General features: G+C 43.7%; 1 pseudogene across 1 annotated transcript; it reads right to left on the minus strand.

Annotated features, from left to right (window-relative positions):
- Positions 1–7,346: 7,346 nt before the first annotated feature.
- On the minus strand, positions 7,347–54,043 carry LOC123413276 (annotated as a pseudogene). Its single transcript, XR_006613717.1, has 3 exons — positions 53,135–54,043; positions 44,868–44,872; positions 7,347–8,941 (listed from the first exon to the last, which is right to left on the minus strand). The product of XR_006613717.1 is annotated as a polyubiquitin-like (transcript).
- Between the last annotated feature and the right edge of the window lie 18,046 nt (positions 54,044–72,089).

Here is a 72,089-nt window from a genome sequence, read left to right on the forward strand (position 1 = left end):
CAGGGAGGCCACAAGCCTGGTAGCCGCCGCCCCCTGGTGGCGGCTACAGGGCTTGTGGCCCCCCTGTGGCTCTCCTGTCTTGGCCCTCAAGTCCCCTGATCTTCTTCCGTTCTGGAAAAATTTATTTCGGGGATTTTATTCCGTTTGGACTCCGTTCCAAAATCAGATCTGAAAAGAGTCAGAAACACAGAAAAAACAGGAACTGGCACTTGGCACTGAATTAATAAGTTAGTCCCAAAAAAGATATAAAAGGTACATAAAACATCCAAAGTTGACAAGATAACAGCATGAAACCATCAAAAATTATAGATACGTTTGAGACGTATCATGGGCTATGTCGGCTAGAAAAAGAAAACAAAAGAAAAAAATGAGGGAGGTGGGAAGGAAGGAGGGGACTCCTCCTCCTCCAAACCGAATTGGAGTTGGAGTCCTCCTCCTCCTCCTCCTCCTCTCTCGGTCGGTGCCCTAGGGGCTCCCTTGAGCCCCAAGGCTGGCCCCTCCCCTCCTCCTATATATAGTAGAGGTTTTAGGGTTTTTGGGACACAACTTTGCCACGTGCAACTCAAACCTCTACTTTGTAGTTCTTCCTCTAGATCGGTTTTCTGTGGAGCTCGGGCGGAGCCCTGCAGGAATAGATCATCACCATCACCGGCGCGTCGTCACGCTGCCGTAGAACTCATCTACTTCCCCGTCTCTCTTGCTGGATCAAGAAGGCGGAGATCGTCATCGAGCTATACGTGTGCTGAACGCAGAGGTGTCGTCCGTTCGGCGCTAGATCGGAACGGATCGTGGGACAACGGTGATTTGAATCACAAAGCTGTACCACTACATCAACCGCGTTTCTTAATGCTTCCCGCTTAGCGATCTACAAGGGTATGTGGATCCGATCTCCCTCTCGTAGATGAACATCACCATGATAGGTCTTCGTGTGCGTAGGAAATTTTTTGTTTCCCATGCATCGTTCCCCAACAAGTCCGACAACGACGGTTCTAAGGTGAACAAGAGCGGCGGCAAGGTGAAGAAGGGCGTCAAGTCAGCAACCAGTGGTGGGGGAACGAGCGGCGCCAACGTCTAGGTGCATCGCAACATCCCCATCTAGTACCCGATGTTCACTGACGCCAACTGTGGCGTGTGGGCGGTGAAGGTGAAGATTATTCTTTGATCCCTTCGAGTGTCCGCAGGCAATGACGGACGACGACATCAACGAGGAGCGCGATGAAGGTGCCATGGCCGCCATAGCCCAGTGCATGCTGGATTCCATGCTAATGACATTGGTGAAGAAAGGCGTGGAACACAGTCAAGGAGATGAGGATCAAAGAACATTGCGTCACCAGGACTCTAGCACAAGTGCTGAAGTGCCAATTTCACAAGTTGCACATGGAGGAAACTGAATCGGTGAACGACTATGCAATGCATCTTACTACTTTGGTGGGAGAGATCCGCGCGCTTGGTGCAAAGCTCGAGGAGACCAAGATGGTGGAGAAATTTTTTAGTTCGGTGACTGACAAATTCACGTACATCACCGACACACTCGAGAAGCTTTACGACATCGACGACATGAACATAACGGAGGTGATTGGATGCCTGCGAACATGCAAAGAGAATGCTCGTGGTTGTCGAAAATGCAAAGGAGGAGGTAGTAACCAACTCATGTACTCGCGCGCAGATTGGGAGGCCCCAAGTAACAAAGGAAGGCATGACGGTGGTGAAGGCTCAAGCAACACGAATCGCGACAGACAAATCGGAAAAGGCAAACCACAAGGTCGTGGTAAGGCGGGCCAATCTAAAGAGAGGAAGCCACAGAACTTGGACTTGTTCTAGGTCAAGTGCTATAACTGCGACGAGATGGGTTACTTTGTGAAGGATTGTCTGAAGCCTAACAAGCGGGAGATCAAGGGGCAACGCAGGAAGGCCAAGGTACAGGTCTTCTGATGGACGAAGTTTGTGATCTCGCTGAAACGGTGGTTGTGAAACCAAGCCGGAAGGTGCTACTTCATGAGAAGAAAGTGACACCAAAGTTATCCGGTGATCAGAATGTGTTATGGTATCTCGACACGGGTGCCAGTAACCACATGACAGGGTGCAAGGAGAAATTCCTCGAGCTAGAATGCGATGTTGAAGGCTCGGTCAAGTTCGGTGATGGTTCAGCTGTGGAGATTTGCGGGCAAGGATCTATCCTCTTCGAGGGTCTCACAGGCGAACATCGCATACTCACCGGAGTGTACTACATCCCACGGCTTCGCAACAACATCATCTCTATTGGGAAGCTTGACGATAATGGATGCAAGGTGGATATCGAGAACGGAGTGATGACGATCTTCGACAACCTCTGAAACATGCTAGCTTGTGTTAATCACACACGGAATAGGCTCTATATCCTCAACCTTGATCAATCTCAACCAGACTGCTAGCTCGCCAAGAGTGATGATAATTCGTGGTTATGGCATGCTAGATTTGGACACGTTAACTTCTATGCCTTGAAGAAGATGTCAAAGATGGAGATGGTATCCGGGTTGCCATTTATCGACCATGTTGATCGAGTATGTGACGGGTGCTTGGTTGGAAAACAACACCGCAGGCCATTCCCTGCTCAGTCTACCTATCATGCAAAAGATGCACTCGAGCTGTTCCATGGTGATCTATGTGGCCATATCACCCCGGCAACTCACTGGGAAAGAAGTATTTCTTCCTTTGTGGTAGATGACTACTTGAGATATATGTGGGTCATTCTCCTACAGTCTAAAGATGAGGCGTTTGAACCGTTCAAAAAGCTCAAGGCTGCAACAGAGATGGAACACAAGCTGAAGGTTCGCGCTCTACGGACAGATCGCGGTGAGAGTTTATGTCGAACGAGTTCAACGACTACTGCGACAAGATTGGCATAAAAAGGTTCCTCATGGCACCTTACACGCCGTAGCAGAATGGGGTCGCTGAAAGGCGCAATCGAACCGTCGTTGACATGACAAGGAGTTTACTCAAGAGCAAGAACCTGCAAGGGACTTTTTGAGGAGAAGTTGTCTCGACGACGGTCTATCTTCTCAACCGGGCTCCAACGAAGGCGGTGATTGGCAAGACTCCATATGGAACAATTTACAGATATAAGCCAAATGCATCTCATCTACGGACGTTTGGATGTGTGGCACATGTGAAGACAGCGGAGCCGCATCCATCAAAGCTTGCCGGTCGTAGTACCAAGATGGTGTTCATCGGATACAAGAGGAGTTCCTACACCAAGGCATACCGCTTTTACGATCCACAAACCAAGCGTCTACGGATTTCACGCGACGTTGTGTTTGAAGAAAACCAAGCGTGGAATTGGAGCGCCGCAGCCGACGATACTCCAAACAGTAACATATTCACAGTTGAATTTTCAACTGACGATGATGCAAGAGAGGAGGTCCAGGTGGTTGGCAAGACGCCCAACCAAGGTGACCACAATGGTATTGATCATCATGGTGCCAATACCGGGACAACGTGCATAGGTCGCAAGGAGATTGCGACAACGACGCGCACGGCACGGGTGGAGATCTTGACAACGAGGCGCATAGTGACAACGACAATCAAGATGATGGTCACGGTCACGACAACTACGTCGACGACGCGGATGTCGATGACACGCCTGGGACTCAGTTGTCTTCCTCGAGTGCATCAACACCGATACAATTTGTGTCACCTCCTTCGCAAGCCACAATGGACTCTTGAGGCCTTGTCGCTACAAGACCCTCAAGAAAGTCTACAAGTACACAAAGCCAGTTACGCTCGAGTACTCCGGACTATGTCTGCTCGGAGTTGAGGAGTCGGTGAACTTTGTAGAGGCGAGCAAAAGTCCTAGCTGGACGTACGCCATGGATGAGGAGATGAAGGCGATTGAGAGCAATGGCACGTGGACTTTGGTAACCCGACCTCCGAACCAAAAGGTGATAGGTTTGAAGTGGGTTTACAAGTTAAAGAAGGACACAGAGGGTGCCATTGTGAAGTACAAGGCAAGATCCATTGCAAAGGGCTACGTACAACGTCAAGGAGTTGACTATGATGAGGTGTTTGTACCGGTTGCTCGACTTGAGATGGTGAGAGTGCTCCTAGATTTGGCAGCACAATAGGATTGGAAGGTTCATCATATGGATGTTAAATCCGCTTTCCTCAACGGCAATCTCACAGAAGAAGTGTACGTGGAACACCCCCTCGGTTGCGAGAAGAAAGGCGAAGAAGGGAAAGTTTACAAGCTTAAGAAGGCACTTTACGGGTTGAAGCAAGCGCGAAGAGCTTGGAACTCAAAGTTGGATCGAAGTTTGGTCTCGCTCGGGTTCAAAAGATATCCCCTCGAGCACGCAGTCTATAGAAAGAACTCCAAAGGCTTAAACCTGCTAGTTAGAGTTTATGTCGACGATCAGATTATCACCGGAGATAGCGTACAATAAATTGAACGTTTCAAGGCGCAAATGAAGAACAAGTTTAGCATGAGCGATCTGGGATTATTGAGCTATTACTTGGGCATCGAAGTGAAGCAAAGCTCCGGAGATATTTCCCTATGTCAATCGGCTTACACGGTCAAGTTATTGGACAAGTGTGGCATGTCAGATAGCTACGAGACACAAGTTCCAATGGACCAACATCACAAGTTGAGAAAGCGTAGCTCAAATCCGCCGGTGGACACCACAATGTATCGAAGCGTTGTGGGCAACCTAAGATACTTGGTGCATACCTGATCTGACTTGGCTTATTCCCTCGGGATCGTGAGTCGTTTCATGGAGAATCCAACAACCGAACACATGAACGCGGTCAATCAAATCCTACGCTATGTGAAAGGCACAATTAATCTTGGTTGCACATACAAAAAAGGAAAGGAAGGATTGGTCCTTCGTAGATATTCAGATAGCGACATGGCAACTGATGTTGATGACCGAAAGAGCACAACGGGCATGGTTTTCTACCTTGGTCCGAATCTGAGCTAGAATTCTCAGAAGCAAAAGGTTGTGGCACTATCTTCATGCGAGGCTGAATACATAGCGGCAAGCACGACGGCTTGTCAAACAGTGTGGTTGAGAAGACTACTAGCTATTCTTGCGAAGCGAGAGGTGCAAAAGGTGTCATTGAAGATCGACAACCAAGCTGCAATCTCATTGTGCAAAAATCTGATTCATCGCGAAAGGAGAAAGCACATAGATACCCGGTTTCACCACATCCGGGAGTGCATTGAAGAAGGGATGATCAAGGTTCAGCACGTAAATACTAAGGACCAGCTTGCCAATATTTTCACCAACTCCCTCGGTCGACAGAAGTTCATCAAGATGAGGAAGAAAGTCGGAGTGCAAGCAATGGAGACAAAGCAACCAGATTAAGAAGGTGAATGTAAGAATTAATATAGTTGTAGTTGTAGTATTAGGTATAGTCATGTATTAGTCTAGTCCTAGTGCTAGTCCTTTTGTTTTTACGTTTGAAAACCGGATTCGTGTATGAATCAGGATCTCCGTCGTGTTGGCTGCCGAGTCCTGCAGCGCATTGGACGGGACCTGTATAGAAATAAACGAAAAGGTGCAAGTTTACGCACCATCAAAATAGTTTTCTATTGACGTTCGATCAGAGATTGATTCGATCCAGTGCGGTCGAGTTAGCTTCTACCAGGTCGTGTCGCGTCCATCAAGCTGCTAGCTTGCTTGCTTGTTATAGCTTTGCTGCACGTACACGTCCTAGCTAGGAGTTTTTATCTAGCGATCCAAAGCCAACAGTACTCTGACTTTCCTTTGGCAGCTTCGATAACCCAAGTCGTCTTGAATATTTCAAACACCTCTTCTGTAATTGTCGGATTATCCTTTACAATCTCTGAGTAGGGTTTCTTTTTGTCGATGATCTTTGCTTTCATCCTTAATTTCCAGGAGGACAACGTGCCGCTAAGTTGCCCATGGCGCGTTTGTTTATCTTCTTCATTGCCCGGTCTTTATCTGGATGAGTATAGTTTTTTTCATCCCGGCCCGGGAACAAGAATACCTGGTGCAGCTTCCTTAGAAGGAGGTGCTTCATATCTGTTATCTTCTTTAATTTCTCATCGTTGATGGTGGCGGTTTTCCGTAGGATGCAGCCTATTTGATTGTCGTTGCACGCGCGCTTCCGCAAGCAAGTTTGGCTCAAAATTGTTGGAGTCTACCTCCGCGACCACCAGTCTAGTACTGATGAGCTTGTTTGGGCGTCGTATCCTCTTCGGTTTCGGTTCTATACGGGCTTCGCAAGTCTCAGTGCCGATCTCGGTCTCAGCGCTAGTCTCGGCGCCGGTCTTGATGTCGGTCTCAGTCTCGGATGTGACAGGTGGGCCCCGCAAGAACCATTGCTCGTCGAGAAGGTTCAAATAAGCGTATGCCGCCTCGTAGGCGTTGCAATCACAAAAAACTTGTCCTTCATCGTTGCTAGCCATGTTTCCCACGATTAAATCTAGTCAATTAATTCTAGACCTAATAAAATGAATAATGACATAAAAAATTCCTATGTTTTGCAGGAACGTTGATTCATTCCCGGTGCGATAAATCTCAGGCACTCGATATGTCGTAATTTGTAGAAAAAGTCATGCCAAAATTCACGGAAAATTTCAGCATGACCTTTGCTAAAAAGTGGACAAATCGAGCACCTGAAATTGCTGAAACGAAAATGAAACAACATTCCAACAAAACATAGGCCACTCGGCTTCATTCCCTGTAAACAACAAAAGGCCACTTGGTCACAATCAAACCACTTCAACGTATCAGACTATAGATAACAAGTGTTTCCCTTTAAGTTTTGCATTAATGAAAAATTACATTGTCCAAAATGTTACACACCAATAATTTGCACCGATATCATCCATCAGAAAAATGTATAGATACACTTGTTGAGATATCGCTTTTCATTAACTTATCATCGATCCAAGATAAGAGATAAATTGGCTTATCGGCCGACCTATCGATAAAACGGTCAATCTATTGATTTTTTATCAATCAACAATTTATCGACGATAAATTGGCTTATCGGCCGATCTATCGATAAAACGGCCAATCTATTGATTTTTTATCAATCAACAATTTATCGACGAGGTTTTTAAGAAACCTTAGGTTTTTGTATCATCAGGATCGATCAACATGGCAAACCCGTAAGCCATGTCATCCATATTTCACATAAGCAATAGGAGATGTACCAGAAGTAGCCATAATATGTTGGATCCCGCAGATTTATCTGCGAATATCGACAAGGTAAATGCCGAACCGTTTATCAAGTCTTGCACCAGTCAGCAACCAGAAAACATGTGCCAAAAGCAGAGATCAAATGCATCAGAAAGATAGCAAGAAACCACCGTATAACAAAACAGCAAACATCAGGCAGAGTTATCAAAGGTGTCCGAAGACTCGACCTCCAGAATTATACACCGAATCCTGGGCTCACTTATTTTTCATAGTTCACCAAAGCTGCTGCGCACCAGAAGTTCAAAGATACAAACGATAATACTGCATCACAGTACGGTAGACAGAGACAGACTCCATTGGAGGACACATAATGGACAGGGGCTTGTGAACCCAGAGACAGAAGCAGTTCCATGGCCAGGAGCCTACTGGCCACCGCGGAGACGGAGCACCAAGTGAAGGGTGGACTCCTTCTGAATGTTGTAGTCCGCCAAGGTACGGCCATCCTCAAGCTGCTTACCAGCAAAGATGAGACGCTGCTGGTCCGGGGGAATGCCTTCCTTGTCCTGGATCTTTGCCTTCACATTGTCGATGGTGTCCGAAGACTCCACCTCCAATGTGATGGTCTTGCCCGTGAGGGTCTTTACAAAGATTTGCATGCCACCACGAAGGCGGAGGACAAGGTGGAGGGTGGATTCCTTCTGAATGTTGTAATCCGCAAGGGTGCGGCCATCCTCAAGCTGCTTGCCGGCGAAGATTAGACGCTGCTGGTCCGGTGGAATGCCCTCCTTGTCCTGGATCTTGGCCTTGACGTTGTCGATGGTGTCCGAGGACTCAACCTCCAGGGTGATGGTCTTGCCGGTGAGGGTCTTCACAAAGATCTGCATACCACCGCGAAGCCTGAGCACCAGGTGGAGGGTGGACTCCTTCTGGATGTTGTAGTCCGCAAGGGTGCGGCCATCCTCGAGCTGCTTGCCGGCAAAGATTAGACGCTGCTGGTCCGGTGGAATGCCCTCCTTGTCCTGGATCTTGGCCTTGACGTTGTCGATGGTGTCCGAGGACTCAACCTCCAGGGTGATGGTCTTGCCGGTGAGGGTCTTCACAAAGATCTGCATACCACCGCGAAGCCTGAGCACCAGGTGGAGGGTGGACTCCTTCTGGATGTTGTAGTCCGCAAGGGTGCGGCCATCCTCGAGCTGCTTGCCAGCGAAGATGAGACGCTGCTGATCCGGTGGAATCCCCTCCTTATCCTGGATCTTGGCCTTGACGTTGTCGATGGTGTCCGAGGACTCCACCTCCAGGGTGATGGTCTTGCCGGTGAGGGTCTTGACGAAGATCTGCATACCACCACGAAGCCTGAGCACCAGGTGGAGGGTGGACTCCTTCTGGATGTTGTAGTCCGCAAGGGTGCGGCCATCCTCGAGCTGCTTGCCAGCGAAGATTAAACGCTGCTGGTCCGGGGGGATGCCCTCCTTGTCCTGGATCTTTGCCTTGACGTTGTCGATGGTGTCAGAGGACTCGACCTCAAGGGTGATGGTCTTGCCAGTGAGGGTCTTGACGAAGATCTGCATACCACCACGAAGCCTGAGCACCAGGTGGAGGGTGGACTCCTTCTGGATGTTGTAGTCTGCAAGGGTGCGGCCATCCTCGAGCTGCTTGCCAGCGAAGATTAGACGCTGCTGGTCCGGGGGGATGCCCTCCTTGTCCTGGATCTTTGCCTTGACATTGTCGATGGTGTCAGAGGACTCGACCTCAAGGGTGATGGTCTTGCCAGTAAGGGTCTTGACGAATATCTGCATCTGTAAATACAAAGCAAAGCAGACATAACCAGAGTAAGTTATGGTACAGGGATATGTGCAGTACGTCAAAACAATAGAACAACCAGATGGCCACCACCATGCCACAAAGATGAAATTGCAACAGAGATGAAACCAGCTAGAGAGCGAACTGCCCAGGAGCTGCCCCACTACAACAAGCCAATGGATTGACAGAGCATGCAGTGCTAAATCTTTAGCAGGACTATATATTAGCATATCTACTTGCACAAAGTAAGTAATATATATTAGCATAAGTAATCTAGTTGTACCGAGAAGCTGGTTAAGAAGTCTAGAAACCAACAGCAATATCAGCAAACCGACATGATTTTAGGAGTTGAATCAATGCCCAAGCCAACTACGGATACTACAAAGCCAAACTACAAAGCTAGCAAATCACAGGTGTATAACTTATCAGGGCTACAAAATCAGAAGCTAGCTACCTATAACTAGACAGATTAATCGAATTAACAGCAATTGCATCCCAATAACACCACGAAGGTGTATCATGAGCGGTACAAAATCATAAATCCATAAAATTACTAGAAGATTAATCATAAATCCACAACAATACAACTATACAACTAGACGAGATGAAGCGACCCAACAGCAACCGCACGAGAATCGGCACATCTACTCGAAAATCGTGGCATAATCCAGAGAGATTTAACTACAACCGAGCCTAGTCAACCTCGAGTACCCGAACGAGCTGTAATAATCAATCAACGGCAATAACGCCTCGACCAACAGATCTACTCAAAACAACAACCGATCAACACGCACATGACGTGAAGGAGGAGAAGAGATCGGAGGCTCGCATCGCATACCTTGAGGAGAGAGGAGGACAGAGGCTTCGCTTCGCTTCGATCGGAGGAGATTTCCCGGCGAGATCGGAGAGGGGACTGGATCGGATTGGGTCGGATGTGTGGGGAGGAGACGGGAGGGGGCGGGGAATTTATAGCCGAGCCGGCTCGGACGGGAGCGGTGGGAGGAAGGAAGAAGAACCACGGCACGGCACGCGTGGCGTGTGCGGATAGGAAAAGGAGATTCCAAGACTGACGCCGTTTGGTGCCGTGAAGGGTTTGGCTGGTTGGTGGCCGTTTGAGCTGTTGGACACCATTTTTTTTTAAATAACCACATATATTTTATTAGACAAACATATTACAGAGTATATACGTAGAGACATACACAAAAAATTTACATTTTTATCAAGAATTTCACAGCAAGAGAAAATAAAATTTTATTAATAGAGAACCTTGTGTCTTGCCGAATCGTTGTCCACCTTTGTTTACCACCATCGTCACGGCGACGCGAGATAAAAAGAAGAACATCCACCATACCAAGATCTAAGGGAGCACCTTCGCATACGAGGGACGAGACCCGAGGCTTTGTGGCATGTCGACCAGGGTTCATCTCGGTGTCCTTTAGAGCTCGACGCCATCAACTTCATCCAACACGGTTGAAGAAGCGAAACGTCGTGCCTCCATTCACGCATCCCACTGCAAGACCCCAAACACAACTACACAGGCCGAGCTCGCGACCGTCGAAGAGGACACCGAGCACCAACCAACAACACTTACACTCGCTAGATCCGAAGACCATCGAGAAGACCTGGCTACCTTCTCCTCGACGCCGCCAGTGAATGCGTCGTCGACGTGGGAGAAGAAGAGAAGAACTTTTTATTCCAAGGATGCAATGTCGTCCTCACCACCAAAACGACGCCCCACGGACAAACATGACCAGCCCTTCCAACTAGCGAGAATAAAATCGTCGGGGTCCCATCCCCATCCGTCATCGGAGAGGCAGACGAAGGAGACGAGGACCCGCAGCCTCGGCAATGGAGAAAGGGGTAGAAACACGAAAACGTCACCTGCAAATCGGCTGGAACCGTCTAGGAGCAAAGAGGGAAGCGGTTTCGTCGTGCGTGAGCATGGCAATGGGCAGTTGTATCATGCCGTATGCGTGAGGAAAGGTCACGTTCAGAACCCTTGGGCATATAAATTTATTTTTCAAAAAATGCATTTTAAGCATGTTTTAGAATATTAGAAAATTTAAGTAAGTATTTCACTCATACATGTTCGGAAATATGGATGAGCGGCTCGAAGTTTTGTAAAAGTATATCTTTTTATTTTGTCTCCATAAAAAAGACAAATCTAAGTTCTTCTAAATGGCGTTCCACGAACACAATTTTTTCTCCTTCTTGCACAAGCCATAAAAGAGGGTATTTTTTCGTGAAACTTTATGCACGTAAATAGAATATGGAGACGTACCGTGCAACTTTTTTCCAGATTTATTTTAGCATTTGAAAATGGGTTTTTCGAAGAGGATTTATATGTACCCGTGTTTATTCATTCACTTTCCTATGCGTGAGTTGCATACATGGATTTGGTTTTGAGTTTTGACTCGTAGAAAGATTGTCACCACGAAAATATGAGTATTTTTTGGCAAAAATGTTAACTAACAAGAAATGAATTAATGGCATTGGTTTCACCCTTAAATAAGAAAAAATAATTAAATAAAAATCGGAATAATAAATTTGTATAATAAATATTCTCAAAAAAAGGTTTTATAATAAATAAAGAATCTGTGTCATTGGTAATACTCTTTAAAAAACAAAGATAACGAAAATAGTTTTAAAAACTTGCACAGAACTTTGAACTAGAATTGCACTATTGGAGTACGCAAGCAATAATTATATATTAGTGCAATTTTTTGCACATATTAAATAGTATTGCTGTGCATACGTTTACGCTAACCGAACATCCCAAAAAAATCAACAAAAAACAAATAACAAAAGAACACATACAAACAGAAATCAGGAAAAATGAGAAAGGAGGAGAGGGATGGGGTTGACGGGCCACGCTTTCGTTCTCATCAATCTGCTTTAAGTTCTTGTCACATAAACAACCGAGAAAGAAGAAAAGGAGATTCCACGAGACACTATTTCACGTGGCGTCACTTTCCAAGATCAGTGTATGAAGGATAAAAGAATCGTAGTGGCTTTTCGTGACATTTTCCGTGAACTCCTTTTGGTATGTATGTGCATTTGGTACGTATGTGCATAAACAGTATCTTCAGTCGTTCGGTCCTGTAAAAATATCTCCCGGGGAAATAGCGTCTTTTGAGGTGTCGTCGGTGAAATTTCGACATGGGGATATCGATTTCCAGCCAGGAACGCAACGTCATCGACTTAAAAATTACTCCCTCTGTTCCTAAATACTTGTTGTTGGGGAGAACTAGATTAATTGTCCCCAACAACAAATATTATGGTACAGAGGGAGTATTAAAACATTCAAACTTGATGAAATTCAGTCAGTTTGAGAAGGGCCCAAAGTCGTGTATCAGCTTTCAGAATGAATCGTGGCGCTCTGAAAGCTTGATGCATGTATCAGCTAATTAATTATGAGGGCAGCAGACTGAAATTTTGCATCTCGATGCGTCTTTGACCTGGTGGCATGTATCCGGTTGATGATAGAGGCCATTCGTACTTATATTTTTTATATTGATTGATTTAATTGATCAGTGGCACCGTGACGATGCATTAGGCTGGAGAGACTCTGCAGCTAAACCAGATAATGATCTAGTGCAAGATGGCGACATGGGCAACTGAACTAATCCTACCACTAGATTAATTAATAGTGTATGCTTGATGATTAGAAGTATGATTAATCATATGGTGGCTAGTCCTAGATGAGACGAACTTGCTGGGCTTAAGATGACTATCAGGGCAGGCAGGTGATCTCGAACACGGAAGACTGTTCCAGTCGCTTCGGTCCTTCTAGATTGATCGGTGAGTTGGCTCTAGGGGTGTGTTTGGTAGGCTGCATTAGGTCCAGCCAGATTGCGTCGGTTGTACTAGTACACTAGATTGTTGATGGCGCGCGTTGCTGCCTCCGTCTACTTTGGCTCGTAATTCCTTCGTTTTTAAATATAAAACCTTTTAAAAATTACACTATGAACTATATGTGGATGTACATAAGAGATATTTTAGAGTATAGATTCACGCATTGCTTCGTATGTACTCTTCTAATGAAATCTCTAAAAGGTCTTATATTTTAAAACGGAGGGAGTAGTTGTTAGGGACATAGAATAATTTGAATACATTTATTTTAAAAATTAGGATGATTTATGGATGCATGTTGCATGATTGATCATGACATCTTTTTGGCTCCTAAAAAAGCCACAAATCCTAAAGAAAGACATTACAAATATATGTGAAAAACAAACATATAAATAGGATGTGCAAATATTTCGGTTTTAAAAAAATCGATGCCTCATGGCATGTCATATTACATTGTAATCTAACAGACAGATTCTAAAAGGGATTACAAACGGGCATACTGGCATTGCATGCTCTGCATATCATCCAATTCACTCGGAGATCCCAAGAGCGGAGTTGCACGATGACGCCTCAAAGGAGGGAAATGACACTCGACAGGCTCCTGGCCGTAGTAGAGGGTCAAGGCATTCACCAGGAAATCGACTACTCCGATCTAGACACGGCTTGCAGATCTAGAGCACCAAAAGCATACATATCGCCGAGCCATGCCCATTACCTGCGTTATCGACCACCAACCTCAATCAACCAATGACCCTATGTAGCACCAAAATTCATGAGAGACGCTAATATGTATGATAAACTATAGAGGAATTTAAAATAAAAGATGATTCAATCAATGGTAAGGAGGAACCCACGAGAGAGATACTAAGCAGAAACTATGGCTATTGTAAGTACTATTTTAGTTTCTTTCATTTTTGCATGTACATTTGTAGCTCGCTTTGATTTATAGCCGCCACTGGACTATGAACATAGGCACAACAGCTAGCCTTCGCTGAATGGGTGAATGGCAGTAACCTGAAATATGTATGCAGGAAACATGAGAATTACAAATTAAATTGGGGAACCACCATAAGATTAACTTAGCCAGAGCAACTGGGTCGAATGTTATGCATCGTCATAGTACAGTATTTTATGACAGGTCACTGCTTTATAACAAGAATCATGTATGTATGTAAGTGATAGTGATCAATTTCCACACAAGTAATACCAAACATATATATATGTAAATAATTTGATTTCAATGTCAGACTACTTTTAAACTCAGACTAACAACACAATCTTATACTCTTCTAAGTAGCCAGAAAATTATCTACCATTCTTAATATAACAATGTTTTCACGTGTTATTTTTTACTCAACTTCTCGGGGATGAACCTACAATCAATCAAGATAACTAATGAACAGTTTTAAGTTTCATTTTCTCCAAGGACCATCACTGTGTTATTCCAACACAACTGACCTCACATTGTGAGCTCGACTTCTGTTTTTCCATCTGGTTTACTGCTGCCCTACCGAGATATAAATAACCTCAAGTTGTATTAAACTGAAGAATTAAATAGAAAGCGGTAGAGGGGACGGTGTAACCTGGAAGGTTAGAAGAAGAATATCAGATGTAAAACAGTCCCCTATGTCCAATGTGAATCCTAGAGAAATCCGAAAACAACCAGAACAAGGACCAAACATTTGGCAGTCACTAACAATAATAATCTTTGGATGGATAATTATAAAACAAAGAGAGATGTAATGATAACTCTTCAAGATGTGCTAATCTTTTAGCTTGTGTTTCCTCTAAATCTGAACCATAAGTGGCAACTGACCAGCACAAGATGAAGGTTAAAATAAAGATGGGGACCTGCACCGAGCTAGTGAGTGCTCCTCCTTGTCTTCCTACGATAACTTGTCCTCACAGGTCCAGGGAAAGGCATGGGGGCGTGGTTGTAGGGAAGAAGAGCAGCAGCCATATTTGAGAACAGTTGAGCATGAACAATCAGAAGTACAAATATTCTAGGTCATGACATTAATTATGTAGTTAATTTTTTTGTAGTCAGAGTTCGATCAAATTGACTAACAAGTCTCTTATCTGAATGTGACCTCCTATCTTTGTAAGGAACAATGAATCCTAAGCCAGAGCAAGCTGAAACTGCAAAAAAGGTATCATGTGTACACGGGTGGTGACCTGAACAGTTGTGTAGCAATTTTCAGGTTTACAATGAGCTAATTTTTCTATAGTAACTACAGTGGCCATTGAAGATATGACTTATATTGTTTGAGCTGCGGTTTGCTAGGTGCATGTATGGGGATCACACAACAATGTTGAGAGATTTAGACTGAAATAATTGTTGATGGAGTGCACTGATAAAATGTACTGCAATACTTATGTCTCAGTTTTACTGGAATACTGATGGATTGGATGTGACTGTAGTTTTAATTATTTAAATGGAAAAGATACAACAATTATATGTCCCTCCCTTGAAGGAATGGATTGAAGTACACCCCGATTGGAATGGATTGAAGTACACCCCGATGCCGACGCGATCTACCGGCCTAGTGACCTGAGAATACATTCAGTTAACCACCAAGAAAGAGCCAAGGGAAAAATTAGCCACCCAATTAACCAGGTGACCAAGTAAATGATGCATTTGGGGAAATGAGAGTGTACGTACAGCTTCGGGGCCACGACGCACCATCCACCTAGAGTAATGCGTGGGGTTCCTCAACAAGTTTTGTCACCTATCCATGATAAACAACATCAAACCAAGCAAACGAAGAGGAACAGTTTGGTGGACAGAATAAGCTACACAGGAGCATGATGCAAGAAGGAAGGGAGAAGGAAGACACATTTGCCGGATGTACCTAGCCTTCCTCGGTGTGCCAATGGAGGGGGTCGGTGACGCTAAGGATGTAGTCGACCATGTAGGTGCCGTCAGGGCGGGCATGGAGGAGGGTGGAGCCGTACGCGCAGCAGAATTCCACCGGCGTATTTTTTATGTCTGTTGCGTTGCTGTCTCCGGGCCACCGTTGTCTGATGCATTGTTGTGTGCAGGTCGTGATCCTCATCTTGCGTACCTGCGTCGACACCAAAAGGAATAGGAGATCGACGGCGGAAGTGACGGTGGTGGTGGTGGTGGCGGCGGCGGCGGCGGTGGCGGAGGAAGAGGCGTACCTAGGTTTTCTCGATAGGAACTGAATCATCGTCGCTTGTCCTTTTCAATGGATTGACCTCGGATGTGCTTCATAGTGGGCTTTGTGCAGCGACCAAGCCCAATTAACGACAGTGCACCAAAAATTCCACCAGAATAGCTGCCCCTTAGGACAGCAAGCCCACTTAGCGAGAAGTTAAAATTGGACGGCCAGGACGACCCAGATTCTGAATCTGACGGCCAAAATCTTCAAATGCATGAGAGGGCTGGGATTAGGTTCAGTTTTACTGTCCTAAATATGTACGTGCAACGCACATCACATCTCAACTGAAAGCATGATGTTCTGTGATACATAAATATTTTTGTCATAACATAGAATAATTTTCTTGCGAATTTCAACTTTGATGTAAGGTGCATAGAATTCCTAATTCCCGAGTCATAAAGATGTGTTCATTGGTTCATGAACCAACGGCACTGGTCACAGCAATGAAACATGGCGTTTGTAGCCTCACCCCGTTTCACAACATCTATCAAGCAAAACTCATGCCACCCATGCCTCCCATAGCGTTGGAGGGTGCTCCAAAGCCACCCATGGCGCCGAAGCCACCGCCACCCATGCCGCCAAGGCCACCGCCACCCATGCATCCCATGGCGCCGAGGCCCATGCCTCCCATGGCGCCGAGCCCACCGCCACCCATGCCGCCAAGGCCACCGCCACCCATGCCGCCAAGGCCACCGCCACCCATTGTGCGGATCATGGCTCTTTTTTGAATCAACACTTCTTCACGGGCAAGGTTGACATATTCCTTTTGCGCATCATTGAACAAAGATGTGTCCAAGAAGAACAAGTGCTTTTCCCATTCCAACAACTTAGCTCGCTCCTCCATGCCCACCTTCCTCTCCTCCAATGCCACTTTCCTCTCCTCGGCGGCCACCCTCCTCTCCTCGGCCGCCAACCTCCTCTCCTCGGCCGCGGCATCTTGGTTCCTTGCCATTTTCCTCACCTCGTTGGCTTCTTTTCTTGCCTTCACAATAGCTTCCATAGCATTTGTGAGCTCATCATCTCCTTTCCTCTTCTTCTTTTCGGTTTTGTCCTTCTTGCACCCATCCGGTCGTTTTGGTTTCGAGTATGAAACCGAGTTGGGTGTGGGGCTTCTCTTGCCGTCATCAGTTGATGCATCATCCTCCTCACCATCATCATTCAACTCAATTGTGCGCTTGCGTTTGTTGCTCAAATGCAAATCATCCAAATCTTCACGCTTCTTCCATTTCTCATCATCCTTCAACACTTCGTAGCAATGAGGCAAGGTAAAGATTTTTCCTTTCTTGATCTTCCCCTTCTTGGTTGTCCTCGTCTCTTCTTTGAACAAGTTTTGTGCAATGTTGTACTACAAGAAAAACAAAACAAGTTAGCACTTCGGACACCAAAAACAAGTATGATGAACATGTATGAGATGCCACTTACTCTATCATCCTCATTTGTGCCACTTGGGTTAAGCTTGTCAACTGCCTTTTATGCGACCGCCCACTTTTGACAATCCGAGTTGATTGTCGACCATCGGGACCAAAGTGATCTCTTGGAGCGGTCAATTCCACTCACGTTCTGAGCATCAAAGTGTTCTTTCATTCGCCCCCAATAAGCATCTCTATTTTGATCACCTCCAACGGATGGATCCCTCGACACTTGCAACCAAGTATTGCATGGTAATTTGTCATCGTTGGTGGTGTAATTGCCCACTCTTCCTTTCGGCGCCTCGATAATGCCCTCACCCTCCTCGTCCACCTCAAACTCATGGTCGTCCAAATGGATGTCATTGGTTTGAGGCCAATGCAAATTGTTGGACCCAACACCCATAGTTGACATGTATGCATCATCGTTGAGACTACAAAGTTTTGTGAACAATGCAAATAAGCTATCTATATGATGAAGCATTGAAAAAATAACAAGAAAATAAAAGTTGGAATTTTTTTCACCTTGGGGGCATTTCGTCGAACACGTGGTGCGCGTCCGCCGCCGGCTCAACGAGTGAGCTCGCCGGCGCTTCGGTAGACGCCGCGCCCGGCCGGCGCACTGCAACCTTCTTCTTCGGCTTCGAGCTGTCGGAGCCGTCCGTCGTCTTCTTCTTCATGGATGTTTTTCCTTTCTTCCGCTCCAATGGTGTGGCGGCGGCACGGGACGGCGTCGGCGCGACGCCACCCGTCGGCGTGGTCATCCGCGGCGGCAAGAAGAGGCTGCGCGCGAGGCCGACGGTCGGCGGAGCTCCGGCGGCGGCGGCGGCGCCAACGCCAACGCCCGCCGCGCTAGGGTTTTCGGCGGAGGCGGCGGCTGCGGCGGCGGCGGGGGGGGGGGGGGGGGGGGGTCACGGCTGTACAACGGGGTCAGCGGGGCGCCGGTGTGCGCGTCCATGGTGGCAGGGGCGCCGGCGCCGACGCGCGCGGGAGCAAAGGAGGAAGAAAAGGGAGAGTTCGCGCGCACGCTCGAGTCTGCCGCGCGCGGAAGTGGACGCCCGAAATACACAGCGCGGGATGGGGCTATGACCAGCGCGCCCAAATCGTTTTAGCGCGCGCGCGGTTTTAGCGCGCCCGCTGGAGCTGTCCGCCGCGTTGCGCGCGTGCTATATTTGTCTTTTTTGCGGCGCGGCGCTAGTATAGCGCGGCTGTTGGAGATGCTCTCATGGGCGGTATGGGTGCACCTCCGGCCATGGGTGAAATGTCTTTCGATGTGCCTCACACACATACCCATGAAAATGCCGTTGAAGATCTTGCCAAGACCGTCGGAGCTACACGTGATGCGGTGTGTGATGAGGTTAGGAAGGAAGATTCATCTTCGAAGGCGGAAGAATCGTCTTCGGAAGAAGAGCAAGACGACGAGGAAGATGATTGATGTGTTATATGTTTTCAACTTTGTTGGATAAACTTGTATTTTGAACTTGGTTTGCATTTTGAACTTGGTTGGATGAACTTGTGGGCATGACTTTTATTCATCTACTTGTTTGTGTTAAATTTCACATGTTCATTGCATTTTGATGAATGTTTTAAACTATTTTTTGTCCAAATGCCATATATTTGGGCGCTGCTGCAGCGGCGCGCGCGCTGCATTTTTGCGCGCTGCTGGAGCGGAGCGCGCGTTGCATTTTAAAGCTCCTACTGGAGCCAGCGCTGCGCGACGCGCCAAACCAGGCGGCCAGCGCGCGGCAAACTAGTTTTTTAGGCGCGGCGCGAAGCGCGCCTGTTGGAGATGCTCTCATCGGCCCTCCGACGCCGTCGGCCTCCCCCGCAAAACAACATGGCTCTGTTCGCAGCCACAAACCCTAAACAATGATGTCACATCTTTATCACTAAAATAAGACATGAATCATGCTACTCATTAGTCATTACCTATAGTCATCCGTTCGACATTGCAAGTCTAATAGTAGCTCTTAGATGACAAATGACAAGATTTAATAGTGAACAGGATACGCATGTAGCTGGTAAAGACACATCTAATTATCTCATGACTTCTTAATACGCTTAAATGATTCTTGTACGATGCTCTCTCTGGCTTCATTCTCGTACTAAGAGCATCTCCAACAGCCGCGCTATACAAGCGCCGCGCCGTAAAAAAGGCAGTTTTAGCGCGCGCGCAACGCGGCGGCAGCTCCGGCGGGCGCGCAAAAACGACGCGCGCGCCATTTTCAGTTCAGCGCGCTGGCCGAAACGCAATCCCGCCCCCATTATTTGCTGCGCCGGCTCCCGCGCGCGCGACTCTCCCACTCTCGCTCATGCTCTCTCCTGACTCTCCCGCGCTCGCTCCAGCTCTCTCCTGCGCTCGCTCCTGCACTCTCGCGACCGCGCCGCCGCCCCCATCCGACTGCGCCGCCGCCGCCGCTCGCTCCCCCGGCGACCGTTCAGCGCTTCCCCGGCCTATCCCCGCGCCGCCGTCGCCGCCCGCGCCCGTCGGCGACCACTGAAGCGCTGAACGGTCTGTCTCCGCTGCGGCCGCCGCCCGCGCCCCCCGGCGACCGTTCAGGCGCTTCCCCGGCCTCCCCGCGTCGCCGCACTTCCGCCCCCCGGCATGGCATGGGCAATTCCACGGCCAAAAAAAGGGTTCCACTATAATCCTTGAAGCGGTGGCCGATCAGGAGACTTGGATTTGGCATGCATTCTTTGGAATGCCTGGATCTTTGAATGACATCAATGTTGTCAACCGGTCACCACTGATGAATAAGATTGCGAATGGTGAGTTGCCACCGGTGCAGTTTGTAGCAAATGGCCGTACGTACAACTATGGCTATTATCTAGCGGATGGCATCTATCCAAAGTGGCAAACCTTCGTGAAGCCGTTGAAAAAGCCAGAAGGTAAGAAAAATCTTGATTTCCACAATGCTCAGGCGGCTGCTAGAAAAGATGTGGAGAGAGCATTTGGGATTTTGCAAGCCCAATTTGCTATTGTGAGAGGATCGGCTAGATTTTGGGATCAAAAAATGCTTTGGTACATCATGCACGCTTGTGTGATCATGCACAACATGATCATCGAGAATGAGCGTGGCCAAGATTTAGATTACTCACAGTATGAGCTCTTGGGACATCCCGTGCGAGTGCGACGGAGGGCTGAAAGGGTAGCCCGTTTTGTTGCCTCGTATCATGCCATTCGGCGTCCCGCAACACACAATGATCTTCAGAAGGATCTGATTGAAGAGTGGTGGGCATGGCATGGACGAGAAAGAGCATGATTTGATTGCATTATTTGTATTGTATTGTTCATGAACTATTGGTTGTGTTTATTGCATTATTTGTTGTACTGAACGGTAAACTATTTGTTTGAGTTGTAATAACTATTTATTGTTGATTTATTTTGTTTGTTTGATCGTTTTTCTTCTATTTTTTGAAATGTATATGTGGTTTCTGCGTGCTGCGCGCGCTGCATTTTTGGGCACTGCTGGAGCGGCGCGCGCGCTGCATTATAGCGCGGCTGTTGAAGCCAACGCCTATCCCTGCGCTAAACCAGCCGGCGCGCGCGCTGTAAATACATATTTTGGATGCGGCGCGAAGCGCGGCTGTTGGAGATGCTCTAAGAATAATAGCAGTCTGTTTAGTAAATAGGCAGATGCTAAGCAGATTTGACCATATCTTTAAATCCTGGGTGCAATGGCCAAAAGTTTCCAAAATGAAATACCTTAGATCGAGGAATGAAAACCTGAACCAAAAATAAACAGGGATTATTATCCCACACTGGTTTAGGCAAAGTTTTCACCAACGTATTAGGATAGGAAGAAGTCCAGTGATTAAATGTTGGGACGTTGCAGAGCAAAAAAACAGCTCGAGATAAACGGGACACATTACTTTAGGATGAATGATGCCCAATTGTCTGATGTAATCTCATTGTCCTCATCAAGAAAATAGGTTTTCTCAACTCCAGCTGCTCTGATCAAACCATTGCGAAAATGATAGTCCTAACCGCAAAGCCAAATCTTGAACATCCCTAAAATAGTACATGTCATAGTTTGGCAACTTTGTGATTTCTTGTCTGGTGACTCACCGAAGGTGGATCGGGAACAGCATGTTCGACAAATCATTGGCATAGTCGTCATGATGGAGCGACAGAATTGCGCTGAGTGCCATGTCAGACCGGAACATATCCCGTGAAAGTAAAATAAACACGTTTTGTTGTCTCGGTGATGAAACACGTTTTTATTTTCCTTTCAATTTGGATTTTACAAACCCCAAAAAATGTCTTCATTTCACTAATGAAAAAACATACTCCCTCCAATCAGAAATAAGTGTCATGGTTTTAGTACAAATAAGTGTTGTCGTTTTAGTTCAAATTTGAACTAAAACCACGCCATTTATTTTCGATCAGAGGGAGTATTATTACCCCACTTACACATATTTTTTCCCACTCATACATATTGTTTCTTCCAAAAAATATAACGTTATCAATCTGCAAGTTCACGCCAATGTGAAATGTTCATATTATTTTTGTAACACAATTGCCCCAAAGTACTGAAGAGAAAATGACCATTACACATAGAAATGAGAAACATATATATACCTGTTCTGCTCAAATTTGAATGTATCACGGTCCAAAAGGAAACCCAGCTGAATCTGAACCTCCAACAGACCAAGAATATGCTCTAGGATTCTAGTATGTAGGTTGACAATGTTGAATAACTAAGAAAATATTTGTAACAGTCAGAAGGTTACATGGATGGATATTTTTTGAATTTCGTCTGAGTGTCGCTACCTTTGGTGGTGGCTTCCCACCGGTTCTGTCAGGTATGTAAACCTCCCTATAAGTTTAGATATCAACTAATTTGGATGAAAATAAAAAGAGAGATAAGCTTCAAAACAGAAAGTTGTTAGATTCAAAAAAAAAACACTTGGCATTCTTAGAACAGCCAAAATTATGAACCATATTGACCATTTATGTCAGTTTTACCAGAAGTTTTCAACATCTATTTTGCCCACTCTGGAATGATTCAGTTCCAGAGGAATCATTTAAAGAGCTTCAAGAAAGATACCACATCAGGTTATATTCTAAGCTAGGGAACTATGGATGATCCAGTAATTTACTGTGTTCTTGTTAGTCCCTTAGTATGGTCTGATCCTCGATAAAAACAAAAGTTCCTTGTGCGTTGCGCACTCTTGGTCGGTAGATCTGAAACACGTTTTGTTGTCTCGGTGATGAAACATGTTTTTATTTTCCTTTCAATTTGGATTTTACTAACCCCAAAAAATGTCTTAATTTCACTAATGAAAAAACATAATCCCTCCAATCGGAAATAAGTGTCATGGTTTTAGTTCAAATAAGTGTTATCATTTTAGTTCAAATTTGAACTAAAACCACGCCATTTATTTTCGATCAGAGGGAGTATTATTACCCCACTTACACATATTTTTTCCCACTCATACATATTTTTTCTTCCAAAAATATAACGTTATCAATCTGCAAGTTCACGCCAATGTGAAATGTTCATATTATTTTTGTAACACAATTGCCCCAAAGTACTGAAGAGAAAATGACCTTTACACATAGAAATGAGAAACATATACCTGTTCTGCTCAAATTTGAATGCGTCACGGTCCAAAAGGAAGCCCAGCTGAATCTGAACCTCCAAGTCTCCAACAGACCAAGAATATGCTCAAGGGTTCTAGTATGTAGGTTGACAATGTTGAATAACTAAGAAAATATTTGTAACAGTCAGAAGGTTACATGGACCACTAGTGGGGACACGGCCTATAGCCCCGGCCCGTAAGGGGCTTTAGTCCCGGTTCACCAACCGGGACTAAAGGGACGGGACTAAAGGCCTAACCAACTGCTCCACGTGGGCGCCTCGTAGCGCCCCAGGGGCAGGCCCTTTAGTCCCGGATCGTTACACGGACCGGGACTAAAGATTTTCAGATTTTGCTGGTTTTTGGGTTTTTTTTTTTTGAATGAAATTATTTTTGGGTTTTAGGGTTTTAGGGTTTAGCTGTTCGGGAGATTAACGTGATGCCTCGTTTGGTGTTCGGGAATTAGTTTTCATATAATTTAAAATAGAAATAATTATGCATATATATATAAGATTAACTTATCTTACAAGCGATCATATATATATAATTATATGGAGATGTGAATTATCGGGACTAGAGCCCGTCTATTCGATTACATGGACGAACATCAGTAATGGCCCTTAGCTACACTAAATCGTCCTTTGTCTTCTATAGCTTCCGTCCTCAGAAATCCCGCAAGCTCCTTTGCAACAGCAATCGCGCGTTGCTCTGGTAGGACCTTCGTCCTCATGGCCGTGTGCTATATAAGAAGGGGAGATGAATATGAATATCAATCATGATAACAAAGAATGATGGGTGAAAATAGAGGATTGGATGTTCATTACTTACGTCGAATCTGTGATCCTTGAACTCAGAGGTAAACGTGCGAATGGTCTCGCAAACATAGTATCCGCATGATGCGTTCCCCGTGGCTGCTGGTCGCACTTTACGAGAATAGAATATATATAATCAAAATAATAATCTAGCATCATAAATGTATTGAAAATTAATAGAAGTATATCATACTACTACTTACCTGAGCCGCTCTAAAGGTCAGCTTCTCAGGAAAGTTACCGGGAGTCACACACTTGAACCGATTCCAAACCCTGCCCGACAAGGATAATGATTTGCTAAGTTCTTCATTAATTGATATATCAGAAAATCATCGAAAGAGACCGATAGAGCGCAAGAATGATTAAAATTACCCTTGGAGCATGTCCTGCAGGCTTTGGAACTGTTCCAAGGGTCTCGATAATGGGTTGAAGGCATCAACTCTTCCCTTATCAATTTGAATGTCTGACAGAATCCAATGGAAGCTGCACATGTATATATATATATATGTGTGTGTGTGTGTGTGTGAGTGAGTAACTTATCAATTACACTTATAAGTGAATGTACACAACAGAGTAAAGACCCTCATCTGAAGTAGTATGGAAACAGTATGTGGTCACAGAAATTTTGATCTCTTAGAAACCTTAGAAGGTTTTCCTCCGTCTCCTTGGGATAATTAGTTAGTGTCGCTATATGTATTTTATCTAGATCAATAAACCCAATATTTAGGATGCTCTTACTTTTACACTCCAGAATCTTCATTCTGCATAATAGAGTACAAGTTATATATAGACAATGAATTGAAATAACTAAACAAGTTATATGTAGACAACGAATTGAAAAACTTACAAACAATAGCAACTCATAAGCGATTTGTCGAGGGCGTCGCCATTGTACATCTGGAAGAGTTCATCAAAGTCGATACGGATTTCTTCGGAGCGGTCGTAGTACTCCCGTGAGACACTCAACACGATCATCGTTCTCCCATTCTTTGATTCACTTAAGTACCATTTATGCAAGTAACGCATATTTGTTGGGAGATCATCTTTGCTGACCAAAGGCTCTCCCATGACAAACTGTGGCTTAGGGGCTACCACAGCCTTGGGTATCCTGTCGTCTTGGGAAGCCAGCAAATCTTCAACCGAGATACCACATTCATCCGCCAACTCCTTTGCTTTTTCAAAAGCTTGCCCCTACACCGGAGGGGGAACATTCTCGGTTAACACCTTGAGGGGTGGGATCGACTGTTTGGCCTGTTGTCCAAGCTGAGGAACGTCTGATTTTTTCTTGCTTGTAGTTGAACTTGATTTGCTCCCACTTGCACTTGCACGTGACCTGCTCTTTTTCACTTCCTTCTGCAATGTGCGTGTATAGTCATCAGGCTTATAGTGTAAGTCATACTGTGATGGAGTGGTTATGAAGTCTTTTGCCCATGCTATGTTCTTCTCGGTGTATTCCGGGCGGGGCTCGGGTTCCTTCCTTTTCATCTGCGCATCATGCTGTTCCTTTGCTATCCTGGCGTTTTCCTCGGGGGTACGATCATAAGGTCTGATAGGAAGATTAGCATGAGGTACCTTTGGGAGGGGCGACAGTTTGCGCTTTGGGGAGCTCCATCCCTTAGAAATCATCGACGAAGCGTTCTTGCTGGCACGCTTCCGCTTAGTATCATGTGCGGGCGGCGGCGGAGACGGACGACCCAAGTCCGGCGGCGGTGATCGAGATGGACTCGTGTGGTGCTGGCCGACGTCATGTGGAGGGCTTGGAGGTAATGGAGGTGTAGGTGACCTACGACGACTCAGAGGCGGTGTTGTCCTTGCGGCCGAGCCTGGAAGCTTGATGTAGTTCTTGTCCCATAGGATGACTCCACCCAGTACTTCTTCGAGTGTCCTCTCATCTTCGGGTCCAGCTATGTCGAGCTCCATATCATTAAACCCCGTCATGATTTCATCCACCCCGACTTTAGCAAAGCCAGCTGGAATCTCACGGCCATGCCAGCGTGCATCAGGGCCAGAAGGAAAAGCTTGTCCGACGGGCACCTTCATGGATATGTTCTTGAATTTCTGATAGAGTTCGCATGGTGTTGACTCCTTGATTCCATCCACGGGGTAGCCGGGACCGCCCTCTATCATTCTTCGTTCATCGTTGGGCGGGGCCTCAGATTCAGCCACGCTGCTTTTCCGCTTAGATGGGGCACCGGTAATATCAACTGCAGGATCTTCATGGCGCGGTACTCCTCTAAGCTCATCAATCTGCTTCTGTTGCTCGTTAATCCTGGCAAGCAACTGGTTGAACTTGTCATTCTCCTCATCCTGCTGCCGCTTCTTTGCTCTCTCTCGGCTTCTGTAAGTGTCTTGGTCTCTGGCAAACCCAAGCCACCACGGGTAAGAAGGACCGAAGCCTCGCGTTCGTCCTCCATGTTCGTCATTGCCAAGGACCAGTGTGAGCAAATCTTTATCTCTATCTGCAGTGAACTTTCTTTGTCCCTCCTTAATTTCTTTCACTATCCTTTTCCAATTCTCCCTGGGTATCCTAAGATCGTCATAGCAGATGAGGTCCCCTGTTGTTTCGTCGTACGACCCACCATGCGCAAGGAACCAATTTCTTGCTCTCAATTCCCACTCATCACGGAGTGGTTCAGGTACGACGCCTTTATCTATCAGATCTTGCTCTTTCTTATCCCACTTTGGGATGGCAGTCTCATAGCCCCTGGCCCCAGCTTGTGGTGATATTTCTTCTTGTCGGCATTTATCTTGTTCTTTTCTGATAATGCCTGGGCATCTTCTGACTCCTTGTACTCTTGAAATGCCTTCCAATGATTCGCCTGCTTGGCTAGATACCCCTCGAATACTGGCACTTTCTGTGTCTTCAGATAGTTTTTCCATAGCTTCTTCTTCCAGCTACGGAACAATTCGGCCATCTTCTTCAGAGTCCACTGCTTGACTTTGGCCCTCAGTTTGTCTGCGGCGTCTTCATTCTCACATTCTGGTAGGTTGAAATGTGACATGAGATCATTCCAAAGATTATCTTTGTACCTTTCGGCGACATAGTCACTATCGGCTGCCCCTTTGTGCTTGTTCCACTCCCGAACGCTGATCGGAACGTGATCCCTAACGAGAACTCCGCATTGCTTCTTGAATGTGTCAGCAGCATTCTTAGGAAGCTTGGGTTCGCCCGTAGGAAATATCACCTCAAATGTGTAATGCGTCCGTGCATCCAACTTTCTAGTCGGGCCTCGTTTCGTAGTTTTGCTCGATGTGGAGGCCTAAGAGGGAGAAACATTCATCAAATGAATGTATATGTATACAATATAGAGCTATCTCCAATATTTTTCACATATTACAAGTGATTGTCGAACTTCATATGTATACCTCGCCGGACTTCTCCTCTTCACCGGCTTCTCCATCAGTGGAGCTATGACCTTCTCCGTCATTGGACCTATCTCCTGCCCCATCGGCTTCATCTTCGTGTCGCTCGACCTCCATTCCAACGTCCTGGTTTAGATATGACGACGGAGATTCAGCTGGTTCAACGTCGGGGCCGTCTTTGATTATATCTTTCAGAAGTTCTTCCTCTTCGAGGTTCCTGATATGTGGATCCATAGTTCTGCAAAAAACGGATTCTCTTAACCTTTGTACCAAAAAAGAATTATTCTATCAGGAACTCCGTTCCAAAACAACTTAAGTCCCGGGTCGTGGCTCCACCCGGGACTCCTAGATTTCTGCATAGTATTCAAAGTAGGAGTACTTTTCCAATTTGAGCATTGTGGATGCATAGTATTAAGCAAAACCAAATCGTAAAATAAAGTAGTATTCAAATTAGCATGCATTCAATTATAAGCTAATACATCATCACTTTTGTCCATACATCGTCGAATATTATCACTAATACTCCTCGAATACTATCATACATATAGCATCACTAATACATCTAGAACCGTAGCGCCCGACGGGTATCGGCGCGGGCGGTGGACACCCAAAGAGAAGGAACCATCACAGGATCATAGCTCCAGTGAGATCCCCGAAGGACCTGCTAGGTATGCTCGAACCTGCCCTCCAAATCAACCATGTAGCGACGGACGTGCTCATCCTCCTCGCTGACACGGTGACATACCACCTCCGCAGTGTCCGGAAGCCTCGGCACCCTCATTGGCCCACGCGACCGCCACCAAACAAGGATCGGGTCAACGATGGGCTGGCTCCTCACCAACCTACGCCCCCGGAAGGTAGCACCTCCCAATACCAGTCGGGCGGAGCCCAGTCCCGGACAGGGCCCCTCTGATCAAGCAGGTGTCCTCCGCCGTGTCGACGACGCGGATGCGGGATAGGCATCGTAAAATGAACTAAAAAAATAAACTAGTTCTATTAATTTTCTTGCTAAAAATAAACTATTAACACTTAAGCATATACAATAGCAAAATTAAACTATTAACACTTATTTTCATTTTTCTTCTCCTCCTCTTCTTTTCTTCTCTTCTCCTTCTCTTCTTTTCTTCTCTTCTCCTCCTCTTCTTTTCTTCTTTTCTTATACACTATACACTATATACACTATAGCAAAATTCCTCCTTTCCTTATACACTATACACTATATACACTATACACTTAAGCATATACACTATACAATATACACTTTTTCTTCTTTTCTTCTCCTTCTCTTCTTATTTTCATTTTTCCTAATCTTATTTTCTTATTTTTGTTCATATTTCTTCTTCTTGTGACCCTAACCTAATTCTAAATATTACTAACCCTAATAATCTAGCACAAACCTAATAACAATAGGAATTAAATGACAAACAAATCTTTTCTTTTTATTCTTTTCTTCTCCTTTTTCTTCTTTTCTTCTCCTTTTTCTTCCTTTCTTCTCCTTTTTATTCTTCTCTTCTCCTTTTTCTTCTTTTCTTCTATAATGGCCGGAGTGTTGGGGAGGAGGGGGCGGGGGGCTTACTGGCCGGAGTGTTGGCGAGGAGGACGGCGCGGAGGACGGCGCGACGTCGAGGAGGACGGCGCGGCGGCGAGGGGGACGGCGCGACGGCGAGGGGGACGGCGCGGCGGCGAGGAGGACGGCCGACGGCGAGCAGGACGGCGGGCAGCCTGACGGCGTCGGTTAGTTTGTCGCTGTGTCGCGCCGGGCAGGAGAACGAGAGGAAGAAGAAGAGAAATGGACGAATTGGGTTGGAAATTTTCGAAGTCTCGCTTATATAGGTGGATCTATAGTCCCGGTGCGTGGCTCGAGCCGGGACTAAAGACCCCCTTTAGTCCCGGGTGGAGCCACGACCCGAGACTAAAGGCCTCTTTTCGGGCAGACCAAGAGGCGGGAAGCACGGGGTCTTTAGTCCCGGTGCGTGGCTCCAGCCGGTACTAAAGGGTGTCTTTAGTCCCGGGGCGTGGCTCCACCCGGGACTAAAGCCCCTCCTCGGCTGCACGATAAGTTTAGTCCCACCTTGTCCAGCGAGGGGGACTAACACTTGTTTATAAGCCCCGTCGCAGCTTGTCCATCGAGCTCCTCTCTAAAGCAGGCTTACGAGCCTAAACTTACTGAAAATTGAAACTATATTCAAAATTGTGGATAAAATTCAATCTGAATTCAAAGTGAATTCAGGTCGAATTTTGTCCATGATTTCTCATATAGTTTCAATTTTTTTTCTATTTTCAAAATTAATTATTTTGACTATCCAAACTATTAACTTATTTTGTTATTTTCAATTAAAAACTATGTTTATTAAAAATTCTTTTTGCATATTTGAGAATTTGACAAAACTATGATAATTAAAAGTGTTTGAAATTGAATAAATAATTCAAAACTATTTTCTATTTTCATAATTAATAATTTTGACTATACAAACTATTATCTATTTTGTTATTTTCAATTAAAAACTATGTTTATTAAAAATTCTTTTTGCATATTTGAGAATTTGACAAAACTATGATAATGAAAAGTGTTTGAAATTGAATAAATAATTCGAAACTATTTTCTATTTTCGTAATTAATAATTTTGACTATCCAAACTATTATATATTTTGTTATTTTGAACTAAAAACTATGTTTATTAAAAATCCTTTTTGCATATTTAAAAATTTGACAAAACTATGATAATGAAAAGTGTTTGAAATTGAATAAATAATTCAAAACTATTTTATATTTTCATAATTAATAATTTTGACTATCCAAACTATTATCTATTTTGTTATTTTCAATTAAAAACTATGTTTATTAAAAATTCTTTTTGCATATTTGAGAATTTGGCAAATCTATGATAATGAAAAGTGTTTCAAATTGAATAAATAATGCAAAACTATTTTCTATTTTCATAATTAATAATTTTGACTATCCAAACTATTATCTATTTTGTTATTTTCAATTAAAAACTATATTTATTAAAAATTCTTTTTGCATATTTGAGAATTTGACAAAACTATGATAATGAAAAGTGTTTGAAATTGAATAAATAATTCAAAACTATTTTCTATTTTCATAATTAATAATTTTGACTATCCAAACTATTATCTATTTTGTTATTTTCAATTAAAAACTATGTTTATTAAAAAACTTTTTGCATATTTGAGAATTTGGCAAAACTATGATAATGAAAAGTGTTTCAAATTGAATAAATAATGCAAAACTATTTTCTATTTTCATAATTAATAATTTTGACTATCCAAACTATTATCTATTTTGTTATTTAGTTATTTGTTTTGAGCCAGTTGACCCTGAAATTGAAAAGCACTACAAATGAACTCTGAAAATGTTGAAAGTTGGCATGCTATCATCATTTCACCCACATAGCATGTGTTAAAAAGTTGAGAGCGCTACGACAAAAACTGGATGCAGTTCGTGTACAAAACTGACAATCTGTCTCGAAGTAGGAGGGTTTCGAACGAGAACTCATCTCTTACAAAGAGATTTCATTTTTTTTGAACTTATTTGAACTCCATACTTTTTGTGAGTTCAAAATGCACTATTCAAAGGCACATCACAAAATTTCAACAATTTCTGACTTCATTCGGTATATTTCGTGCATTTACTTATTTTTTTGAGCTAGTTGACCCTGAAATTGAAAATCACTACAAATGAAGTCAGAAAATGTTGAAAGTTGGCATGCTATCATCATTTCACCCACATAGCATGTGTTAAAAAGTTGAGAGGGGTACGACAAAAACTGGATTCAGTTCGTGTACAAAACTGACAATCTCTCTCGAAGTAGCAGGGTTTCGAACGAGAACTCATCTCTTACAAAGGGATTTCATTTTTTGAACTTATTTGAACTCCATACTTTTTGTGTGTTAAAAATGCACCATTCAAAGGCACATCACAAAATTTCAACAATTTCTGACTTCATTCGGTATATTTCGTGCATTTACTTTTTTTTGAGCTAGTTGACCCTGAAATTGAAAAGCACTACAAATGAACTCTGAAAATGTTGAAAGTTGGCATGCTATCATCATTTCACCCACATAGAGTGTGTTAAAAAGTTGAGAGGGCTACGACAAAAATTGGATGCAGTTCGTGTACAAAACTAACAATCTCTCTCGAAGTAGGAGGGTTTCGAACGAGAACTCATCTCTTACAAAGGGATTTCATTCTTCTGAATTTATTTGAACTCCATACTTTTTGTGTGTTCAAAATGCACCATTCAAAGGCACATCACAAAATTTCAACAATTTCTGACTTCATTTGGTATATTTCGTGCATTTACTTATTTTTTTTGAGCTAGTTGACCTTGAAATTGAAAAGCACTACAAATGAACTCTGAAAATGTTGAAAGTTGGCATGATATCATCATTTCACCCACATAGCGTGTGTTAAAAAGTTGAGAGGGCTACGACAAAAACTGGATGCAGTTCGTGTACAAAACTGACAATCTCTCTCGAAGTAGGAGGGTTTCGAACGAGAACTCATCTCTTACAAAGGGATTTCATTTTTCTGAATTTATTTGAACTCCATACTTTTTGTGTGTTCAAAATGCACCATTCAAAGGCACATCACATAATTTCAACAATTTCTGACTTCATTTGGTATATTTCGTGCATTTACTTATTTTTTTTGAGCTAGTTGACCCTGAAATTGAAAAGCACTACAAATGAACTCTGAAAATGTTGAAAGTTGGCATGATATCATCATTTCACCCACATAGCATGTGTTAAAAAGTTGAGAGGGCTACGACAAAAACTGGATGCAGTTCGTGTACAAAACTGACAATCTCTCTCGAAGTAGCAGGGTTTCGAACGAGAACTCATCTCTTACAAAGGGATTTCATTTTTTTGAACTTATTTGAACTCCATACTTTTTGTGTGTTCAAAATGCACCATTCAAAGGCACATCACATAATTTCAACAATTTCTGACTTCATTTGGTATTCTTCGTGCATTTACTTATTGTTTTTGAGCTAGTTGACCCTGAAATTGAAAAGCACTACAAATGAACTCTGAAAATGTTGAAAGTTGGCATGCTATCATCATTTCACCCACGTAGCATGTGTTAAAAAGTTGAGAGGGCTACGACAAAAACTGGATGCAGTTCGTGTACAAAACTGAAAATCTCTCTCGAAGTAGTAGGGTTTCGAACGAGAACTCATCTCTTACAAAGGGATTTCATTTTTTTGAACTTATTTGAACTCCATACTTTTTGTGTGTTCAAAATGCACCATTCAAAGGCACATCACAAAATGGACAATATCTCTCGAAGTAGAAGCGCCTCCCACAATAAGAGACGACATTCTTCTTCTCTCATATATGGTGGACACTAGCTCACCTGATTTTTCAACTGTCGATGATGGTCGCTACTCCTACTTCCCCTATTGCATAACCAATATCTAGCACAAGGAGAAGAAGGAGAAGAGACCCCCACAACAAAAGTGGTTCCGCTGCACGCCACGTGGGACTAATGGTCTTTCATTTTTAAATGATTGTTTTAATCAAAAACAGATCTGTTACAAAAGGGATTTCATTTTTTGAACTTATTTGAACTGAAGACTTTTTGTATATATATGTGGTCGAAATGCATGATACCATGAAGTTAGAAAGGGCTAAACCATTCAAAAGTAGCAAATGAAGTTAGAAAGGGCTAAACCATTCGAATTTGGAAACTATAATGGCACAAACAGAAACTAGACATATATAAATTGGTCCAAGAAGTACATGATACTAGTCCAAACAATACATAATAATAGCTACCATAGATATATATACAAGTGTTCGACGTTCAGAACACTACTCGTCTGAATCATCTAAATCAGAATGTCCACGTTCCTCGAGGTGACGCTGGCCATAGTTGATGACTCGAATCTTGCGGTACAACTCGTATGAAACGTATGCATCTTTTGCTGCATACTCAATGTTGATATCATCAAGTGGGCCCTTCTCCCAAAGTTTGTGGTGATACTTTGGGAAACTGGTCTTCATATCACCATATGACTCGTCGATCAAGGCAACTGCCATATGAGCCATCGGAGTCCTGTCATGTCGAAGCCTGAATATCGTTTGGAGATCAACGAGGCAACCAGCTGGTATCTCAATACCGAAGCTGTGCCTCATCTTTAGCTTGTCGTTCCTTATGTCAACGGAAGCAAAAGTGATGCCGCTGCAAAGGAACTCCATGAGTTCTGGACAATGCTTGTCACTCCCGCAACAGAAACAAATTAAAATGGAACAAATGTTACATACTGATGCAATAAGGAAACATGTTTCACTACAACTAAAGAGAAACTTATCTTTAGGATTCAAATAGAACATATGCAATGGAACTTAGAGAGATCACTATAGCTATCCAATGGAACCTAGAGAGATCACTAGCTATATGCAATTTTCATGACTATGACATATCATATTGCTATCCAATGGAACCTAGAGAGATCACTAGCTATATTCAATTTTCATAACCTTGGATCAAAGAACACCGCATAAAATTGTATCACTACAACTATGATTTCAATGGAACATATTGAACCAATCAGATTTTTCAGATTGTGGAACACTATTCCAATCAGATTGTGTTCCCCTCAACTAATCAAAATTGTTTCACTACAACTATTTGAAGGGAACCAACTATGATTCCAATGGAACATATTAAACACTAGTTGATTCTAATATGATTTTTCAGATTGTGGAACACTATTCCAATCAGATTGTGTTCCCCTCAACTAATCAAAATTGTTTCACTACAACTATTTGAAGGGAACCAACTACGATTCCAATGGAACATATTAAACACTAGTTGATTCTAATACGATTTTTCAGATTATGGAACACTTTTCCAATCAGATTGTGCTCCCCTTCAACTAATCAAAATTGTTTCACTACAACTATTTGATGGGAACCAACTATGATTGCAATGGAACATATTAAACACTAGTTGATTCTAATACGATTTTTCAGATTATGGAACACTATTCCAATTAGATTGTGCTCCCCTTCAACTAATAAAAATTGTTTCACTACAACTATTTGAAGGGAACCAACTATGATTCCAATGGAACATATTAAACACTAGTTGATTCTAATACGATTTTTTAAATTATGGAACACTATTCCAATTAGATTGTGCTCCCCTTCAACTAATCAAAATTGTTTCACTACAACTATTTGAAGGGAACCAACTATGACTGAAACAAATAAACTTACAATGTCATTATCTTGGATCAAAGAAAGCCTCAAAACTTACCTCGCCCATTGGAAGATCAAGACATGGCTTGCGAAGCATATTTGGATGACGGCAACACCGCGTTGATCGGTCGTGTACTCCAGATCAAGCCCGAAGAACTTCTCATGATCCGTTGCGTGGTCAAACCATCGTCCTTCAACTGTTGAAGAAAAAACGGCACCTCCCTGCTCAGGTTCGTGTACACGACACGGAGCTTGGTCGTGCCATGTGCGAGCACCTCACGAAAGATAGTTGGCATGGTGGAAGAAGAGAAGGGAAGAAGAGAGGAGAAGAACAGAGAGGGCGACGCGAGAGAGAAGAAAAACAGAGAAATGACGACTGTACGCTTCGGTTCGTGCTTTTCATCGCCCGAAACGATGCGGGATGCAAACCGTTTGGGCCTTTAATCCCGGGTTGAGCCACCAACCGGGACTAAAGAGGTATACCAATGGTCGCCACCACTACGGCAGGCCACGTGTTAGTCCTTTAGTCCCGGGTTGAGCCACCAACCGGGACTAAAGGGGGATACGAACGGTTGCCACCACCACTGCCCGCCGCGTAGCCCTTTAGTCCCGGTTTGGGACACGAACCGGGACTAAAGGCTCTTTACGGGCCGGGACTAAAGCCTCGAGGGAGGCATTGAGAATTGGGGCGATGTGGCCGGGCCTTTAGTCCCGGCCCAGAGGCAGGCCGGGACTAAATGGTCCAGGCCAAAGGCCCGTTTTCTACTAGTGGACGGATATTTTTTGAATTTCGTCTGAGTGTCGCTGCCTTTGGTGGTGGCTTCCCACCGGTTCTGTCAGGCATGTAAACCTCCCTATAAGTTTAGATATCAACTAATTTGGATGAAAGTAAAAAGAGAGATAAGCTTCAAAACAGAAAGTTGTTAGATTCAAAAAAAACACTTGACATTCTTAGAACAGCCAAAATTATGAACCATATTGACCAATTGTGTTAGTTCTACCAGAAGTTTTCAACATCTATTTTGCCCACTCTGGAATGATTCAGTTCCAGAGGAATCATTTAAAGAGCTTCAAGAAAGATACCACATCAGGTTATATTCTAAGCTAGGGAACTATGGATGATCCAGTAATTTACTGTGTTCTTGTTAGTCCCTTAGTATGGTCTGATCCTCGATAAAAACAAAAGTTCCTTGTGCGTTGCGCACTCTTGGTCGGTAGATCTGAAACACGTTTTGTTGTCTCGGTGATGAAACATGTTTTTATTTTCCTTTCAATTTGGATTTTACTAACCCCAAAAAATGTCTTCATTTCACTAATGAAAAAACATACTCCCTCCAATCAGAAATAAGTGTCATGGTTTTAGTACAAATAAGTGTTGTCGTTTTAGTTCAAATTTGAACTAAAACCACGCCATTTATTTTCGATCAGAGGGAGTATTATTACCCCACTTACACATATTTTTTCCCACTCATACATATTGTTTCTTCCAAAAAATATAACGTTATCAATCTGCAAGTTCACGCCAATGTGAAATGTTCATATTATTTTTGTAACACAATTGCCCCAAAGTACTGAAGAGAAAATGACCATTACACATAGAAATGAGAAACATATATATACCTGTTCTGCTCAAATTTGAATGTATCACGGTCCAAAAGGAAACCCAGCTGAATCTGAACCTCCAACAGACCAAGAATATGCTCTAGGATTCTAGTATGTAGGTTGACAATGTTGAATAACTAAGAAAATATTTGTAACAGTCAGAAGGTTACATGGATGGATATTTTTTGAATTTCGTCTGAGTGTCGCTACCTTTGGTGGTGGCTTCCCACCGGTTCTGTCAGGCATGTAAACCTCCCTATAAGTTTAGATATCAACTAATTTGGATGAAAATAAAAAGAGAGATAAGCTTCAAAACAGAAAGTTGTTAGATTAAAAAAAAACACTTGGCATTCTTAGAACAGCCAAAATTATGAACCATATTGACCATTTATGTCAGTTTTACCAGAAGTTTTCAACATCTATTTTGCCCACTCTGGAATGATTCAGTTCCAGAGGAATCATTTAAAGAGCTTCAAGAAAGATACCACATCAGGTTATATTCTAAGCTAGGGAACTATGGATGATCCAGTAATTTACTGTGTTCTTGTTAGTCCCTTAGTATGGTCTGATCCTCGATAAAAACAAAAGTTTCTTGTGCGTTGTGCACTCTTGGTCGGTAGATCTAAAACATTGGTGTTGCTACAGATTTTGAGCAGCACCAAAACGGCCGGCTACAAAATCATCTTTTACTAGCTAAAGTATCCAGAATTGATCGTTTTCTCACAATGCGATCAGACGGTTGTCACTAGTGGAAAACGGGCCTTTGGCCGGGACCCTTTAGTCCCGGCCTGCCTTTGGGCCGGGACTAAAGGCCCGACCACGTCGCCCCAATTCTCAATGCCTCCCTCGAGGCTTTAGTCCCGGCCCGTAAGGAGCCTTTAGTCCTGGTTCGTGTCCCAAACCGGGACTAAAGGGCTACGCGGTGGGTAGTGGTGTGGTGGCAACTGTTGGTATCCCTCTTTAGTCCTGGTTGGTGGCTCATCCCAGGACTAAAGGCCTAACACGTGGCCTGCCGTAGTGGTGGCAACCGTTGGTATCCCTCTTTAGTCCCGGTTGGTGGTTCAACCCGGGACTAAAGGTCCAAACGGTTTGCATCCCGCTTCACAAAACCACAACCGAAGCAGAGCCTGTGTCGCGTCGCCTTCTTTCTCTGTTCTTATTCCTCTCTCGCTCTCGCTTTGTTCTTCTCCTCTCTTCTTCCCTTCTCTTCTTCCACCATGCCAACTCGCTTTGGAGAGGTGCTCGCACATGGCAAGACCAAGCTCGATGTCGTGTACGCGAACGAGAGCAGCGAGGTGCCGCATTTTCTTAGACAGTTGAAGGAACGATGGCTTGACGCCGCAGTGGATTATGAGAAGTTCTTGGGGCCTGATCTGTAGTACACGGCCGATCAACGCGGTGTTGCCGTCATCCAACTATGTTTCGCACAGCATGTCTTGATCTTCCAATGGGCGAGGTAAGTTTTGAGGCTTTCTTTGATCCAAGGTAATGACATTGTAAGTTTATTTGTTTCAATCATAGTTGGTTCCCTTCAAATAGTTGTAGTGAAACAATTTTGATTAGTTGAAGGGGAACACAATCTGATTGGAATAGTGTTCCATAATCTGAAAAATCGTATTAGAATCAACTAGTGTTTAATATGTTACATTGGAATCATAGTTGGTTCGCTTCAAATAGGTGTAGTGAAACAATTTTGATTAGTTGAACGGAACACAATCTGATTGGAATAGTGTTCCATAATCTGAAAAATCGTATTAGAATCAACTAGTGTTTAATATGTTCCATTGGAATCATAGTTGGTTCGCTTCCAATAGTTGTAGTGAAACAATTTTGATTAGTTGAAGGGAACACAATCTGATTGGAATAGTGTTCCACAACATGAAAAATCTGATTGGTTCAATATGTTCCATTGAAATCATAGTTGTAGTGATACAATTTTATGCGGTGTTCTTTGATCCAAGGTTATGAAAATTGCATATAGCTAGTGATCTCTCTAGGTTCCATTGGATAGCAATATGATATGTCATAGTCATGAAAATTGCATATAGCTAGTGATCTCTCTAGGTTCCATTGGATAGCTATAGTGAGCTCTCTAGGTTCCATTAGATAGCAATATGCAATATGTCCAGCTTATTGAATACTCCCTCCGTTTCAAAATATAAGACCTTTTAGAGATTTCACTAGAAGACTACATACGGAGCAAAATGAATGAATCTATACTCTAAAATATGTCTAAGTACATCTGTATGTAGTTTATAGTGCAATCTCTAAAAGGTCTTATATTTAGGAATGGAGGGAGTATTTGCAAAACCGTGGGAGAATATATATATATATATGTCATAGTTAATTTACGGTTTCTTGATCAATTCGTAGGATATGAAAATTGCATAGGATAGCAATATGTTCTATTTGAATCCTAAAGATAATTTTCTCTTTAGTTGTAGTGAAACATGTTTCCTTATTGCAGCAGTATGTAACATTTGTTCCATTTTAATTTGTTTCTGTTGCAGTAGTGACAAGCATTGTCCAGAACTCATGGACTTCCTTCGCAGCGGCATAACTTTTGCTACCGTTGACATAACGAACGGCAAGCTGAAGATGAGGTACAGCTTCAGCATTGAGATACCAACTGGTTGCCTCATTGATCTCCAAACGGTATTCAGGCTTCGACATGTCAGGACTTCGATGGCTCATGTGGCAGTTGCCTTGATCGACGAGGAATATGGTAATATGAAGACCAATTTCACAAAGTCTCAGCACAAACTTTGGGAGAAGGCCACACTTGATCGTATCAACATTGAGTATGCAGCAAAAGATGCATACGTTTCATACGAGTTGTACCGCAAGATTCGAGTCGTCAACTATGGCCAGCGTCACCTCGAATAAGGTGGACATTCTGATTCGAGTCGTCAACTATGGCCAGCGTCACCTCGAATATATATATCTATGATAGCTATTATTATGTACTGTTTGGACTAGTATCATGTACTGCTTGGACCAATTTATATATGTCTAGTTTCTGTTTGTGCCATTATAGTCCAAATTTGAATGGTTTAGCCCTTTCTAACTTCATTTGCTACTTTTGAATGGTTTAGCCCTTTCTAACTTCATGGTATCATGCATTTCGACCACATATATATACAAAAAGTCTTCCGTTCAAATAAGTTCAAAAAATGAAATCCCTTTTGTAACAGATCTGTTTTTGATTAAAACAATCATTTAAAAATGAAAGACCATTAGTCCCACGTGGCGTGCAGCGGAACCACGTGGCGTGCCGTGGAACCACTTTTGTTGTGGGGGTCGCTTTTCCTTCTTCTCCTTGTGCTAGATATTTGTTATGCATTAGGGAAAGAAGGAATAGCGACCATCATCGACGGTCAAAAAATCAGGTGAGGGAGTGTCCACCATACATGAGAGAAGAAGAATGCCGACTGTTGTTGTGGGGGTTGCTTCTCCTTCTTCTCTTTGTGCTAGATATTTGTTATGCACTAGGGGAAGAAGGAGTAGCGACCATCATCGACGGTTGAAAAATCAGGTGAGGGAGTGTCCACCATACATGAGAGAAAAAGAATGTCGACTGTTGTTGTGGGGGGTCGTTTCTCCTTCTTCTCCTTGTGCTAGATATTGGTTATGCACTAGGGGAAGTAGGAGTAGTGACCATCATCGACGGTTGAAAAATCAGGTGAGCTAGTGTCCATCATATATGAGAGAAGATGAATGTCCACCGTATACCATAGGTGAGCTAGTGTCCACCATATACGAAATTGTTGAAATTTTGTGATGTGCCTTTGAATGGTGCATTTTGAACACACAAAAAGTATGAAGTTCAAATAAGTTCAAAAAAATGAAATCCCTTTGTAAGAAATGAGTTCTCGTTCGAAACGTTGATACTTCGAGAAAGATTGTCCGTTTTGTACACGAAGTGCATCCAGTTTTTGTCGTAGCCCTCTTAAATTTTTAACACATGCTATGTGGGTGAAATGATGATATCATGCCAACTTTCAACATTTTCAGAGTTCATTTGTAGTGCTTTTCAATTTCAGGGTCAACTAGCTCAAAAAAAGTAAATGCACGAAGAATACCAAATGAAGTCAGAAATTGTTGAAATTTTGATGTGCCTTTGAATGGTGCATTTTGAACACACAAAAAGTATGGAGTTCAAATAAGTTCAAAAAAATTAAATCCCTTTGTAAGAGATGAGTTCTCGTTCGAAACGCTGATACTTCGAGAGAGATTGTCCGTTTTGTAGACGAAGTGCATCCAGTTTTTGTCGTCGCCCTCTCAATTTTTCAACACATGCTATGTGGGTGAAATGATGATATCATGCCAAATTTCAACATTTTCAGAGTTCATTTGTAGTGCTTTTCAATTTCAGGGTCAACTAGCTCAAAAAAAAGTAAATGCACGAAATATACCAAATGTAGTCAGAAATTGTTGAAATTTTGTGATGTGCCTTTGAATGGTGCATTTTGAACACACAAAAAGTATGGAGTTCAAATAAGTTCAAAAAAATGAAATCCCTTTGTAAGAGATGAGTTCTCGTTCGAAACGCTCATACTTCGAGAGAGATTGTCCGTTTTGTACACGAACTGCATCCAGTTTTTGTCATAGCCCTCTCAACTTTTTAACACACGCTATGTGGGTGAAATTATGATAGCATGTCAACTTTCAACATTTTCAGAGTTCATTTGTAGTGCTTTTCAATTTCAGGGTCAACTAGCTCAAACAAAATAAGTAAATGCACGAAATATACCAAATGAAGTCAGAAATTGTTGAAATTTTGTGATGTGCCTTTGAATGGTGCATTTTGAACACACAAAAAGTATGGAGTTCAAATAATTTCAAAAAAATGAAATCCCTTTGTAAGAGATGAGTTCTCGTTCGAAACGCTGATACTTCGAGAGAGATTGTCCGTTTTGTACACGAAGTGCATCCAGTTTTTGTCGTAGCCCTCTCAACTTTTTAACACATGCTATGGGGGTGAAACGATGATAGCATGCCAACTTTCAACATTTTCAGAGTTCATTTCTAGTGCTTTTCAATTTCAGGGTCAACTAGCTCAAAAAAAAAGTAAATGCACGAAAATACCAAATGAAGTCAGAAATTGTTGAAATTTTGTGATGTGCCTTTAAATGGTGCATTTTGAACACACAAAAAGTATGGAGTTCAAATAAGTTCAAAAAATGAAATCCCTTTGTAAGAGGTTCTTGTTCGAAACGCTGATACTTCGAGAGAGATTGTCCGTTTTGTACACGAACTGCATCCAGTTTTTGTCGTAGCCCTCTCAACTTTTTAACACATGCTATGTGGGTGAAATGATGATAGCATGCCAACTTTCAACATTTTCAGAGTTCATTTGTAGTGCTTTTCAATTTCAGGGTGAACTAGCTCAAAAACAATAAGTAAATGCACGAAGAATACCAAATGAAGTCAGAAATTGTTGAAATTTTGTGATGTGCCTTTGAATGGTGCATTTTGAATACACAAAAAGTATGGAGTTCAAATAAGTTCAAAAAAATGAAATCCCTTTGTAAGAGATGAGTTCTCGTTCGAAACGCTCATACTTCGAGAGAGATTGTCCGTTTTGTACACGAAGTGCATACAGTTATTGTCGTAGCCCTCTCAACTTTTTAACACATGCTATGTGGGTGAAATGATGATAGCATGCCAAATATCAACATTTTCAGAGTTCATTTGTAGTGCTTTTCAATTTCAGGGTCAACTAGCTCAAAAAAAATAAGTTAATAGTTTGGATAGTCAAAATAATTACTTTTGAAAATAGAAAATAGTTTTGCATTATTTATTCAATTTCAAACACTTTTCATTATCATAGTTTTGTCAAATTCTCAAATATGCAAAAAGAATTTTAATAAACATAGTTTTTCATTGAAAATAACAAAATAATTAATAGTTTGGATAGTCAAAATAATTATTTTTGAAAATAGAAAATAGTTTTGCATTATTTATTCAATTTCAAACACTTTTCATTATCATAGTTTTGTCAAATTCTCAAATGTGCAAAAAGAATTTTTAATAAACATAGTTTTTAATTGAAAATAACAAAATAGATAATAGTTCGGATAGTCAAAATTATTAGTTATGAAAATAGAAAATAGTTTTGCATTATTTATTCAATTTCAAACACTTTTCATTATCATAGTTTTGTCAAATTCTCAAATATGCAAAAAGAATTTTTAATAAACATAGTTTTTAATTGAAAATAACAAAATAGATAATAGTTTGGATAGTCAAAATTATTAATTATGAAAATAGAAAAAAATTGAAACTATATGAGAATTTATGGAGAAAATTCAACCTGAATTCAAAGTGAGTTCACTTTGAATTCAGGTTGAATTTTCTCCATAATTTCGAATATAGTTTCAATTTTCGGTGAGTTTAGACCCGTAAGCCTCCTTTAGAGAGGAGCTCGATGGAGAAGCTGCGCTGTGGCTTATAAACAAGTGTCAGTCCCCCTCGCTGGGCGAGGTGGGACTAAACTTATCGTGCAACCGAGGAGGGGCTTTAGTCCCGGTTGGAGCCACGCCGCAGGACTAAAGGCCCCTTCTTTTCGCCTTCTGGTCTGCCGAAAAAGGGGCTTTAGTCCCGGGTTGTGGCTCCACCCGGGACTAAAGGGGGTCTTTAGTCCCGGATCGAGCCCCGAACCGGGACTAAAGATCCACCTATATAAGCGGGAATTAGAAAATTTCCAACCCAAATCGCATTTCCTTCTCTCCTTCTTACTCGTTCTCCTGCCCGGCGCGACAGAGCGACGAACTCGACGACGCCGTCAGGCTGCCCGCCGTCCTGCTCGCCGCCGCCTGCCGTCCTCCTCGCCATCGCCGGCGTCCTCCTCGCCGCTGCCGTCCTCCTCGCAGCGCGCCGCGCCGTCCTCCTCGTCGCGCGCCGTCGACACCTCCGGCCGGTAAGCCCCCCGGCCCCTCCTCTCCAACACTCCGGCCAGTAGAAGAAAAGAAGAAAAAGGAGAAGAAAAGAAGAAAAAGGAGAATAAAGGAAGAAAAAGGAGAAGAAAGGAAGAAAAAGGAGAAGAAAGGAAGAAAAAGGAGAAGAAAAGAAGAAAAAGGGAAGGAGAAGAAAAGAAGAAAAAGGAGAAGAAAAGAAGAAAAAGGAGAAGAAAAGAAGAAAAAGGGAAGAAAGGAAGAAAAAGGAGAAGAAAGGAAGAAAAAGGAGAAGAAAGAAAGGAAAAGATATTTTTTGTCATTTAATTCCTATTGTTATTAGGTTTGTGTTAGATTATTAGGGTTAGTAATATTTAGAATTAGGAAAAAGGAAAATAAGAAGAGGAGGAGAAGAAAAGAAGAAAAAGGAGAATAAGAAGAGGAGGAGAGGAGAAGAAGAGAAAAAATTAGAAGAGGAGGAGAGGAGAAGTAGAAGAAGAGAAGAGGAGAAGTAGTAGAAGAAGAGGAGAAGTAGAAGTAGAAGAAGAAGTAGAAGAAGAGGAGAAATAGAAGAAGAGGAAAAATTAGTTTAGGGTTACAAGAAGAAGAAATATTTTTTTTGTCATTTAATTTTGCTATTGTATAGTGTATATGCTTAAGTGTTAATAGTGTTTCTTAGATTATTGCTTAATTTTGCTATTGTATATTCCTAAGTGTTAATAGTTTAATTTTGCTATTGTATATGCTTAAGTGTTAATAGTTTATTTTTAGCAAGAAAATTAATAGAACTAGTTTAGTTTTTTAGTTCATTTTACGATGCCTATCCCGCATCCTCGTCGTCAACTCGGCGGAGGACACGTGCTTGATCAGAGGGGCCCTGTCCGGGACTGGGCTCTGCCCGGCTGGTATTGGGAGGTGCTACCTTCCGGGGGGCGTAGGTTGGTGAGGAGCCAGCCCGTCGTTGACCCGATCCTTGTTTGGTGGCAGTCGCGTGGGCCAGTGAGGGTGCCGAGGCATGGCACGAAGATGAAGCCGATGGGGCAGGAGATATCTAAACCCCTCCGGATATGGAATGGAGGTCGACCGACACGAAGATGAAGCAGATGGGGCAGGAGATAGGTCCAATGACGGAGAAGGTGATAGCTCCACTGATGGAGAAGCCGGTGGAGAAGCCGGTGAAGAAATAATAAAGTCTGGCGAGGTATACATATGATGTTCGACAATCACTTGTAATATGTGAAAAATATTGGAGATAGCTCTATATTGTATACATATACATTCATTTGACGAATGTTTCTCCCTCTTAGGCCTCCACATCGAGCAAAGCTACGAAACGAGGCCTGACTAGAAAGTTGGATGCACGGACGCATTACACCTTTGAGGTGATATTGCCTACGGGCGAACCCAAGCTTCCTAAAAATGCTGCTGACACATTCAAGAAGCAATGCGGAGTTCTCGTTAGGGATCACGTCCCGATCAGCGTTCGGGAGTGGAACAAGCGCAAAGGGGCAGCCGATAGTGACTATGTCGCCGAAAGGTACAAAGATAATCTTTGGAATGAGCTTAGAGGAGTAGCGCGCCAGGAAGATCCTGCACTTGATATTACCGGCGCCCCATCTAAGCGGAAAAGCAGCGTGGCTGAATCTGAGGCCCCGCCCGACGATGCACGAAGAATGATAGAGGGCGGTCCCGGCTACCCCGTGAATGGAATCAAGGAGTCAACATCATGTGAACTCCATCAGAAATTCAAGAACATATCCATGAAGGTGGCCATCGGACAAGCTTTACCTTCTGGCCCTGATGCACGCTGGCATGGCCGTGAGATTCCAGCTGGCTTTGCTAAAGTCGGGGTGGATGAAATCATGACGGGGTTTCATGATATGGAGCTCGACATAGCTGGACCCGAAGATGAGAGGACACTCGGAGAAGTATTGGGTGGAGTCATCCTATGGGACAAGAACTACATCAAGCTTCCAGGCTCGGCCCCAAGGACAACACCGCCTCCGAGTCGTCGCAGGTCACCTACACCTCCATTACCTCCAAGCCCTCCACATGACGTCGGCCAGCACAACACGAGTCCATCTCGATCACCGTCGCCGGACTTGGGTCGTCCGTCTCCGCCGCCGCCCGCTCCGGATACTAAGCGGGAGTGTGCCACCAAGAACGCTCCGCCGACGATTTCTAAGCGACGGAGCCCCCAAAGCGCAAACGATCGCCCCTCCCAAAGGTACCTCATGCTAATCTTCCTATCAGACCTTATGATTGTACCCCCGTGGAAAACGCCAGGATAGCAAAGGGACATCATGATGCGCAGATGAAAAAGTAGGAACCCGAGCCCCGCCCGGAATACAACGAGAAGGAAATAGCATTTGCAAAATACTTCACGACCCTTCCATCATAGTATAACTTACACCATAAGCCTGATGACTATACACGCACATTGCAGAAGGAAGTGAAAAAGAGCAGATCACGTGCAAGTGCAAGTGGGAGAAAATCAAGATCAACTACAAGCAATAAAAAATCAGACGTTCCTCAGCTTGGGCAACATGCCAAACAGTCGATCCCCCCCCTCAAGGTGTTAACCGAGAATGTTCCCCCTCCGGTGCAGGGGCAAGATTTTGATTTAGCAAAGAAGTGGGCGGCTGAATGGGGTGTCTCGGTTGAAGATGTTCTGGCTTCCCAAGACGACAGGTTACCCAAGGCTGTGGTAGCCCCTAGGCCACAGCTTGTCATGGAAGAGCTTTTGGTCAGCAAAGATGATCTCACAACAAATATGTGTTACTTGCATACATGGTACTTAAGTGAATCAAAGAATGGGAGAACGATGATCGTGGTGAGTGTCCCACGTGAGTACTACGGTCGCCCCGAAGAAATCCATATCGACTTTGATGAACTCTTCCAGATGTACAATGGCGACGCCCTCGACAAATCGCTTATGAGTTGCTATTGTCTGTAAGTTTTTTAATTTGTTGTCTACATATAACTTGTTTAGTTATTTCAATTCATTGTCTATATATAACTTGTACTCTATTATGCAGAATGAAGATTCTGGATTGTAAAAGTAAGAACATCCTAAATATTGGGTTTATTGACCCAGATAAAATACGTATAGCGACGCTAACTAATTATCCCAAGGAGATGGAGGAAAACCTTCTAAGGTTTCTAGCAGATCAAAATTTCTGTGACCACATACTGTTTCCATACAACTTCAGGTGAGGGTCTTTGCTCTGTTGTGTCCTTTCACTTATAAGTGTAATTGATAAGTTACTGACACACACACATATATATATATATATACATGTGCAGCTTCCATTGGATTCTGTTGGACATTCAATTGATAAGGGAAGAGTTGATGCCTTCGACCCATTATCGAGACCCTTGGAACAGTTCCGAAGCCTGCAGGACATGCTCCAAGGGTAATTTTAATCATTCTTGCGCTCTATCGGTCTCTTTCAATGATTTTCTGATATATCAATTAATGAAAAACTTAGCAAATCATTATCCTTGTCGGGCAGGGTTTGGAAACGATTCAAGTGCGTGACTCCCGGTATCGAGCCTGAGAAGCTGACCTTTAGAGCGGCTCAGGTAAGTAGTAGTATGATATACTTCTATTTTCAATACATTTATGATGCTAGATTATTATTTTGATTATATATATTCTATTCTCGTAAAGTGCGACCAGCAGCCACGGGGGACGCATCTATGCGGATACTATGTTTGCGAGACCATTCGCACATTTACCTCTGAGCACAAGGATCATAGATTCGACGTAAGCAATGAACATTCACACCTCTATTTTTACACGTCATTCTTTGTTATCATGATTGATTCATCTCCTCTTCTTATATAGTACACGGCATGAGGACGAATGTCCTACCAGAGCAACGCGCGATTGCTGTTGCAGAGGAGCTTGCGATCTTTCTGAGGACGGAAGCTATAGATGACAAAGGACGATTTAGTGTAGCTAGAGGCCATTACTGATGTTCGTTCATGTAATTGAATAGACGGGCTCTAGTCCCGATAATTCAGATCTCCATATAATTGTATATATATGCTCGCTTGTAAGATAAGTTAATCTTATATATATGCATAATTATTTCTATTTAAATTATATGAAAACTAATTCCCGAACACCAAACGAGGCATCACGTTAATCTCCCGAACACCTAAACCCTAAAATCCAAAAATAATTTCATTCAAAAAAAATCAAAAAATAAGCAAAATCTGAAACTCTTTAGTCCCGGTCCGTGTAACGAACCGGGACTAAAGGGCCTGCCCTTGGGGCGCTACGAGGCGCCCACGTGAAGCACCTTTAGTCCGGGCTTGTAACAGGGCCTTTAGTCCCGCCCCTTTAGTCCCGATTGGTGAACCGGGACTAAAGCCGCTTACGGACCGCGGCTAAAGGCCCATCCCTACTAGTGTGTAGTGCATGATAACTTTAGTTTTGCGTTGATTGACCGACGCCCAATTACCGTCATAGAAGGGAGCCTCGCAAGAAGGGAGCTCGCGACGGAATTTTGCATGAGATGCCACTGCTTCGATAGGCAAGATGGGGAGCCATGCGAGTAACTGGGATTCGTCTTGCATGAAGTACCAACGTCGTTGAGACGCGGAAGGGGATCAAACAATATTGAAATCCCTGTCTCCATACAAACTTAGTCGGTGCACGTTTACATGTCCCGATACTTCCCATGCCCACGCATCTAACAATGTTCCAAGGTTTACAGGGGCTTCCTACTGTTTGATGGGTATATATGCCCAAAACGCGTGGGTACAGTTTGGTGCAAGGTATTAATATCGTAGAGACAATCGCTATCTGCGGCATCAAGGCGTCTCCAACTGTGTACTTTCTTCATTTCTATTTACAAGGTCATTATTAAAATTACAATTTGCAGAAATACAAGGACGCTAACACTATTAGATGCAATATTAATGATGTTTGCTTTGTAGTACTCCTTGATGTGTACAAGAGAAAAAATACACATTAATTATTTCTTCCGTGCATGCAGGAGTGATATCATTGGGTTGATGTGCACGAGAGAAAAATACACATTAATTTACGCGACAAACAAGGATACAAGTTGTCTTGCAACATTGACTTAAAATATATTAGGTTTTGTCTTGATACCTATAATATGGGTTTGTGCCTTGTATAAAAAATGAAGTGAGTACCAAAGATTAGATTTAAAAAGGATCACATCCAAACAACTATTCCCTCCGTTCCTAAATATAAGTCTTTTAAGGATTCAACTAGAAGAGTACATACATAGCAAAATGAGTGAATCTATACTCTAAAGCGTGTCTATATACATCCGTATGTAGTCTTTCAATGAAACATCTAAAAAGACTTATATTTAAAAACGGAGGGAGTATATATTAAAGCAGATTTTTTCTGTTACCCCCCCCCCCCCCATCCCCCGTCTTTCATTCTTCCTCCGAATCAGGAAAAGGTTATTGTTTGATTTATTTTGTTTCCAAGGAGCGAGAGAAATGGAAGAAAAATTTGGGTAATGAATACACTTACTAGCTAGGGACCGAGTTCTTGTACGTAGGATTCATTTTGGTGTACTAATTTAGTGATCAAGCTCCTCGTGCCCTGAATGGTAACTTAGCAATAGTTGCCCTCTCCGGCTGCATTTTTTTTCTTTTTTTCTTTTCTCTTTTGTTCGAGCCTTTTCCAGTTGTTTTGTTTGTTGCCTTTTTTTTTGGTTTCCTTGTTGTTGTATTTATTCCATTTTATGGGTCTATTTTTCTTGTTCTTTCTTTTCCTTCTGACTTTTATTTCTTTTTTCCTTCCATTTTTTACAAAGGGAGAATTTCTTTAAAACATCAAGAACATTATTTTAATACACAGCGGACGGGGAACATTTTTAATACATGCTTAACAACTTTTTAATGCATGGCAAACAACTTTCTAAACATATGACCATTCAATATGTGTAATATTTGTATTAAACACAATTTACATTTTAAAGTATACGATGAACTTTGTTAGTATACAATGACCATTTTTAAATACACGAAGAAATGTTTTATTACACGTCAAACATAATTTAAGTATGCAATAAACTTTTATAAAATATAGTGAACACTTCCAATTACATGCTAAACAAATAAAAGAAAATTTTAATAAAAATATTGTGCAGTTAAAAAAAGTAGAAAACCATGAAAAATGAGAAAAAAGAATAAACCAAAAAACAAAGCACTTAATGGCTTGTTGGGTCAGCCTGGTGCACTACAGTAGACCAGCTCTGTACAGCGCAATATAATGGTATCCATGAACCTGCAAAGCTAGAAGCAATCACATGGAGGGAGGCTCTTTCCTTGGCCGAAGACCTATTCTTGCAAAGCTTTGTAGTTGCATCAGATTCTAAGAAAGTAGTGAGAGATATCCTCCAGGGCAATCAAGGGAGATATGGCACTATCATTAGGGAGATTAAAAATCATTCATCTATATTTACCTGTAATTTTATTTTCGAGAGTCGTGAGTTAAACAAAGAAGCACATACTTTAGCCAAGTAGTCACATTAGACCAGGGACACACGTGTAGCTTGGGCAACCCCATGATCAATAAAACCTGGTTTACCCCCTAAAGAAAAGCTCTGCACCGCCCAATGGATTTGAAACAGTCCTCATATTTTGAACAAATGTTCACGGATTTGAGAAAGGTTTACTGTTTTACGTTTCACTTGAAAAAGTTGGATTTTACGTTTGTCCGCCTTTTTGCCTTGCATATGAACCACATCATCAGAATTAAGCGGATACATTATATCTATGTCGCTGACCCGTACTTCATGCATGAGGGCTTCTTAGCAGTCTGCCCAAAGCACCGTGAATACGCGAGTAACTACATCCTCGATTTCATGGTCGCCAATAAGGACAAGGAGACGATTCTCGTGCCTTATCATCCCATATAAGTCATCCACGGATATCTTTCCTTCGAGTTCAATCATTCATTTGCACGCAGCGACGGGCACGCCGTCCTCATCATCCTTTACCGACGATTCTCCCTCGCTCTTTACTTGGACTCATCGAAGAACATGAAGAAAAAGGATTACACCCACATCAAGTCTGTCCTCGACAGTGCTATCTTTTTCTACGGCCTACGGGGTGGAGAGATCACGATCAGGAAGACAAGGAACCGCGGACCCACCTTCGGCCATAAGATCGACTTCTACTGCATATACAGCAACCGAGTGGTATTCTTAGTGATGGATTCTATGTCCTCCACCACATGTTGGAGTACAAATGGGATCAGCCGAACCTTCGCATGTCACCTAGATCCGGCGATGCCCATATTCTGCAATGGGCAAAGAACCTAGGAGATATCCCGGATCATCGACTTCGATCTGAGTTCTATCACATCCAGCATGAACTTGCCCAAATCATCATGAAGGAGGTAGTCGAAAAAATAGGGATGGCAAATGTTGCGGGAAGACGTGCGAACACGCGTTTAATAATACACTAGCATCTCCATGTTTCATGGCGACACTACAATCATCATCAATAACACACTGTCTCCGCCTAAAATAAGGTGGGGCATGATACAATCATCATCAATGTGTACACATTTCATAAGAGCATGCGCAAAACAAAATCGAAGTTCGAATCGTATAGGATCCTTACCACCTTACAACATGTATATATACACGTGTTTAATTTACCTATTATTAATTTTAACCTGCAAAGGGATTAACTCCTGCACCTAACATTGCACATGATCTGTGGTCTCAAATTCTCCATGTTTCGCATTTATTATAAATACCCCCGCCAATTTATAGAGCCTCCCTTGCCTTCTCATTCTTTCCAACATATTTTTCGAATGTTAACAAGCGTTGGCTGATTAATTCTTCTTCTTTTTGTTTTTTTCACTCACTATCATCAATGAACCACTGGATAAGAATGAAAGGTATCACAAAAGAGATAAAGATGATGTATCAAGAGAGAGAGAGAGAGAGCGCTCTTCATAAACAGCTTGTGGTAGATCAGGGATACATTCAGATTTAGATCATGCTGATACATGGCCAACAGTGATATGCGGATTGTGCAACACGACTTCTACTGTGTACCCTAAATTTTTAATAAATGAGTAACTTATGAAAAACTACATTGTCAAAAATGCTGCACACCACGAATTTAAACTTGGGACAACAACAAAACCATATCGTTTGAATATTTTATTTTTGGGCCTGCTGCACAGGTGGCTGATCATAGAAAAAGATCGGCCGGATCACAAGCAACCCATCTTGCGATCCTATTCTCTGTTTCCCTCATTACAAGTTACAACAAGAGCGTAACAATACTCTTTGCAACTTCGACTCATTACAAGTTACAACAAGATCCCTAACAATACTCTTTGCAACTTCGACTCATTACAAGTTACAACAAGAGCCGTAACAATACTCTTTGCAACTTCGACCAATATGTGCGTTCATTGTTGGGGCTGCCCGAGAAACACGAAGACTCTCAAACACAAAGGTAGAAGAACACACACACAAACTGAAGGTTGAAGAAGGAACACACAGGTAATTTTGGCACACACGACTTGTGCCTCTTCTGTTTTTCCTTCACACACGCACACAGAATCACAATGCAGATACATGGGCTTTAATAGCCGAGTCACTCGGCCAACACACCCACGCACTAACCCACTAACAAACTACCTAGCTGCATGCACTAATCCACTTCTGCATGCACGCGTCCACAACGGTTCAGCCACACATATCGGCTGGATCCGATTCTTACTCCAACAGCTCACCCGCGTCACAAAGCTTGAGTCATTCCTAAGTCTGTAGCACACTAGGAGCTTGCCCACACAACGGCACACTTGACGCACGTCTCCACTAGCAGCGTCCGCTTCTAGCTCCACTCTCTATCTGTCACAAGACTCGGCCGCTGCAACTCTACGGAGCTTTGTGCATGCTGCTAACTAACACACTAAACAACAAGGTTAACTCTAACAATCACCCCCCTAACCTTGTTCTTGTTTATTCGATCACCTCCATGACGACCTTCACAGCAGCGCCGGCTTGTCGTCGGCATCCACGGTGGCGAGATGAGCCTGCTCCTTCCTTGGCACGGTGCAATCTTTAGCATAATGCCCGTAGTCTTGGCAGTTGTAGCAGCACACCTTGCGGATGTCGAAGTTGTTCCTCCTCTTGCCCGCGCCACCGCACTCACCCTTCCGCGCCTCCCATTGCGCTGCCGTGAGCATGAGCTGGTCGCCGCCTCGTCCGCCGCTACCCTGAGTGTGCCGCCTCGTCCGCCGCTATCCTGAGTGTGCCGCCTCGTCCGCTCCTCGAACGCCTTCAGCCGCCCGAGCGCCTCCTCGAAGGCATCTTGTCGACGTCGCAGAACTGCTCAATTCCGGCCACCGCTGCGTACAGCCGGTCCGGCGCGGTGTCGAGCAGTTTCTTCACCATTGCCGCGTCGTCGAGCGTCGCTCCAAGGGCCGCATACCTTGCTGCCATGTTGCTGATCCTCCCGGCGTACGCGTCCAGCTCGTCGCCGTCCTCCATGCGTAGGTGATCGAACTCACCGCGAAGAGTGGAGAACCGCGCCGCCCTCACCCGGTCCGCACCGATGAACCGTGTCTTCAGGCTCGCCCACAGCTCCACCGCCGTCTTCTTCGACGACACCTGCAGCAGGATGTCTTCGAAGAGCGCTCCGAGGAGGTATGCCCTCGCCGGCTTGTCCTTCTTCGTGATGACCGCCGCCGCCGAGTCCTCCGTCGGAACCACCGCTTCCCACAGCCCTTGCGCGTCGAGGTTCTCCTCCACCTTGATCGCCCACACGGTGTAGTTGTCACCGGTGAGCATCGGCACGGGGAGCGACACCATGCTCCCTCCGGCGCCGTACGGGACGATGGACATGGCCGACGTAGTGGATCGCACCGAAGCTCTGTATACCAAATGTTGGGGCTGCCCGAGAAAGACGAAGACTCTCAAACACAAAGGTAGAAGAACACGCACATAAGCTGGAGGTTGAAGAAGGAACACACAGGTAATTTTGGCACACACGACTTGTGCCTCTTGTGGATCTACACTTTAAAATATGTCTATATACATCCGTATGTAGTCCATAGTGCAATCTCTACAAGGTCTTATATTTAGGAACGGAGGGAGTAGATAAGAAGCCTAGTTCTTAATCCCCGTCGAAAAAATGAGGGTAACTCAGAATAGAATGACTTGAGAAGATAAGTAAAACGAGCCTTGTAAACCCAGAGACAGAAGCAGCTCCATCGCCAGGCACTTTACTGGCCACCACGGAGACGGAGCACCAAGTGAAGGGTGGACTCCTTCTGGATGTTATAGTCCGCTAGGGTGCGGCCATCCTCAAGCTGCTTACCAGCAAAGATGAGGCGCTGCTAGTCCGGGGGATGCCCTCCTTGTCCTGGATCTTCGCCTTCACGTTGTCTATGGTGTCAGATGACTCCACCTCCATGGTGATAGTCTTGCCGGTGAGGGTCTTCACAAATATCTGCATGCCACCACGGAGGCGGAGCACCAGGTGGAGGGTGAACTCCTTCTTTATGTTGTAGTCCGCCATGATGCGGCCATCCTCAAGCTGCTTGTCGGCGAAGATTAGACGTTGCTAGTCCGGGGGAATGACCTCCTTGTCTTGGATCTTGGCCTTTACATTGCTAATGGTGTCAAAAGACTCAACCTCGAGGGTGATGGTCTTACTGGTGAGGGTCTTGACAAAGATTTGCATGCGATCACGGAGCCTGAGCACCAGATGGTGGTTGGACTTTGTCTACATGTTGTAATCAGCCATGGTGCGGCCATCCTCGAGCTGCTTGCGAGCAAAGATGGGACGCTGCTGGTCTCGGGGGATGCCCTCCTTGTCGTGGATCTTGGCCTTCACGTTGTCAATGGTGTCCGAGGACTCCACCTCCAGGGTGATTGTCTTGCCGGTGAGGGTCTTGACGATGATCTGCATACCACCACAAAACGTGAGCACCAGGTGGAGGCCAGGTGGACCCCTTCTGGATGTTGTAGTCGCGAGGGTGCGTCCATCCTCGAGCTACTTGCCAACGAAGAAGAGACGCTGCTGGTCCAGGGGGATGCCCTCCTTGTCCTGGATCTTTGCCTTGACATTGTCGATGGTGTCAGAGGACTCAACCTCAAGGGTGATGGTCTTATCGGTAAGGGTCTTCACGAAGATCTACATCTGTAAATACAAAGCAGACAGAACCAGAGTATGTTACGGTATAGGGATATCTGCAGTACCTCAAACAATGGATGAACTAGATGGCCACCATGCTACAAAGATGAGATTGCAACAGAGAAGAAATCAGCTAGAGAGCAAACTGCAAAGGAGCTACCCTATTACAACAAGCCAATGGATTGACCGAGCATGCAATGCTAAATTTTAGCAGAACTATATATTAGCATATCGACCAGTGCAATATTTACCTTCAGTGGGAGCATAAGTAATCAGGTAGTACTGAGAAGCTGGTTAGGAAGCTGTCACGCCCAAGATGCGACCCTATCCTCAATTTGGCACGAAGGCCTCGTCAGGGATAGAAGCGCATCTCGTCGTGTCGCAAGAATGGATATCGTTACAAGTACATGTACTGAAAAGAAGAGATATATAAATAGAGTTGGCTTACACTCGCCACAAGCTTCACAACAGTACAATACATAATCATCAAGAGTAAGAGCAGGGTCCGACTACGGACGAAAACAAACGAGAAAAGAAGAACGACGTCCATCCTTGCTATCCCAGGCTGCCGGCCTGGAACCCATCCTAGATCGATGATGAAGAAGAAGAAGAAGCAACTCCAAATGAACAATCAATGCGCTCGCGTCAAGTAACCTTTACATGTACCTGCAACTGGTGTTGTAGTAATCTGTGAGCCACAGGGGACTCAGCAATCTCATTTCCAAAGGTATCAAGACTAACAAAGCTTAATGGGTGAGGTATGGTTAAGTGGTGAGGTTGCAGCAGCGGCTAAGCATATATTTGATGGCTAAACTTACGAGTACAAGAAATAAGAGGGGGAAGATCTACGCTTAACTGACGTGTCTACTGATGATCAAATGAATGATCCTGAACACCTACCTACGTCAGACATAACCCCACCGTGTCGTCGATCGGAGAAGGAACTCACGAAAGAGACAATCACGGTTACGCACACAGTTGGCATATTTTAATTAAGTTAACTTCAAGTTATCTAGAACCAGTGTTAAACAAAGTTTCTATGTTGCCACATAACCGCGGGCATGGCTTTCCGAAAGATTTAACTCTGCAGGGGTGCTCCAACTAGTCCATCACAAATTACCACAAGCCGCATAGAAATCCTCGATCACGAAGCTCGCAATCTCGTCGGATTCCTTAGTGGAAAACCTCAACTCTGAGATTACCCAAAGCATCACCGGAATCCCGATGCACAAGATATCTCGTCAAAGGCAAAACTAATCCAGCAAGGCCGCCCGGCGTGTCGACGATCCCGATAGGAGCCGCGTATCTCGTTCTCAGACACGACGGATGAGCGACGCGTACGAGTGCCAAACCTCGAGTTTCCTCGCGGTGGCCCCGCACAGTGCTCTGTTTTGGACTAGCACCATCAGCACTGGCCCTACCTGTATTATGTAGAATTACTCCTCGGGTAGCGCTAACTCCCTATGCATTTCAGTATTATCAAATTATTATGTTGGGCAAATGTAGTACCAATGTTGGGTCTTGCCAGACCAGCTTTAATCTAAAACGAATTATCAAGGGGGTCCCCATAACAACCCCGATTGTGTTAGGAGCGCTCATTTATGAAACATAACACCGGTAGCCGAAACTAAGGGGGCAAAGGTGGAACAAAACACCAAGTATATAGGTGCATTAAATTAAATAACATTTAATAGGGTGATATAACAAGGAACCCATGTTTTCACATGGAAGCAACTGCACCTGCAACTAGCAACACTAACACAGGATTAAGCAAGCAGTAACATAGCCAATCAGTGGTTTGCTAGGTCGAACAGGTTGAAGGTTTTTTTCATGGCATTGTTGAGAGGCTGATATTTAACATGTGGTAGGCAACGAGACATAATCGATAGAAGCAATAAAACTAGCATGGCAATGATAGTAATGGTATCTGGGAAAATGGTCATCTTGCCTGAGATCCCGCTTGGAAGAAGAATGACTCCGTGAAGCAGACGAACCGACGTAGTCGAACGGGTCCTCACAATCCGGCACGCTGCGGAACTCTATCGAGACGAAGCAAACCGGAAACACGCATCAACACAACTCAAATATAATCAACCAAGGCATGACACGAAAGAGGACAAGAAGCACTACAACTAACAACAACTAGCATGGCATCATGGATCACTAGGGAAAGAAGTCACAAAATGGCATCCCACACACTATTTCAGACTTAGTGAAAATTACACCTCATGAAAGTGCAGTTCTCGATCTGAAGCCATATTAACAGCAGCAAAACCTATAGCTATAGAACTCCAAATGGCATGAAAATTTACAGCATGCTAGACAAACACAAGGACTACAACTAACTCCATTGGACCAACCTCAAAAGAACTACAGATCAAAAGATACAAGCGAGACAAGACAGCAACAAAATATAACAGATTCCAGACTTAGAAATATTTCAGCACCTCCAAATCAGCACTATTTCTAGCAACTTGAGAGCAAGCAAACCACACCTAAACATGCATTTTTATTGCAACTAAAAATACCAGAGGCTAGTCTAAACACCCAAGAACATTTCCCTAGTTGACAACTCCGTCAAACGAAGCACGGAATAAATCCTACGGAATAAACAAAAGGGCATCACGGCAAAATATCGTGCGAACTAACTTGCTCAAAAGCTATAACTAATTGAACAGAAAAATCCTACCCCGAAAACATATAAAATATATGGGGTTGCACAACAAAAATAATGCCACACATAAATGCGAGATAATAACGTATACACGGATAAATAAACTAGCGGCAATCCCTACACACAAAAATACAAATGGCCGCACTAAAATACATGGCAAAAGGGTTCCTAAAACATGGGCATTTCTAATACGGCATTCGGGCTATACGGACACGCACGAGAAATTAATACAGACTATATCCTATTGGGACAGCACACTAACCTATGCATACGACACGTCAAACAACGTCAAATAAATATGCAAGTTGTGAAATCGTGATCTACGCGCAAAACTACCTCAAAACCATATGCTACGTGTCGCGATCCGATATACGGATTAAAAACTACGAGCAAAATAATAAACGTATGTTTTTCTGAAATTAAAATAATTCCGAAATTCCCAATATCTAACCGGGCCTAACAAGGGGGCGCAATAAAGCAAATCACGCCACGGGCGAGGAAAAATGGCTCGGGTGGGGGCTTACCATGGGCCTTGCCCGGTTGGAGGAGCTGGTGGGCCGGCCTCGCGCTCGGCCGCTGGAGGCACTGTGGAGGCCGAGGCCTGTGGCACTGGAGCGGGACCTGGGCCGCGGGAGGCGTTGTACACGGCCCAAAGCGGCGGGGTCAACGGGGCCCGATCTGGTTCTTGATCCAGATCGAGAGCGGCAGAGCTCTCGCGAGCGGGAACCGACGGCGGCAGAACTTGGGGGCTCCAGCGAGCACCGGCAGCTGGGCACAGGATGGCCGGCGGGGGAGGTGCCCAGCGGCGCGAGGAGCTGCAACAAGGGAGGAGCGGCGCTGCAGATCAGGGGCGGCTGGACTTGGCGGCGGGGTTCCCTGGCAGTGGCCGGCGACGAGGCTGCTGCCGGCGATGTGGGGGCCCAGCGACGAAGGCTCCTGCCGGCGATGTTGCTCCGGCGAGCCGCAACGGGGGCCGGCGACGCCGTGGCGCCCGGAGGGAGGAGGCTCGGGCAGGGGAGGCGCCGCTCGGTGCGAGCACGGGAGCGCGGGCGGCGGCGGCGGTTCGGGCCCGTCGTGCCTCGGATGGGTTTGGCGGGCCCGCGGTGGCTGCGGCTGGTGGGAGGAGAGAGAGTGAGGGGGGCTAGAGTTTCGGGGGTAGGTGGCGCGGATCCCGAGGTGGAAGGGGGCTGTCTAAAAATGCACACGGGGACTATATATAGACAAATGGGGGGGGGCTAGGTTAGCCGGAATCGCGTTCCGGATCCAACCGTGGGGTCGGATTCGAATAATTCCGAACGCGGGAACGGTTACGAGGCCGTGTAGAGGGGATATCCGGAGACGAGAGGGAGAACGGGCGGCGCGGCAATGATTTTTAAAACACCGACAAACGTCTGGCGAATAACCAAAGACGGTGCCGCTACGGTCGACCGTTCGGGTACTAGACGGACTCCGATCGCGACGAAATTTGACAGGCGGCCTAGCTATATCTAATTACGACCGCATGCCAAGTTTCACCCCGATCATAGAAAGTTTTCAACACACTTTTAAAACAGGGGTTTGACGATGCCGCGGGCGCGTGCGAGTGCGGTCGGGCTCAGAACGGACAACGACGAGAACCGGCAACTAACAACGGATGCAAGTTTTGAAAAATGGCGGCACGGAGATGCCGATGCATTACAGATGATGCGGATGATGCGATGATGATGCGGCAAAAGAAAATAGACACATGACGAAAACGGAATAGAAGGGAAATCTTCTGGAACGTCGGCATCGGGCTGTCACGGAAGCCTACCAAGCGATAGTAATATCGGCAAACCGACATGAATTTAAGATTTGAATTTATTCGATGTCCAACTAGCACGGATAGTACAAAGCGACTGCAAAGCGCGGAAATTGCTTTTGGCTCCCGAGCTCCATGGAGGCCTTTAAATTCAAACTTTAAATTTCGTGAAAATTCGTATTTTAATATTTCAAAAATTTCTGAAAAAAAATACATAGATAGATAAAGGTATAATACACAAGTGTGTCAATTTTCAGAAAAAAATACGTTGAAATAAGGGTTGTGCAAAAAAGACAAATCTGAAACTTTTTAACACATGTTACTATTCATTATTTCAAACCATGAATTTGTCTTTTTTTGTACAGGTTGTGTTTCAAAGTATTTCGACCTGAAATTTTACACACACACGGATCACATCCTTGTTTAGTTGCATATTTTTTTCAGATATTTTGGAACTAAATTTTTCGAATTTTGTTTTTTTTTAATTTCGGCCTCCATACCTCCCACGAGCCAAACTCGGTGATTCAATGTCAAATAACATTTTTAAATGTTTTAAAATTTTCAAAGACAAACATGTAAATGCTCACAAAGAATGTGACTACAACAGTTAAAAATTTCAGATCTAAACTTGAAATGCACATTGAGAAACAAAAAAGACAAATCCAGTTGTGAATAGTGCCAATGTTGCTTTTGTCTTTTATTTACTACTCATTCTAGATTTCACTTTTTTCTCAATGTACGTTTCGAGTTATGTCAATCTAGGACGACTAATCGATAATCCTGATTATAAGGCATGAAATGCGATAGCGTCACAAGCTATTCGAGATAACAAAAAACAAGAAGATGAAAGGAGAACCAAGTTGAAGGAGATGTGTGGCATCGGTCCCACGAGTGATGGAGGAGAAAATTATGGGTTGATTCGCACATATAACATATATTTAGAAAGGAATATTTTTCACTAGAAATGTTAGAGATGTATCACGTCGGTCTATTTTCTTAAAAACTGCGTGCGCCAAGCTGAAGAAGGGGACGACGTCATGACTGGCAACAATGACGCTGAAGGAGGCAAGGCGAAGGGTTGACATGTGCCAGCAAGGGGAGAGAGGAGAGGGTCGTCGGCATCAACGAAGGGATTTTTGGATGGTAAAACAGATGGGCTAAGCGGCTGCTGGGAAGGCGGATCAAATAAGGCGAGGCGATGAGACAATGACAAGAAACATATATATGAGTAGCCGTGGCTGGCGAAGATATTGTTGGTTGACATTGGAGCATAGAGAAAACGTCGATCAGCCCCATTATCTGATGTTACTCTCGGAAATTCAAATGAAATTGGGTTGTTTAAATTGAAAGCACGACGACCGAGTGAAAAAAGGCACACCAGCACCTGTTTGTCATCCCCCCACCCCAGTGTGATGTCCGTATGATACACGCCTACATTATATGACTGTGAGGAACCGTAAGAGCGCGTCCGCTCATGACACTCCGTCCCGCAACGGATGTTGGTTTCATTCTCATCCTCTTGTCTGCTTTATTAAATCAATTTCTCATATCATAAAACCAAGGGAGAGAAGGAAAAGAGATTTGACGAGACACTATTTCACGAGGGGTCACTTTCGAAGATCGTTGTGTATGAAGGATAAAAGATTCGTGGTTGCTTTTCGTGACATTTCCCGTGGACTCCTTTTGGTACGTATGTGCATATGCAATCGTAGCCTTTCCCTGCTTCAACACAACTGCATCAGAATTCAGAGCTTGTAGCGTTTATCAAATTTATGATATCTTTCTATTGCACATTAAGGCCTTGTTCGGTTCCATAAGATTTCAAGGGGTTTGAAGGAGATTGGAAGGAATTAAATCCCCAGCAAGTCAAAATCACCTCAAACCCCTCCAATTCTCTCCAATCCCCTTGTGGTGGGGATTAACCGAACAAGCCATAAGGATTTGATTTGTTTCCCCCGGAAAAACAAAGGAAGGGATTTGTTCCAGTTCTGCGGCCACGACGACATCGTCGGAGAGCAGTCGTCGGTGTTGCGATGGGAGCTGTGTGGGGCGCCGGTGCTGCGATGCTAGCTGTGCGGGGGCGCCGACGCTGCGACGGTGACGTCGTTGCTACAACGGAGCACGATCGCGTCTGGATGCAAGCTCTGCGATGGCAGCAACAATGGCGATGTCGGCGCTACAATGAAGCACCGCCGCATCATGACTCCAGCATTGGGATGGAAGCATTGGAGTGCTGCGATGGAGCTTATCGGGGTGCTACTGGTGCTGCGATGAAGCTCCGTCGAGGTCTTTCAGTGCTGCAATGGATCTTCGTCGGAGGCACCAGTTGGCTTCGTCGAGGGCGATTGGGTTGCAATGAAACTTTCTTCGAGCAGCCGGTGGTTCAATGGAGCATCGCCGGTTGCGTCGACGCTGCAATGGAGCGCCGCCGTGCCGCTCTTCATCGCTGCAGTGAAGCATCGCCGACGGCTTCGGGTGTTGCCAGGTAGAAGAAGAGAAGGGCGATGTTGTGTGATGCGAGGAGGAGATCGTGTGCGCGTTGACCGTTCAACGCAGCTAACGGAAGCAATCTGACGGTGCGGTTCGGGATGATCAAACGGCGTGCGAGGCGGCTTAAAAATCTCTCGCATCAGTCGGTCGATTTGTAGCATGGTCATTGATTAATTAATAATTTATGTTTGATGATTAGAACTATGATTAACCAAGGTTGTTTGGAGTCCATTCGCTCCGTGGCTCCGCTCCCGGAGCGGACGGAGCTCTAGTTCAAATTTGTGGAGCGACTGCAGAGGTGTTATGCAGATTCTTAAATTTGAAGAAGGTGGTGGACTACCGAATGGGTCCATCGTATGGTGGCTAGACCCGGATAAGATGATGCCTAGCAGGGCAGGCAGGTGATATGGAACCGGCTCCAGCCTTCTAGGCCCAAAGGGCGGCAATTCATCTCCAATAATGTACCCACAAGCTGCCACAATAATTGATCTCTTGATGCTTCTAACTCAGATCTCTCCATCATCATCTATTCTCCCTTGTTGTGCACAACATCATGCGGCTCTTACTGCTCTGCATAAGATCCCCTCTCTCCATTGCACCACCTCCACTGAGAATTGTAGCAACCTCATCATTTTCCTTTTTTGCGGATAGGGTAGCAACCTCCCCATTATTACGAGTGGATGAGAGGAAGTAGTGTGCTCTATCATGTTTAAACTATGAAATTGTCCTGTGAATTACTCCCTGCGTCCCATAATATAACAATGTTAAGAACGTTCTTTTATTATATTATGGGACGGAGTGAGTAACAAATTTTCTAGAGTTTTAACTCAGTTTGTTCCTCAAACATCTGACCTGCGCAGGAAAAAAACATGGTTGCTTAATGAATAGTCCAAGTTCGGACACCTTGTAGGAAGGTTATTGGTCTATAGCTACCTAGGTTTGATGTGCACATTGCTCAATTTCTGGAGGAAAAATCTAAGTCCGGAACCTTTACATTTCAATGCAAATGAGTCCATAGAAATATCTCACACTTAACATTTTAGTTTCTATGACCTAAATATGACAATTGTACCATAAATGGAGGGTGTGTGACAATAAATGCAAGACTTATGGTGTGGTGTCTACAAAACATTCGTGATGATTCACTTAACATCTTGCTTTCTAGCAAAATGATGACATCGTTTCCAGTTTGTAAAATGAAAACAGCGAGACATTGCTTTGATTTGCTGAAACACCGAATCTTAGTGATAGATGACATAATTCCAAACCTGGTATGCTGGTACTTATGTTAGAATTTATTTTTTATTCAAGATACAAACCATCAAATTCTGCAATCCCAAGTTAGCAACATCAAGCATGCACACAGCGATGGTAAAATTCCATTCATGTGGTCGTGTGGTCTTTTTAGTCGGATTGCTTGCATGTTCCCATCTCTTATATATACCTTAAATATTGGAAATATTTCGTAAAATAAATACAATATCTAGAGAAGAAATATGTTAGTAAATTCACTACAAGCATTAACTTTACCTTAACTTTATTGATCTCACTCCCTCCCTCCCTCCCTCCCCCCCCCCCCTCTCTCTCTCTCGCACGCATAGTAAGTCAATGAGCCATTCACCCTGTTTGTACTTGCTTCGAGTACTCCTCTCCTGAGATATCAATCATTTCACCTTTTTATAAGCTAGTGACTTTGTAGCGAGACCATCCCAGGTAGTGCATATGGTTTGGAGGATCCATGCCACAGAATGATATTGATGGTGATGAGTCCTCGTGCTCAATTCATCATAACGAAAACATCAAAGATGCATACACAATTCACATTGGATGATCTGTATGTCTTTGCTCGATCACTAGACAAATAGTTAGTTAGGCATGAGAGATTTTGGGAAGTACAAATATGCATCAGCATCTGTAGTGTCTATCTTGCGTGATGATTGGGGAACGTCATAAACTCTGAAGCTTCATTATTTCGTTTCCTTTCACGATAATTTCAATTTTCTTTTCTAATTTACCAAAGATGAATGTTGTATTATATATTCTCAGACATATACACACATGTGAAATTGCAGTCTTCATAACTAGGTCTAAGTTTAATGACAATGATGGATTTCCAAGGAGGATGTAAAGAAAGAGTATGCACACCCTTTGTTAAAGTTGTCATACAGAAATGAGCTATGCACTTCTTTTTATATATATATTTTTATAAGAAAGCAGACCATCAGCCCATTTCATTAAGATAAAGGAAACAAAAATAGGTTACAACAATTATGAAAATTAAAAAAATGGAACACCGCCCAACAATGACATCTCTAAAAAAACATGCCTCCATCACCATATTTCAATGAGTTATGAGTGGGTTATTTAGAAAGGCCTCCAAGGAGGGAAACACCCCATCGAGAGCCGAGAAGGGCGCTTTCGGACCATGGTATATCCGAACCCATGCTCATTATCGTTGGATCATGGAGTTAATTGCAGGGCACTACCACACTTGGGCACCATGTGACCGATTGGTACCAATAGTCATTTTTTTGCGTGTCAGTACCATCTCGTAGCCTAATTGTTGCAATACGATCTGACGGCCGTATAACACGTACTGACCATGTATCTGACGTAACGGGCCCGCATAGCAGTCTCCACGGCTGCTTACTCGTACCGGCTCGGTCACTCTGTGGTAGCTGGTCGAACCGGACCAACATTGTCGAACCTGGTCGAACCGGACGAAGCTTTGCTCGAACCCTAGGTTTGCTCTTCCCCTCTCCCTCTCTGTGCGGCTCGCCGACGATGACCACGGCGACTCCCGGCGGCGATGATGTTGCGGGCGGGTACGGAGATCTCCCCGGCCTCGGGGTAGATGACCACACAGGTCTGGCTGTGGAGGATGGCGGCTCCTCCGGCGATGATGAGGATTTGGAGGAGGAGGCGCCGGTGTCCATGGAGCATAGGGTCAAGATGGTAGAGATCTGGGTGGCCAACCCTAGAAGTATCCATCACTGGACCAGTGGTGCTGGTGGCGGCGTGATGTAAGTGCCTCTACTCTATCCCTCTCTTTGCTTCTCTGAATTTATTTCTTTTTTTGGGTTGTATCAATGGTACAGGATGTTGTATCAATGGTAGAGGATGTTGTATCAATGGTAGAGGTTGTCTGTTAGAGGAGGATTAGAGACATAGTAGCCCGAGAGATAGAATGCAATTTTGTTTCATTGTCTCAGGAAGCAATGTGTTGCCAATTTTTTGCTTAGTAGTGTACAAAACAGAAATGATGCTTAGTAGTGTACAAAACAGAAATGATTCCATTTAAAATGGTAGAGGTTGTGTGCTTATCTGAATATTTATGGTTATGAGTTTGCTTATCTGAATGTTACATTTCTGAACCTATATGCAGTTTGAATGATGATGTTTGGGAACTGAGGATTCACTTTGATTCTCAGCCAAACCTTGATATGAAGCTATGTAGCTCAGATGTTACATTTCTGAACCTATATGCAGTGTTGCAAACACAAGGTTTTTATTTGTCAGATGAGTTATACCACATGAGGAATTTAGGAATAGGAGAGGACAGAGAGCAGGGCTTAGATTTGATTGACACAAACATGAAACTGCAGGAACTAAAAAAGGAATATAAGCACAGTTTAGTTCTCAACTTGCTAGTGAGGGCAACAACAATTTATTTAGCAGCAAGTGCACCAACTGAACAGGATAAATTAGCACCAATAGTTTATCAACCACCTGTTCTTTATGATCTTAGTGAGCCTGCAGTTCTTTCTGTTGATCCACAAGGTGTAGTTCAGCCTACTGCCTTTTGCACCCAAGAGAGGATAAACTTCAGAAAGGACAATCTGGAGGAAGAGCCATTGTTTGAACAGTCACATAATAGTAGTGATGCATATGAAAGTGATAACAATTCAGATAATAGCTCACACTTAGGAGAGGATGAAGAAGATGTAGATCAATCAGAAGAGTCAGATGAAAATTCAGATGAGGAACTATTACATTATGAGGGTGACACTGATGTTGAAGATTTGTTTGAGCAGGAAGATGAGGATGTTTTTGGAAGAGAAGAGCCTCCAATGCACAAATCTCCAAAAAGGAGGAAGAAACTTCAAGTTAGGAAAGGACCCACTACTAGGTCACATTCTAGTGTGTTAGAGGAGGTGATACCTGATTTCATTCCTTCAGCAGATGAAGAAGATGATTGGTTGTTGTTTGAGGATGATGATGATGGACATGAGCCACCCTCATTTGTGCTACCTAAAGGGAGGAAGAGTAGGGCCAAGAAAAGGAAAGCAAGGATCTGGTACAATGACACACTTGAACATCCACATCAGCAGTTATGTTTGTACATGTGCTTTAAGGATCAACATCAATTCAGAGAAGCTTTGTTGAGCTTGCACATCACACAGGCCAGAGACTTTAGGTATCACAGAAACTCAGACCAAAGGATCATTGCTTGTTGTAAGCAAGATCATTGCCAGTTTTGCATTGTTGCTGCAGTTATCAAAGGGGAGAAGACCTTTGCTATTAAGAAAATGAGGCTGGAGCACACTTGCCCTACCATCACAGAGAAATCAAGGATTAGTGCAAAGTGGCTTGCAAAGAACTATGAGTCATTGTTTAGGTCTGATCCCACCACTAGCATAAACACTTTGATGGATAACTGTAGGGAGAATTATGGTGTTGATGTGGGAAGGCACATGGCCTATAGGGCCAGAAACCTTGCTGTAGAAGCTGTGCTAGGAGAGCACAAGAAGCAGTATCCTAGACTTAGGGATTATGCTCAGACCATCATGGATACAAACCCTGGTAGTAGAGTTGTAGTCACAACAGTAACTTCTCAACCTACTACAAAAATACCACATCCAGCACCAAGGTTTCATGCTATGTTCTTCTGCATCAATGGAGCAAGGGAGGGATTTCTGAATGGATGCAAACCATTCATTGGTTAGTCATTGTTTTATTGTGCATAAGTAATTTTAATTGTTTAGCAATGCTTTATAGACTTAAATTGTTCTTTGCTTTCCATGAACAGGTGTTGATGGATGCTTCATTAAGCTGACAACTGGTGCTCAAATCCTTGCTGCCACTGCAAGAGATGGCAATAACAATATTTTCCCACTTGCATTTGCTATAGTTGGACAAGAGGACACAACTAATTGGTGTTGGTTTCTGCACCAATTGAAGATATGTCTAGGAGGTGAAATTGGGAAATTTGGTCCTTATATTATCATGTCTGATAGACAGAAGGTATGTGCTTTCAAACTGAATTAAATTTAGCATTTCTATTAAGGTATGTGCTAAGTTTAGGATGCTATGTGATCAGGGGCTGCTAAATGCAGTAAATCAAGTATTCCCAAACTGCCATCAAAGATTTTGCCTTAGACACCTCTATGCAAATTTCCAGAATGCTGGTTTTAGGGGGGAAGATCTTAAGAAATGCATGGATAATGCAAGCTATGCTTACAACCAACACAAGTTTAACATTGCCATGAATGATCTAAATAATGAGAGTGAGGAAGCTTGGAAGTGGCTGACTGGAATACCTAAGCACACATGGGCTAGGCATGCTTTTGACACTAACTGCAAGACAGACTTAGTTGTTAACAACCTGTCAGAGGTGTTCAACAATTATATCCTAGATTTTAGGAACAAACCTATTAGGACTATGATTGATGGTATTAAGGACAAGCAGATGGTGAGGTGGCATAGGAATAGAGAGAAAGGAAAGGCAGCTCTGTGGGAGATTACACCACATTATGCTGAGAAGCTAGAGGTGGAAAAGGAAAGGGCTAGATACTGCAAACCTATCCAAGCTGGTGTTAATCTATGGCAAGTGAGTAGTGGGCACAAACACATGCTGTAAACTTGGAACTTCATACATGTGGCTGCAGAAAGTGGGACCTGTCTGGCATACCTTGCAACCATGCAATATCAGCAATAAACAAGGCAAAAAGATTTCCAGAGGAATATGTGTCCAAATTCTTTAAAAAAAAATTCTACCTTGCTTCTTATGAGCCAATGATATATCCTGTTCCTGGTGAACATGATTGGACAAGGACAAGTGGAGCAGACATAGAGCCACCCAAATTTCATGTTAAGAAGGGAAGAAAGAAGGAGAAGAGAATAAAGGGAAAATTTGAGGTTCCAAAACCAAAGGACAGTTCAAGAATGGCCACTATAACATGCAGCAACTGTGGGCTCCAAGGCCACAGATACACCAACTGCAGAAAAGAGTTGAGAGTAGAGTTGGCTCTAAGGAAAAACAAGCATGTGGTAAGCATATTTTCTCATAATGTGCTTTCCAAGTACTGTCTTTTTGTGTTTATTTGCTTTGCAACTATTATGTTCATGTGTTCATTCCATTATTACAGGCTAGAGCTGCAACATCACAACCTACAACTGCAAGACCAAGGAGGGAACCAAGATCACAGCATCCCCCTGCAAGATCTACCAGAAGATCAACAAGTAATGCCAGTGTTCATAGGCCTTTCAGTACCCCAAGATTTGTTGCTGGAGCTTCATCGTCAGCTCATGGAGGTTCATCAGCTGGTCCTACACCAAGAAACCATTCTGGGTGGATGGCATTTTTTACTGCCAGTGGTAACCAAGACTAATGATGTGTATTCAGAGTACTTTATGGTTGTATGATCAGTACTAAATGATGTGTTATAAGTGATAAGTAGTAAGTTGTAGAGAACTCAAGTTCTATGATGTGTATTAACTGCATTTGCTGGTGTATGATCAGTACTAAGTAGGAAATTAAGAGCTCGTCTATCAATGCAACAAATAAGATATTTCACATAATACAACATACTAGGGTTGAACAAAGATCAACTCACTTAAGCATACATAATCCAGAGATTCTTCCATTACAACATTGGTACAAAAGGGCAGCACATTACAGCATAGTGCACATTACAAACATAGCATAGTGGAGTTCAACATGCATTAAAGAACATAGTGCAGTTCAACATTACAACATGCATTAAAGAACATAGCATAGTGGACTTCATCTTCATCTGATCAGCTCATCCATCCAAAATGTCCCTGATCATCTTCAACTTCTCTTCGTTCTTCTCCAATGCCTTCAACTGATCAGCAATCTGAAGCTTCAGCTCATCCCTGCGTTTAATGAGATTCCGAATTCCTTTCTTCAGACCATCAATGTGAAGGTTGAGCACCACAATGTCATCATTAAGTTTGTCCTCAGATTTTGTCAGTTTATCAACCTGAACCTTTAAATTGTAGTTCTCTTCACTTAACTTCTCCTTCTCCTTCAAATGATTTGCCTTCTGGGTCCTAATGACCCTGCCTTGAGATTCTGCAAGGTTCATAAGCACTGAATACTTTCCTTTAACTTCCATTATCTCTGCCTCTTTCTTATCAATCTCAGACTGCATGACAGACACAATAGAACTAGAGCTCTCTGCACCATGGGCATTCACCTTCATATAGCTCAAATCCATGACCCTCTCCTGCTGGGTACTGAGTAGTTGATTCACATCTTCTACTAGTTTGTCATAGTTTGCATCAAGATTTCTTTTCTCCTCTGTCAGGTGGTGAATTTTCAGTGAATTCTCCAAATTATCATCCCTCCTACCACTCCTACTGTCTTCCAACATTTCCCAAAGTTTCAACAATGCATTTTGCATTGTGGGAGGCCACTCTTGGTCTACCCACCCAACAAAACCATAGTTTTGAGGTGGCTGCAATACAAAAAACACATGTAAGAAAATAGTAGCAATTGGAACTAAGCTGCATCTTTAGCAGTCCTGACCACTACTGACCCCCTTTTTAAATAACAACAATTGCAGAAGTACTGACCACTACTTCCACTACTAGTAAAAAATACCAGCAGTTCCAACTAAGCCAGAGTATTTGACCTAAGCTCCATGTTTAGAATCAATAAAAAATACCAGCAATTGTAGAAGTACTTCCAACTAAGCCAGAGTATTTGACCTAAGCTCCATGTTTAGAATCAATAAAAAATACCAGCAATTGTAGAAGTACTTCCAACTAAGCCAGAATCCTGGAGCTAAGCTCTATCTTTAGTATTAAACAATCTGAGAACACTTGCCCATTTGTAATAAACAATGACTATGGTTGGATCAGGAACAATGACACATAACAAAAACAATTAACTATGCTGCATCTAACTAAGCTGCATCTAACAATGACTATAGTGGGATCAGGAACAATATCAACAATATCAGCAATAAACAAACTCCATATAACATGATTGGCTAAGCAATACCAGCAGGTACAAAAAACTAAACCAACTTCATGCATCTTACCGGCTGAGCACAAACCAAAAACTTCCTGCCTGTCTCAAATCCTTCGAATGCTACGCGACGCTCAGGCGGCAGTCCATGCTCCAAGCAAACATCCAGGGTAGAGTTCTCGATGCCCATGTAGTCTTCGTCGTGATGCTAGCAGGGATCTAAAGAAATAACCAAAAAACAGAAATAAATCCCCAAGAAACAGAAGCACTAAACCTAACCCTAGCTCTAAAATTACCCGGTACATCATGCCGTCGGAGGAGGAGCTGATGTCCAGGCTCGATAGCTCGTTGCTACTTTCATCCTCATAAACCATGGCGCGCCGGAGGTGGTGTCGGCCGACGGAGAACTCCGGCCAACGAGGTTCGGCGACGAGAGGGGGTCAGACTCCAGGAGAGAAGAAGGGGGAAGGAGGGGAACGGCTCGGTCGACCAGGATGGGCCGCGAGCGAGCCTAAACCCCGACCGAACCGGTTCGTCATGACTGCCATGCGGGCCCGTTACGTCAGATACATGGTCAGTACGTGTTATACGGCTTTCAGATCGTATTGCAACAATTAGGCTACGAGATGGTACTGACACGCAAAAAAAAAACTATTGGTACCAATCGGTTACATGGTGCCCAAGTGTGGTAGTGCCCTGCAATTAACTCTGGATCATGTATTGTTTGTGTATGGATTCTTGTCTTATCAGGATTCATATTTCACTAATCGAATTAACCCCTCCATTCGGAAGCTACATCATCAATCTTCATCATTCTCTCGTAGGCCTGTGGGCTCACCCTTCTTTATTTAAACATATTGGGGTGGCACATGACCATATGTTCACTCTAGCATCGGAGCACATCTATTATCTCCAAAAAATAGTACTGAAAACTCTTTCTCAAATAATAATAATAATAATGAAGCTAACTAAACAAAAATGAACATACACTAAACATTCAGCTATTTGCATTATTTGTATAACAACGGAAATATATCATGTGACAATTTGTATGCATGAGTGCAACTACACCTAGATGTATTCTCTAACAATTTGACACTACCAAGCACGACACTTTTCTTTGCATGTAATGGTATTGATTAGCTAATAAACATCAAGTTTTTTTGTTTTTCTCTATCTTGGTCCAGTATCCTAGATGATCTTATTTATTATCATGCAAGACACGTAGTAGTATAATATTATTATGATAGGATATCATGATATGATACTCAACCATCTCTTCTTTCATTTAATTATATGTCATCTCATCAAACTTGCCTAGTTGGTATGCATGATACTAACTATGATACTTTCATTACGGACAACCTAAGAGCATGGTTAATAGTATAGCCAACTGTTGGATATATGATGCTGCCATGTCATGTATAGTCATCACTTATAGTCACTCATACAACAATGTTAGCTATAAGGTTGGCTATAAGAGTTTTTTTCACCCTCTTTTCATCTCTTTATATTTATTGCATTTGCCTAAGAGTATGCATATAGCTAGTGAAAGGACTTGGATGTCGCCTAGAGGGGGGGGGGGTGAATAGGCGCTTTAAAATAATTAAGGTTTAGGCTTGAACAAATGCGGAATAAAACTAACGTTTAATATGTCAAGCACAAAACCTACAAACAACTAGGCTCACCTATGTGCACCAACAACTTATGCTAAGCAAGATAAACAACTAAGTGATAGCAAGATATATTACAATAAACAATATGTCTATCACAAAGTAAAGTGCATAAGTAAAGGGTTCGGGTAAGAGATAACCGAGGCACGGGGAGACGATGATGTATCCCGAAGTTCACACCCTTGCGGATGCTAATCTCCGTTAGAGCGGTGTGGAGGCACAATGCTCCCCAAGATGCCACTAAGGCCACCGTAATCTCCTCACGCCCTCGCACAATGCAAGATGTCGTGATTCCACTAAGGGACCCTTGAGGGCGGTCACCGAACCCGTACAAATGGCAAACCTTGGGGGCGGTCAACGAACCCGTACACGTGGCAACCCTTGGGGGCGGTTACCGGTACCCGTACAAATTGCTCGGGGCAATCTCCACAACCTAATTGGAGACCCCGACGCTTGCCCGGAGCTTCACACCATAATGATTGAGCTCCAAGACACCACCAAGCTTCTAGGACGCCAAAGCATCCGCCAAGAACAATATCTAGGGTACTAAGTACCAAAGGTAATAAGCTTCTCAAACTTCACTTCCACGTATCACCGTGGAGAACTCAAACCGATGCAACTAATGCAATGGCAAGAACACACGAAGTGGTCAAGTCCCTCACACTCAAATCCCTCCACAACAACAAAAGCTATGGAGAAATATGAGAGGAAGAACAAGGAGCTCACAAAGAACTCCAAGATCTAGATCCAAGGGGTTCCCCTCACATAGAGGAGAAAGTGATTGGTGGAGATGTGGATCTAGATCTCCTCTCTCTTTTCCCTCAAGAACAAGCAAGAATCATTGGAGGGATTGAGAGTTAGCAAGCTCTAAGAATGTCAACAATGGAGGTAGAACAAGAGCTCAACGGATAGATAAGGCCAAGGGGGAAGAAGACCCCCTTTATATAGTGGGGGAAGGAATCAGACCGTTACCCCCACTCTCTGCCCGAGCTCTAGCGGTACTACCGCTGGCACTCCAGCGGTACTACCGCTGACTGCAGCGGTACTACCGCTAGCTAGCGGTACTACCGCTGGCCCCAGTGGTACTACCGCTGGGCCCCTGGTAGTGCAAAGGCACTACCACCGCCAAGAAAGTCTTCGCAAAAAGGTCCGTCCACGAACAACCGCTAGGTAGGCGGTACTAAGCTCCTGGAGCGGTACTACCGCTAACCAGGGGC

The sequence above is a fragment of the Hordeum vulgare genome, chromosome 7H (assembly GCF_904849725.1).
Source record: "Hordeum vulgare subsp. vulgare chromosome 7H, MorexV3_pseudomolecules_assembly, whole genome shotgun sequence".
Classification (NCBI taxonomy): domain Eukaryota; kingdom Viridiplantae; phylum Streptophyta; class Magnoliopsida; order Poales; family Poaceae; genus Hordeum; species Hordeum vulgare.